Consider the following 72,089-nt stretch of genomic DNA (forward strand, 5'->3'; position numbering starts at 1 on the left):
AAAACAATACAATAATTATTTTCAAGACTACGATTTTTACCCTAATATCAAATGTCTTACTAGAAAAAAAGAAATTATGATCCAACGTGAATTTCTTGATGAAAAAAATATGATCATGAATGGTAATCTGCATGTAAAATGGCTGGAAATAGCATTTTAGCTTAGCGTAAAGCTGACAATTTACACAAGGTTTATTTCTATTTCTTCTGCTCCAAACTTCAAACGTACTCCTCTGTCTGCTTGTATGACTGTAACACATCATAAGAAAGTGTTTCACTGCTGTTCAAATACACTTTGGATCGCATCATTTATATGTTTAAATGTTTTCAATCTGAAAGGACTAAATATTAAATGAAACAAATGACAATAAAATGCAAAGTAATCTCTTCAGTAATCAAAATGAATGTATCTGTATACTAATTACCAATTATTTAAATTGTAACTGTAGTGGAATACAGTTACTTATATTTTGTATTTTAAATACGTAATCAGTTACATGTATTCCATTACTCCCCAACGCTGTATAAAAATTATTTGAAATTTTGAGCTGTTGGGTCAGATTTGCCATGAAATCTCTAGCTTATGATGTACATCCTTGCATCCGTAAACACAGGAAAAAAAGAAATGTCTGTCTCATTGTGACACTTTACACATGAAGGAGGACAGGAAACACGTCTTCCTCACAATGTAAGCTTTTTAATTCTCGTTGTTCTTTACAATAGAATTTACCACATACAACACAATAACAGCGCACTGGGTTAGTCTGTCATCTCTCCCCGACTGGAGGCTCTGTGTCTGCTTTTATGCCGCTCTCTTCGTGCTCACTGGCATTAGAGACAGGTGTTAAGGTGCATAATTTAGCTCAGGTGTAAGCGCCCTTACCGCTTTCCTCTCCCGGACGGGCGCTTGACCATGCCCCCGCTGCCACATACCCCCACCGCCCGACTCAGGCCGGGGCCCGATCCGGCCTGTCTACCACTCCCCCCCATTTCTGGAGAGAAAGTTGGCGACAGCCATCTGCACCCCCGGTCTGTGGACCACCTTGAATTTAAAGGGCTGGAGAGCCAGGTACCAACGGGTGATTCGGGCGTTAGTATCTTTCATGCGGTGGAGCCACTGGAGTGGGGCGTGATCCGAGCAGAGGGTGAAGGCCCGCCCCATCATGTAATACCGGAGGGTGAGGACCGCCCACTTGATGGCCAAACACTCCTTCTCCACGGTGCTGTACTTGGTCTCCCTCAAAGAGAGCTTCCGGCTAATGTACAGCACTGGGCGCTCCTCCCCCTCCACCACCTGCGAGAGTACGGCCCCCAGCCCTCTGTCTGAAGCGTCCGTCTGCAAAATAAAAGGGAGAGAGAAGTCAGGTGCATGAAGGAGCGGCCCCCCACAAAGTGCGGCTTTAATCTGCATAAACGCCTGTTGACACTGCTCCGACCATTGAACCGGATCTGGAGCCCCCTTTTTAGTGAGGTCAGTCAGCGGGCTGGTGACGTCCGAATAATTAGGCACAAACCTTCTATAATAGCCAGCCAGCCCCAGGAACTGCCTCACCCCCTTTTTGGTCTTAGGTCTAGGGCAAGTCGCAATCGCCGCGGTCTTATCAATTTGGGGACGCACCTGGCCATGACCCAAGTGGAACCCCAGATACCGTACCTCCACACGCCCAATCACGCACTTCTTAGGGTTTGCTGTGAGCCCCGCCTGCTGCAGCGATCTCAGGACGGCCCTCAGATGTTGCATGTGCCACTGCGTACGCGGTGTGAGGTCTGAGGATCAGATCCATGAGTCGCTGAAACGTGGCCGGAGCCCCAAACAAACCGAAAGGAAGCGTCACAAATTGGTGTAATCCAAACGGCGTCATGAAGGCTGTTTTCTCACGGGACATTGGTGTCAAGGGGATCTGCCAATAACCCTTTGTTAAATCCAAGGTCGAATAAAATCGAACAGTACCTAACTGATCGAGCAGTTCATCAACACGGGGCATTGGGTACGCGTCAAATTTAGACACCGCGTTGACTTTTCTGTAATCCACACAGAATCGAACAGACCCGTCGCTCTTCGGAACAAGAACAACCGGGCTGGACCAATCACTGTGGGATTCCTCTATTACGCCCATATCAAGCATCGCATCTAATTCCTCCCGAACTATTTTCTTTTTATGTTCGGGTAAGCGATAGGGGTGGTTACGTACCACCACGCCCGGTTCGGTCTCGATGTGGTGCTGTATGATGTTTGTACGGCCCGGTAGAGGGGAAAACACATCTGCAAATTCTATTTGTAAATCGGAAACCTCTGTGAGTTGACGCGGTGAGAGGTGGTCTCCACAAGTAACCGGGGTGTTGAGATTGCGAGCTTTGTTTACCTCCGGTCCGAGCTCCGCCCTCTCCGGAACTAGCGTGGCCAACGTCACAGAGGCCGCCTCTTCTCTCCACAATTTCAGGAGGTTGAGATGGTATATTTGATGCGCGCCCCCTCTATCGGTACGTTTAACTTCATAATCGAGATCCCCCACTCGTCGTGTGACCTCAAAGGGTCCTTGCCACTTGGCGAGTAATTTAGAGCTCGATGTTGGGAGTAATACGAGTACCTTTTATTAGAAGGTCCCTCCTCCCAAGCTTCGCGGATGACGTCGAGGACCCCACGTGGGCGTCGCCCATACAGCAGCTCAAACGGGGAGAACCCTGTGGAGGCTTGTGGGACCTCTCGTACTGCAAACAACAGGGGGTCCAGCCACTTATCCCAATTTCTAGCGTCATCGTGTACGAATTTACGAATCATGTTCTTGAGAGTCTTATTAAATCGTTCCACTAGGCCATCCGTCTGCGGATGGTACACGCTAGTGCGAATTGACTTAATGCCCAAGAGCTCGTAAAGTTCGCGGAGTGTTCGTGACATAAAAGTCGTGCCTTGATCGGTGAGGATTTCTTTCGGAATCCCCACCTGGGAGATTATCTTGAAGAGTGCCCCTGCAACACTACGTGCGGAGATGTTGCTCAGAGGCACTGCTTCCGGATATCGCGTCACGTAATCCACTAGTACTAAAACGAAGCGATGTCCGCGTGCCGTCCGTTCTAATGGCCCGACAAGGTCCATCCCAATTCTTTCGAAGGGGACCTCGATCAATGGTAGAGGGCGCAATGGCGCTTTTGGGGTGGCCGGTGTGTTTACCAGCTGACATTCACGGCACGCCGCACACCACCTGCGGACGTCACCGCCAATGACCGGCCAATAGAAACGGGCTATTAGACGGAGAAGTGTTTTTCGTTCCCCTAGGTGACCGGCCATAGGATTATAGTGAGCCGCCTGGAAAATCATTTCCCGGCGGCTCCGTGGAATCAACAATTGTGTCACTTCCTCTTTTGTTTGAGTGTCCTGCGTCACTCTATATAGCCGATCTTTAATCACGGCAAAATACGGGTATGAAATGGCGATGCCCGGCCGAAGCTGTTGACCATCAATTACTCTCACTTGGTCAAGAGCATGTTTAAGGGTTTCGTCCCGCGACTGCTCTAGAGGGAAGTCCCCCTCAGGGAATTCCCTGAGATGAGGGGTGGCCACCTCGCCCCTTTCCTCGTCATTCAGAGCAGCCAAGGACGGCCCCGGCTCCGCCTCCCCTGCCAAAGCATCGCAAACTGCACACTTCTTTATGCAGGACCCATCCGCGCAAATATCCTCTAAAATATCTTTAAAGCTCGGCCAATCAGTACCCAAGATTAGCGGATGAGTGAGGCGGGAACTAACCGCTGCCTCCACACTATGGTTTCTTCCCCTGAATTTAATCGCCAAAGTCACCATGGGATTCTTGTGAACATCCCCATGCACACACCTCACCCTCACCAGTTTAGCTAAACCCAAAGCCCCGGGTTGAACCTAGCGTTGGTGGATGGTGGTCTGATTGCAGCCGGTATCCAGCAAAGCTTGGTAAATACCCCCCCTGATCCTTACTGGAATCCGGTATGCTCCAGCCCGATAGGGGGCAGCCTGCGGGACGTCGGAGACCCGCACCACCGTCCCCACCTCCATCAGCGGACACTGATCCCGGAAGTGGTCTGGGTCTCCGCACCTCCAACAGGCCGGTCCAGCCATTGCGGCCGCACTTGTGCTGGCGGGCGCCCCCACCTGAGGAGGAGAGCGGCTGAATGACGGGGAATGGCAGGGTACATTCTCCCAAGGCCGGGAAGTTGGTCTCTGGAACCCTCCACGCCTGCGCGGGGCAGGAACGGGCCCTGGGGAGAGAACAGAGGGAGAGAACATAGGGGAGGGGGAGAGGGCAGGGGCAGACACAAGGGAAGGGGAAAGAGAGAGAGAAGAAGAGGGCTCGTCCGCCCTTGGGATCGCCGATTCTCTTCCGGGCTCCGACCGACCCGCTGCAGAATAGACCTCTTCAGGTCGGCGTAGGCCAGGAGGTTCGTCGCCGGCAGCTGCTGTGCCGCAAGTTGAGCTTCCCCGGACAGGAGGGGAATCAGGCGGGCTGCCCACTGTTCGAGGGGCCAGCCCCAGATTTCTGCTGAGCTCTCGAACAAATCGAGGAAGGCCTCAGGATCATCTGCTGCCCCCATCTTCTGTAGCATGGGGGGGCAGCGTAGCGCGGGTGTCCGGGGTCGCGGTTGTGACCGTCGCGGCCTCCTGGCTGAGGAGGCTCCGGATGGCGTGCCGGTCCTCTGCCTGAGCCCGCATGATTTCGAAAAACCGGCGATCTTGGTCCTGCCGGAGCTCAAGCAGGGATTGCTGGTGGCCTTGATGCAGCGTCGCGAGGGACTGGAGGACTTCTGCCAGCTGGGAGGACTCTATGGGGCGACCACTTTCCATGCTTGGAATGTTGTTTCCTTTAAATTCCCGGGTTTCGGCACCAGTGTGACACTTTACACATGAAGGAGGACAGGAAACACGTCTTCCTCACAAGGTAAGCTTTTTAATTCTCGTTGTTCTTTACAATATAATTTACCACATACAACACAATAACAGCGCACTTGGTTAGTCTGTCATCTCTCCCCGACTGGAGGCTCTGTGTCTGCGTTTATGCCGCTCTCCTCGTGCTCACTGGCATTAGAGACAGGTGTTAGGCATAATTTAGCTCAGGTGTAAGCGCCCTTACCGCTTTCCTCTCCCGGACGGGCGCTTGACCACGCCCCCGCTGTTCTTGCTGGAGAAACTACGTTTAGTTCAGTCAGTAACCCTCACACAGTTCAGGACAGCATCACTGCAGTTTTGATGGATGTTAATCTGTTATCGACAGTATTTTGCAAAGTTGAGTACCTGTTATAATACTTGAATATGTTGTCTGGTAGGGTTGATGAAGCTAAGATTGCTTGTCATGCTTGTATGAATCGCACATTATTTGATTGTGGGCTTGAAAGGAAAAAGTTTTGGAAACACTGCATTAAAAGACTAAATGTTTTAACTAAATTACTAATCTTGGAGAGAAAACCTGTTCACATGAAATTCGCCACAAATATAGCTTCTTTTATCTATCACTGAATTAGCATATTAAGCAAAAAATGTATTTTTTATTAAAAGAAAAATAGATTTTTCATAAGGGAGATTATTTAAAAATCGTTTATCTCAAGAATCGCAATTTGTAAAATACAATTTTTTCCCCCACCCTTGATAACTAGTTTAAGTTGTTACATACGCTTGGTTGGTGCAACCAGCCCTTGAATGGCGAGTGGATTATTTTCTTATGCTTCCGACGGCATATCATTTACACTTTGTATTGCACTGTTGTATTTATTGTGTTTTTCTTCTAGAAAAGAAATTAAAAGAGCCGTTTGCTTAACGACATCTTTTGTAAGATGGCATTTTGCAAATGTTTCCCTCAGTGTAACTGACCAGCATGAGCAGTGTTTATCTGCCTGGATCGAGCCCACTCAGAAGGGGCACTCATTGAGACTGATCACCATGAGCGCCTGTGCCGATATGTGGTCCACTTTTAGCGTGCATGGTACGATCACATTTGGCGGAGATATGGCGGATGCTTAATCACTGGAGGCCTTTCTAGTGATTATCTCTGTCAGGTGAAGCCCACCCTGAAGCAGCGCTAGCTTAGATTGATTGTCTTCATTGCAAATGCATGAAACATAAAATGCTATGCACTCTGATTGATTTCTTTGGAAAGCTGACACCAGTCCTCTCTCCTTCCAGTATCTTCGTGGACGGGATATAGAGAACAGAATGTTTGCAGATGATTTGTTGCCGGCATTAGCTTTGCATCTCAAGACCTAAGCCCACTCTGGCGTGTTGCAATAAATCACATTTGGCAGAGATGATATGAGGGCTATTTTGTTGCTGAGGCTCCCAGTAGTGAGGCGTGTACATTTTCAGGTGAGATGTTTGCCATAATTTCCCCCCACTGGCGGGAAAACAGAACAAAGCTTCTTAATGCTTAAAGAGTTGCTTAATGTTTCTCGTCTGTATGAACAGTGTTCACTGTGTTAGCGATCCTCAGAATTTCACTGCCAGTGCAGTTCTTTCACAACAACATATTATGACTTGGAGCTCTCCCTATTCAGCAAGAATTCAGGTCCGTGGCTCTACTGCATTTATGGTGCTTGTTAAATGGGACATTTTGTTGCTCCGTCCACAAAGATCTCTGCCCAGGAAATTGTCAGGCCTATGGGTGGCCTGGTGTTGGTGGAGTGACATCAGGGATTCACTCCTCTTTTTCCCTGTTGTTGATGGCATGCCAGAAGGCCGAGCTGTTGGATGCTCCTCGTGGGAAATTTCCTTGAGGAGGGATCTACTCTTGCAAGCTAGAGGCATGGTCTGGCATCCCCAGCCAGAGCTGTGGAGACTTCATGTATGGCCCCTGAACGTGGCTCGTATGACACTCGAGTGTTTTGCAGCCAGTGCTTGACACCATACAACAGACCACAGCCCCCTTGATGAGGCGCACATGTGCCTTGGATTGCTAACTTGTTGCTGCCTGGTCTTCCTCCCAAAATGAGTACCCAGCTCATTGCCCTGTGCAGACTGTGCTACACTTTTTGGAAGAGTGTTTGTATATAGGACTCACTACATCCATAGCAACAGGCAATGACCCTGGGTGATTTGTCAGCGGGCAAATGCCCTTTGGTCAGTAATTTTTTGCAAGGAGCTTGACAGCTGAGTCCCGGGTTCCCAGTTTAAGCCATTAGATGTGGTAAGTTTACGCATACTCTCCTTGAATACTGTGCTGCTAAATGCTTTGGCTTCATTCAAATTTGTTTGGGATCTTCAGGACTTGTTGGTTAAAGGATCTTGCTCAGATTTCAGACGGGCTCCTGATGCATCGTTGAAGTGCATAAGCTCAGCCCTTGGGCAGTTCAAGAAAACATTTTTGCCATAGCGATGCCCTTGTTTTAAAGTTCTCATGTGTGGGTTTTTGAATGGCCAGCAGACTCTGCTCTGCTTATATATTGCCCCTGAGCTCAAGGGCCCTGTGAAAATACAGGGGAGTCTCTGCAAGTTCAGCGCATGATCCATGCACATAAACTAACACAGAATGCCTAGAATCACATGCCTCAACCAATAATGATTTTAACCATTTGTTTTTCATTTTCACCTGTTGGATGTAACCCATCGACCCCAAATTAATTTGCATTTATTAACTCCTGTTGGTGTTTATTTTGCAATCATGATGGTCTGACTGTTCATTCTACTTATTATATGAATACTTGCCAAATAAATAACAGAGTTTAAATATTGAAAAAAATATATATTGATTTATGTTTCAATTATTTTATTACCTTGCTTATAGATATTGCAGAGTGAAAGGAGTGATCAAGGAGAAAAAACATTAGCGGTAAAGATTTCCCACAATACCATAGGCCTATTGTGCCCAGATGTGCCATCATTACAGAGCAAAACAGAGGGTTCTGGAAGTAAAAATCTCTTTTATATTTCTCCATAGGAGCATAGGCAGACCTACCTTGAGCTCTGAGGTTGTCAGTCGATTGTATATGCTCCAGTTGAAGCCATCAGTCCATGTTATTTTCACGTTATTTTTTAAAACCGTGTTGAATAGCTTAATACATAGTGAAGAACTACACAACCCATTAATCCTGAAGAGAAAGATCCACCTGCTTCAGACCAGTGACCGCCAATGACTCATTGCGAATGACGCAATTGAGTCTGTCTCCCCCATACTCTCAAAGTTGTATACTTGTATCTGAATATTTTGCAATAAACTTAAGATATATTGTTTCTATAAATATAATCAGGTACTTCAAATCAATAGTTTATGCATTTCCATTGTTTTTAGTTTGATTATGTAATTTTCAATGCTTAGTTAATTCAAAAGTAGTTAATTTGTGTTTTTATGTTTAGTTTTTTTGCTACAAATCAAAGCTTGTACTCTCATGATTCTCTTTGGAGATGGTTTGTTTGATTCATGACTTTGAACACATTTATAAAGACCTTTTCAGAATCCCCATGGAAAAAATGTATGGCAAAAATACTTCTGGATCCAAGACGGCTGAAAAACGTTCAGTGGTACATTGCACTCTGTTCAGAGATATTTGACTACTTAATGTCACGACTGACCAATCAGAATAGAATATTCCATAGAGCCATGTAATACTTATGCTGCTTTCAAGTGAACCTGTGAAGCTCATACCTCCAAGTTGGGCATTCGTTTTTATGATATATCACACATCCTAGTGGGAAACAAAAAAGAAGCCAAAGCCAAAGCCAAACAAATAGCTACATAAAACCCCCACAAGCAATCAGGTAAATTACAGAAAAAACACTTAGTTGCCTTTACTGGTAAATGTACTTTACTGGTAAATGTACCATCACATGTGCTGTTCACACATACCATCAAATTTGAAATTTCTAGATACTTATGATAGAACTTACCATTAAGGGAAATTGCCAGAGAAAAATGTACCAGTATTTTCAAAAGGGTCATGTAACAGCTGTCAGTAGGTGGCACACAGACCCAACACATCCAGTGCAGTATTAATATATTACAGTATATATTATATATCATTTGATATAAGTATTATATTAATATATACATATTATATACATTTAGTATTTGTAGTGTTTTAAAGATTCAAGTATTGCAAAATAATTGCAACATTTTGCAAAATTAGCTGCAAAAATAAAGACATCTTGTGGAGCACTTGCTTCTGTTTCAAACACGACAATATAAGACTGAATGAATTATTTAATCAGTTACAATAATGACAATTGTGCATGTGCACAATTTTATTTTTACTCCGTGCTAAAGCATTGTGGGATTTAAACGTATCCAATTGAGTGTTTTGACAAATTCACCAAAATTCGTTCAGATCCATTTAATGATTTAATGATCATTTCTGGTGATGCCAGAAGGTGGTGACAAATACTTGCGTGAAATGAGTTAGTCTCTGAATTAACGAAAATTGTAATCCTTTCAATTCTGTATGTATACAGACAAAGAGAATTAGTAGATGTTTTAAGCATTCTAAAAACAAAACAAATAGAAAAAGAGCTGCTAATCATGACTGTTATCAAAGGACAACAATAATAATGTTACATTATTAAGATTTTCAATATCTTCTGTATGTTTTCATGTATAAAAAAGCGTGTCCGCATATCTACTCACTTCATTGTTCTAAGAACACAGCAGGTCTATCTTTATTTCCTACAGTTTGTCGACTGCACACCAACATAGAGGTGAAAAGGAGCTGATATTAAAAATAGCTTTACATATTTAATACTGATCTAGTAATATGCATACATTGGCAAAAACACCCAATCAAACTATTAGCTCACAAACATAATATAAAAAGCATAACTAATGAAGTCTCAATCGCTGATATAAATTCCACTTACAAAGTGTGCTTAAAAGAAGAATTAGCTTATCATTTGTTTGTTAATTTTTTTTCTGTAGTGCATTAATGCTGCCAATCAAGAACTATATGCCGATAAATAACTCTAATTTGTGTGTTCCTCATCGCTAGATTATTCATTTAGATCAACATCAATGCCGATAAAAAACAAGGATAAATGAACATTTTTGAAAGCAACTTTGTAGAAATAAACAGAGCAGGGCTGCGTTTCCCAAAAGCACGGCATGCTTAAGTTGATCGTTGAGACCATTGGCGCCAATGGTTTCAACGATCTACTCAGGCGTTTTGGGAAACGCAGCCCAGTCTGACTGACGGGCTATTACACAAGGGATCAGCTCATGGAACTCACCTGTGATTGGATGGTCGGTCGCTCAATCAGCCCAAAGTATCAAAACCCAAATACAATTGTATACAAATCCACCATTTGGATTCGATATGGGTTGAACTTTAAAAAGTGCGGTGGACAAAATCATCTTTTTAAAGAGTGCGGGGGACGTGTCCGGCTGCTACGCCCAAGATAAAATAATTTAGCAAAATCTTTGGTTTCTATCATCTGTCATGTAGACATGTATCATCATGTATCATGTAGAATTCCGAATTTCACCCTCTTAAATGACTTTACTGGGTCATTCTTGTGCTCGACTCAGTTAATGAAGATATATCTAACTCCACTTGAAGGACACATAGTATTTCAGCCGTGTAATTATAATCACTAAACTACAGGCTATGATATACTGTTGACTGCACCAGCCCCATGGCTCCTCTTTCTTCTCACAAACCAAATGATTCAATAAATTCAACTCAAATTAAAAGCCTAGTTCAGATCCATAATTTTGTATTTATTTATCTATTTTGTATTTGGTAAGTAGCCGGGATAATGCACAGTGTGTAATATCATTATCGCAAATGAAACCGTCTACATCACCCTGCTGCAGATTATTTTGGCGAAAATGACTGCTGACTGTACATTAGACTACCCTGTACATATTTGTTGAACAAGCATATAGTTCAACAGTGAGCACATGGGCCCTCCCCAGGTACTGATTAATCTTTATTTGCATTTTTTTTAAACAAAGTTTTATCAAACCGAAACGTTTATTTAATAAAGTAGAATACCTTAACCAAAATAATGTATTATGTTAATAAATGGCTAAAAGACTATTGTTAATGAATTACAGAAATTGGTCTTAAATTAAATAGGTATTGTTTATAATCGGAACAATAGCTACACTTTTTACACCTTTCCTTGAAAATTGTATTTCTCATTCGAATTTGAGTAGAGGATAACACTATTAAGCTATTGCTTATACTCGTGTGCTACCTAATAATATGTCTTATCGCATTATTCATGTTTACTTTTTAAAATAATACATTTTTTCGTAACTGTCTTTTAACAATGTCTGAGTATTTTGCAGTGGGTTTCAGCTTTCTCTCAACCAATAGCCATTAGTTCCCTCAAAGAATGATCTGCATCAGTTTCCGAATATATGAAAGATTATATTCAAGCAAGTGGAATAAATGCACTTATACGTTTTTAGTTTTAAAGGTGTAGTAGCCTTCGTTTAATTGTTGTTTTTGTCATTTACAGCTGGGTACGCTTCCCGTACAACGACGCAACTCACTGCGTAACCACTGTAGTAGCCTACGATACATCGTTGTTAAAATGAACTATAGTTGTCACGATTGTTTCTAAAACCGTATAAATGCCATCATTAATCGTAGTAAACATCTATCGTTTGAACCACGTTGGATCAACAATACATAGGTGTCGTAAATGATGTTACTCAGGGGGTCAAGTACTCCCGCAAATATTACATTAGCCTACTATAGTTCATTTACACATAGGCCTACACCATAAAGCCGTTTAATGCGAGAAAGCTGCTGCAACCGATACATTGCGCTGCTATTAATGGGTTTCCATCTATAGCCTATTCGGTTTTCCCTGACGCACTTCAGCACATGCGCACTGTTCAAAAACATATTAACTTCACTTAAGCGTTAACATAAACACACAAAAGCCGTTTTCTCCTACAGAAATCGTGTGTGGTAAACCGTTTTCTCTTTACAGCCTCGAATCCCTTGAATGGCTGCCCTCGTGACGTTTTAGAACTCGTTGATGTTGACTAACGATGATTTTGGGAAAACGCACCCCAGATTGTTTTCTGAAATAGAGTGTCAGTTGTAGGCTATGCAAACAAATATCCAGGAATGAAATATGGAACAACCACGATAACATTATAATAATAATAGTGATAATAAATATAATGCTAATAATAAATATAATAATAATAGGTTACGATTATTAGGTATTAGAAGGATGCTTTGATTTTATTTTCTCACAAAACACCAAATAGCAACAAAACCTACCGCAGTAGGCTACTTTGCTTAACACCTGTTTGTCACTGTACACTGAAACATTTTCTGATCCATAAGAAAATTGCGTGCAATGTCTAAAGTTTGATTTTAAGGTAATTAGATCTAATATTTAATATTTTTTAAATGTTAAAAATGTATGTTGCTAACGAAAATCCCTGAATTTCACTTTTGTTCACGGTGATTAAATCAAAACAAATGAAATAACTTTCCAATAAGTGAAAGTCCCAGAGGCTAAAGGCTCCTCTAAAACACATTGTATTTTCCTAAGCTGACATATGTTGCTCTATAACTATTGTCCTTACATATACACAATATCACTTTAACCCCACCGTGGGCCTTTTACCAGGTGTGGGGTAAAAGGCTCCCTCGCAACCTTTCAATAATAACAATAATAATAATACAAATAATTCTCATTTTAATCAAAACAACTTTCCGTTATTATTTCTTTTCACACAAATTATGTTGGTCCGTCAATATTCAATAAAAAGACATTTATTTTTCAATCTTGTGACAAGAAAAAAGCACAAGCCCCTTTGTACCCTAATAATAATATTACATTGTTGTTGTTGTTGTTTTCTCCTGATATTTTAATATTATACACTATAATAAGTATATGCGCGTTCTTTTGTAGGCCTATTTCTTAATCTAAACTCCGTTCATTCAAATTCCATTTTTAAACTTGTTTACTGAATGAATGACGCAGAAATTGTAAATGCTAAAATGAAAGATGTCTTCAGATAGCTAGTGATCAAGCAAAAACAATGTCGTGTTTAGAAAAATCATGTTTTGAACAGTTATTACAAACTCATTTTTTTCATTTTCTTTGAACTTAAGTGTTACATAACTAAAATTTAAAGCCATTGGACCCCTACTAAAATATATGTCCTACACCATGTACAGTTTATACAGTGCTTGAAGAATAAAAGGGGTCAATGTGGGTATGTACAACGAAATAAACACAATCAAATAAACAAACAGTGCTTATATTTTACCTCTGTTACATTGGGCAAATATTGCCAATAAAGCAGTCAATACTGTGCCTATAACTGTACCCTAAAATAAAACATTTGAACAGAATAAATAAGTTGCGCTTTGTGGTTTAAAAGTGCCTTCATTTCCCGTTCTTATTACCGACTTAAACCGAAATGATTTTTTTTTTTTTTTTTTTGTTTTTTTTTTGTGGACAAACGTTCATACAAACTATATATAAAAAAAATAATCCTAAAGAACAATATGTTATCACTGGAGTGTTTTCATCTCTGAGTTTGGTAGTCATCCGCCAGCAGAGTTAGTATCGGGCCGTATTAGATTGGCAGAGATTATTCCATTTTGACTTCTCTGGAAGTACATAAACGGCCTTTCTGGAGTGCTCCTGTATTGAGTTTGTCATTTTCTAACACTTTGGTTCCATTGTCAAATTCTGTTTAGTAATTTACTTAATGCTTTATTCCTTTATGAGTTCTCTTTTAGACCACTCTATTTCACCACTCCACTCTTCCTTTGGGCATTCCGCCTCCATGTATGTTTTTAGGGGTCTGTCGTTCGAGCAGCATAGAGTAAAATGCTGTCACATAACACAGGGTTTGATATCCTGATAGGAGACCTGCTGGTGGTGGTAGTATGAGTTGCTCCCTGGTGAATGCATCGATGAAGAGGTCATGGCGTTAAAAGAGAAGACAAACTCTTTCCTGTCACACATGCTGGGAGACTGGGAATGATAGCGGGGAATACCTGTGGAGATACAAAAATATAGCAATACATGACAACAAAATACCGAGAGAAAAATAAGATGAAATTCTACAAGTTTATAAACATCAGTTCATCCTTAATTTCGTTATGATTTTTTTAACGTTTTGCAAGTTCGTATTGGCATGCGAAAGGTAGTGTTTTTGATAGTTTGAAACGTTTATTATTAAATATATTATTATAGTAATAATACAAAAATGTATTCGGAGATAGGTCTACAAAGGAGGCCTGTGACTGCTGAATCTCAATAAATTGTCTAATCAAACTCAAATCCACATTTTTGTTTTTTTATAATTTTTTTATTAAATTATCAAATCACTTTAAGAATAATGCTGCGCAACACTTACTTAGTAACTTTATACTATATAGCAATAGCAACTTATCATATCAGTAATTATTATATATACAAATATATTAGTTAAAGTGAAATCAAATTTCTTTGTGAATGTAGGCCTAAAATAACAATTGATCTGTGAAGCAATAAGTATATCGTTATCATAACATTTTAACAACACGTTATTTTAAGAGTCATTGTTAAGTTGCAAAAGTGTAATGTATTTTAATGATTTTAAATATGTTCTAATGATAGCAGTAATTTGTTTATGATAATGTCTTGGAGTGGTGTGAGAGAGATCAGGGTGAGATAATTTGTAATTGACGGAGGGGCTGCTTGCATGCGAATCCCTGCGGAGACACAGTGCTGCGGGGCTTATGGCGTGGCTCCTCTTGCTCTTGCCCCAGTATGATTACTGGAGGCAGACAGAAAACTGTTCTTTTAGTGCATGTGTAGATTATGCCAGTCTGAGAGCTGAAAGGTCATTGTACACACGCACATTAAGCGCTTACTCTTTACTTTCTGTATCGACCTCCCGTAAAATAGTCAGCGAAACAAAGATATGGAATACTTGCTATATTTGCTCTTTTGCTTTAAAAAGGATGTAAAGTGACATTTTGTTCACACTTTTCATAACATTGCCCATGCCATGCAAATATAGCCTAACAAATGCATTCAATGGCTTCTCAGAATGATTATGCTAAATATGTTTAGAACATGTTGAACATTATTATTAACCAACGTTTCTACTCATATAGCTAAATGCTGAGCAAAATGAAAAGCTTAACCAAATTTAATTGGTAAAACACCATAGCAAACAGAGAGAGAGAGAGAGAGAGAGAGAGAGAGAGAGAGAGAGAGAGAGAGAGAGATACAACGTGTTCATCCAAATCTTACTAGAAACTTTACCTTGAAGGTCGGTGGTGCCATGACCGTTCTGGTGCATGTAGGAGTGTTCCAGAGAGTGTGTGGATAAACTAGGCTGCACTGGGTTGGCACCGGGGTTGCAAGGAGAAAGCGGCTGCTGTTTGATGAAAGGCGCCCCGTTGTTGAGAGAGGCGGAAGGCGCTGGAGGCCAGGCCGAAGCCGTGCTGGAGTACACGGGATGGGGCTCCATAACTCCTCCACTGGTGAGAAGCGGAGATGCTGAGTTGTCGTGGTGGGGGTACTCGCTCCCCAAGGATCCTGTGCAATTCCCCATGTAGGAATGTCCACTGTTCGCTGATAGATGTGACATAGAGTGTCCTGCCAAGCCCATTCCTTCCATATTGCTGGCCAAATGTCCATTCATCATTCCAATCCCGCTCTCCAAAGATAAACTGTTAGGACAAGACAGGCCCCCGCCTGCCCCCTGAAAGTTATAGGACTCGGGTATGTGATTGAATCCTAGCCCGTTCATCATGCTGTACATTGAAGGTTTTAGCGCCTGACATTTGCGCCTGAATCCCCGCGGCCTCCTGCGGAAAGATCCTTCCTCAAACATGAACTCACTGGCCGGGTCGATGGTCCAGTAATGCCCCTTCCCGGGCCTGCCCAAACCCTTGGGCAGCTTAATAAAGCACTCGTTCAGAGACAGATTGTGACGCACCGAGTTTTTCCAGCCTTGATACGACCCTCGGAAAAATGGGAAGCGACTCTGAAGGAACTGGTATATTTCGCTCAGAGTGAGTCGTTTGGTTGGAGAGCTCTGGATAGCCATGACGATGAGAGCGATGTAAGAGTAAGGAGGTTTTTCAGGACGACGGATTCCAGCGTTCGTCTTCTTGGTTTTGGTGGTGGATGAGGAAGTGGTCTCCATCACAGGCGTCTGTCCATGCGGTTTCTCCGACATGGGGCTGCTGTGGGCAGGGGTCTGCACGGAGGCCTGCGGCACTTCAGCCGTCATTCTTTTTACACACACGACAAAATTCAGGATCAAACAAATGGCTATTTTACGCTGCTCTCGTTAATAAGTGTTCCAAAGTATCTCTCTCTCTCTCTCTCTCTCTCTCTCTCTCTCTCTCTCTCTCTCTCTCTCTCGCTCGCTCGCTCTCTCTCGATAGCACTGTCCACCAACTGAACAGTGAAGGGAAAATAGCTCTTTCGGCTTCAAATCCTGTCTTCTTGTTCGTCCTTTAAGAGTTGGGCTTTTACTTATCTGTTTCCATCAGCTCCTCTCGGGCTCTTTAGCATGTGCACGTCAGAGACGCTCAGGGGCCGCCCAGTGACCCTCCCACTCTCATTCGGCCGGGATGGGCTTCGAAATCTGAGGGATCTGCACAACTAGAGCACTTTGAAATAAAGCGCGTTATTGTCTTATTATTATTATTATAAATAATAAAGCACGATCAATGCACATCTACTTCTCAAAGAAGGATTCAACACATCATTTTTAACTAATAATACATTCAACTTTCAATTGGATGAGCATCGTGTTATACTTTTAATTTTTATTCATCTGGTCTTATGGTTAATTCCTTATGTAATGTTTGCTCTGTACTTTAATTCATTTCAAATGAATAAACGAATAAAAGGTGTTTTTAAGCTTTGAAGCTGTAAAAACACCAAATGTAGGTTTCAAGAAAAGCACTTCATCTAAGAAGATCCATGGTCGGATGAAAAACATGTTCTTTTTCAGATAGATAGGAACATGCATGGGCAGGATGTTTATACTGCTGAATGTAAACATTTTCCCTCAGCTTCTTTAAATAAAAAATAAAGCAAAAAAAGCCTCGCTGGTGTAAGACTTGTCCACATAGAGAGCCACGTCTGCATTCTGATTTTTACACACAAATCTAGAGATTTCTAGGCAGTATTAGAGTTGAAGAATGGAAGCTTTGGGTCGGAGCGCGTCCGTGGAAAGTCATTTGACGACTTCAGTGCACATTAAGCGGTGTCAAGGCAAGTTACACGATAACTCTGAATTCACATGCCACCTGCTTTGTTTTGTTGCTTTGTAAGATTTTAGAATCATATCAAACGATGTCAAGTTTATGTGTGCCTAATTGTGAGCGTTATGGACACAGCTTCTGGCATACACTCATGCATGCAGTGCAATACAGGTGTCATTACAAGTGTCGTCATAATACATGTAATAGGAGTGCGTAAATGCTAAGTGTATAGAAGTGTGGAAGAGAATATTTATAAGAGCTATTACTGAAGTAATGTTCAATTCTCTGCCTCGGCTCGCTCTCTCTCTGTGTTTCTGTTTTTTCCCTGGGCTCTTGGCTACTCTCGGCCTCGTTCCTTACATTTATTTGCACTCTAATTGTGCTCCTGGTAAGTTTATTCTTTATGCGAAAGGCCTACTCATGCTTTGACTAATCACTGCACGTATACTTTTATAAGATAGGTGAGTATTAATAATTAATAGGCTACCTTTTGAGCCATATTTCTGTTTTTTCTAGTCTACAAAATCGAATTTAATTCAGTAAATGAATAAATCGAGTAGGAGAATGTTGTGTTGCTTTTTGTGAATTTTGTAATTTTATTGGCAGAAATTGAGACACAGGAAATGCAACAAATGAGCATTAAAACGAGCATATCTCCGTTCTCAACCAATACTCTGAAGGTTTGGACTCTGGTGCGGATCAGTGCAGGAATGCATATTGATAGAGATATTGTTTTAAGCCTTGGAAAGGGGCCATACATTTATCAGCACTATGGACCACCCAGCGTGCGCGCGCCCTCTGCGTTTAATTAAGGTAGATGAGTTCATTTCTTGAGGACCTTTATTTTTCACACTTTTCTGCTGCCGACCCCTTTTCACATTCACACTAAATTTAATGACACCCCTTCTAAACCCTAATATCCACAGATTTTGAATCCTAAAATGTCTTAAGAATATGAGTTTTTCCCCTCCAACGTTTTGTTACGTAGGCATGGTAAAGGTTTTCAATGTCAGATCACATATACATGTTGTGTGTATGATTCATATATTTGACTCAGTAACCCATGCGTTCACTGTCGCAGGATGTACAAGGCAAGCTTGTTTTCTGCCGTTTAACCGGGTTGATAGTTTATGTATTAGTTTAATATATATTATATATTATTGAGTTGAAATAGATTTTAAGTGGTTTAGAATTATGACTGATTATAGGCAAACACATTCCAATTTACATGGTTTCCGATTTATACGGAAACGCTTTGTGCATTTTCATTGTGCAATGAATATACTAAATGCAATGTATAATGTTTAAAATAAGTTTAAACCCAGCTCTGCTTGGTCAACAATCTAGTTTGACCTCGGAATTGAACATTGACAGTCGTTAAAGCTTACATTTACTGAAATATTATTAAAGTCATATCTCTTATTATAATAGCCTAATAATTATTATTATTATCTATAATTGGGATTAACTTCGGATTGATGGTGACATCACTGTTTCATATTGATAATAGGCCTGATAACAATAATGCTAATAATAATTTGAATGTTTTAATAGTCGGATTTGTCGTCCAGTATCAGTCAATTTGAGCATATTTTCCATGACGTCTTCCAATAAAATATTTGACACTTTGCGTCCTCCGAGATTCACGGCCACTTAGCGCAAGGAAAGCCACATTGATCTCAAGTCATGTTTGCATGATGCTGGTCAGTTCATTAATAATAATAATAATAACAACAATAACAATCATTAAATTGTTATTACAATACCGATATCACAAGCTGTAAATTCACGATAGTTCAGAGTAGAACAAATCTTTTTTTATTTTGAAATGCTTTTTTGACAGTAAAATGTATTCTCGATGCAGCATTTGCTTTAGTTTGAATGTGAAGTTTTACTAATAGATAGAGTGTAAATAATGATGCGTAAAGATTAGCAATAAGACATCCAATAATTGCATGAATTAGAATTGTTCAGTTACTGTTTTACTTCTCATTTAAGATGTGTTTTCATGTTATCTCGCATTTAGGGTGCTACATTTCGATAATCGCAATCTTGAATCCAGGAAAAACAATGGGAGAAAAAAACTGAGATCAGACATCGTTGTGCATGACCAATGCTAACAATATAAGGCATATCTCAAAGTATGGCACACACTAAATAATTGTAGCGTTACCCACATATCTCCTGAGCTCTAGGCTGTCAGCGCTATGACGACTATTTTTAACTTTATGGTCTGGAAACAGAAATCTAATTCTGGAGCACAGTGAACTCTGGAGGTTCATTTAAAGGCTGGACTTGAATTGTTTGAAAGGAAGCATGACAAACGGATCAGTCATGAGTTTGGCTGCCTGCAGGTCCACAAGTTCACTGCTGTGTGACACCTTCATAATCAACGTTACCACTGAGTGTTGCGTTATGGAAAGTATAATATTTTGATGCTCATATGCAATACAGGGGCGATCATTTCTCTTATCATGTAGTAATAATTCAGATAATTTTGCAAATGATCTGCGTTCTTGTTTATATAGTTAAGATTGGCTATAGAGCTGGCTTATTGATAGAATGTTTTTGTACTAATTGTCCCCCTGAAGCAACACAATCATTTGTGTTTTTGAGAATATTGGGTTTGTAAAGGTGCCTGTGATCTAAAAAGGCCAAAAGGTCTGTGAATTCGAACAATATTACAATATTAACAATGTTTCATAGTTTCTGATTGTTGGTCTCAGTGTAGGAACCGAACACTTCTCATCCGTTAAAATTGAACGTTTTAATGGTTTAGATAACTTGATCAGTAAAATGCGTTGGCTGTGGAGATATACAGTACAATCGATTTTTTTTTATTGTATTTTATATTTAATTAAAAGTGAAGCCTAACAGAATAATACAATTATTATATTGGCTACCACGACTTTTTCACATTATGCCGTATGAATTTATAAGGATGTAATATTTCGTCAAAAATGATTCAGATACCGTGCTAGAGATTTTTTTGCTTAAGTGTAGGCCTACTACTTCAGTGCAACATGTGCTGAGCGTTTGTTTCAAGAGTCACATCATCCATACAGCATTGTCATGTAATTAAAAACAGTTTGGAATTGGAGTAGGCACCCAACCCTCATCACTTTCACTCTCTATGTAGGTGGGCGCGTATATTTTTGTTGAAGTGCTGTTTATGTGAATGAAGGGATGGAATTACACACACACACACACACACACACACACACACACACACACACACACACACACACACACACACACACACACACACACACACACACACACACACACACACACACACGTATGATTGCGTTCATTGATTTGAGGCGCAGATCTGCGGCTGTGCTGTAATCAACACAATCATGGCGGATGGCTTTTTAATTGGCTTGGCGAGAAATTGTCAGGGGCCTTCTAGAAGAGTTTAACTGCTGATCGGAGCATACAGGCAAAGATAGCAATATTTCATAGGCTACTGAAAGTATTTCTACAAGTTTGAGGCTTGGTGTTATAAAACTGATTTCATTGGTTACATTTGTTTTATGGCAATGGCTTTAAACGAATGTGTGTCATCGTTTCAATTGCAGACACAAATAACGCAGTTTAAAAGATTAAAACAGTTTAATAAGGAACAAATAATCCAGACCTGATCATCTAATTAAGACTCCATGATTTGGGTACAGCTTTCAGGTTAAAAATAAATAAATAAATACAAGTCTGACAGACTCTTTAGGATGATTAGAACTGTGTCAGGTGGAATTGAATCGTTTAAATACCTACGTTTAAAACATCTTGAGATTTAAGAGTATAAGCGAGATGTTACAAACACGCGCACACACAATGTTTTTTTTTTATTTATTAATTTAGTCTATAATAGGCAAAAAACGATAAAATACCTTTTAAAAAAACACGTTTTAAATTAGCTATTTTTTAAGAGCTCTGAATATTTTATATAATTATAACTAGTAGTAGCAAGTAGTAGTATAAATCATAAGAAGCATTACTTTCAAATAACATTACGCTAAATCATCGATGCGTTTGTGATAGGCCTACTTGGCAAATATTAGCCTATGAGTCAAACAGCTTTTATCAAAAAAGAGTCGTTTCTGCCGACAGGCTATCTGTTTTTTATTTGTAAAGTCCTCAGTGGTGAGTTTGTGTTTTTTGCCCAACGACTGTCCGGTTTCACTGAAGTAAATGACAGAAGTGATGATGGTGATCAGATCATACAAATCAAATCATGGTGAAATAAACAATGACCGTTAAATAAATAGTCTCAATACAAATAATCAATAAAACAAATAGCCTGCATTACCTTTAAGACCATATACTTCCACATATAGCCTAATTGACTTAATGGAAAGCTTCTCTCGTTGCCTTTGAAAATGAGCTCTTAGTAATACATTTTTTCTTATTAAATGAATTTGATTAATAACATTAAAATCGTATTAATAGATAAATAAACACACACTCCCAAAATCTCCTATACTGGCTATTCTGCTATGATACTGAGCCTTCTATAAGGATAACAAAAAAAAAATATTCATATAAATGTAAACAAAGTATTAAATAATTATTTAAATGAATGAATCGAATTGTAAAGTGAGTTTTCAGTCTATTTTACACATCCTCATATGTGGCTTTGGTTTCATGTGTATTGGTTGCGTACAGTAGCAATAATATGAATGGTTAGTTCAAATATCAAAATTCAGGTTTCATTAATTACTTAAAGTGCTAAATTACCTTTATTTCATGTTGCGACCATGCCACTTTATTATAACCCTTTTAGTAACAAGCAACAATATATCCTTTTCAAAGAAGAGCAAGTTCCCTATGTGAAGTAAAACATTTTTAAACCCTTTAGAATTGTCTCCACGACCATGTATTATAAAAACACACATAAAAAATAGTCTCTGAGAGTTTTGAAGGTCAATGTCTTCATGGTTGCCATACTTCCGGCAGGATTCACTGTGGCTGCTTTCTGTCAGAATTCTTCTTTCTACTCTAATGATAATTGAGTTGTATGGAGAGAGAAAAACTATGTATTGTTGCAATCAATCCCCTAGCTAGAATACCAAAGAAAGCACTATAAAATTGCCATTTTCTCTCGCACGCACTGCAGAGGGACGGTGGTGGGCAGAGCTTGGCTGCTGTGGACCAGGCATCGCTGAAGCTGCACACATGCAGCTAAGAGAGGTTCTCTCCAAGCCTCCTGGAAGAAAACACAACCCTGTCCTTGGCTGCACATTGCATATCGTTTAGGAAACATCATAGACATGTGTCTGACCAGACCAAGAAGACTTAATATAGCAGAGAGGGAGAAGCCCACCCAGAGTTTTGCTGCAGGTTGGACTCGTTTGTAGTTTGTACGGGAGTGATTGCAGTTTGATGAGAGCATATGGGGGAAGCAGCTTTACAAGCGTTTTGTATTTGTATAATCTGCTCGCTCTCCCTCTCCCCCCCTCTCTCTCTCTGATGATGCAAATTTTCCTGTGTGTGTGTGTGTAGCAACTCTAAAAATCCTAAAAACTTAACAACATTGAGAGTGTCATTGTGCAAGACTATTTTGAGTGCCAACGGTTCTTTTGACCAATTTAGTATACTTATTTTACAACAGAGAACCAAGTCACCTACAGACCAACCACAAACAGAACACAGAGTTATATGAGAGACTGAAGTGCATTTAGATGAGGGCTTAGAGGGGTTGTGCTATAATTTCCTATTGTGGTGTACAAACTTTTTTTTTTGCTCCAAATAAGCTCAACAACATGATAGCCAAGCAGACTCCATGCAAATAGTTTTGAACCCTAGGGCACATCCCCAATCTCTGTGGGAACTGATAGCTGAGGAGTGGTTGGAAATGAGGAGTCGTGGAATGCTTCGGAAGGGTAACACAACCCAGCCTGTAATGCCCCATGCTCTGCAGCAGAAGACCAGGGTGGGAAAAAGAGCATGGCCTTTTTCATCATTAAATCTAATTTACATGAAGGGGGAGATTTTCATCCAAATGGTAATTTAAATCAAATCCAAACCCCAAAACAGGCCTAAGAAATAATTGAATCCACACTCTTGAATTATTCAAAATATAATGTGCACCCGAGTTGGGAAAACAGCTGCAAAAGTTTCAAGATTTCAACAATGTCAAATTATATGGCTGTTATTTCAGAGATCTGTGTATGTCTGAGGATAATGTAAATGTCAGGATGAGTGCACAAGAGGAATATTTGCACAGAGCCGTTTAAGGGTCTTTTTATATCCACCTGCAGCAGCCCTTTTTCCGCTGCTCTGCTCTATAACAATAGCTCTGGAAAAGCCGGAGAGTGCTATGTGACAGCAGCGGGATTGATGCAGAATTATGTTTGGCCCTCTTCGGATCGGAACCACCCTCCCTTTCCGTCACCCTCATCAGTGCTTATAGGACTGGGGTGAGCACACAATAGTGGTAACTCTCTCTCTCTCTCTCTCTCTCTCTCTCTCTCTCTCTCTATGGGGTAAATCAGGTTCAGTAACCAGCAAGCACAACCTGGCATGTGAGTGCATTAGAGGGATTCGGGATTCATAAATTAACTCTGATCACTATTATAGGGCAGGATAAACCTAATTTTCTGTCATTTTTTTTTGGCCGCACAGACACACAATCCAAACCTTAATCACAGAATAAACATATTGAATATATTTACCTGAGGCTTGTGTACATTCCTCTTTATATAATATAATATCATATAAATATAAGCTCATTTGGTTTAGGTTAGGCTAATCCAGTGGTTTTAAACCTTTACACTGCCTGGTACTATAGCAAGCAGCAAGTGTAAATGCGGCTCATGTAAGTTTAACAGTTAAAACTGTGGCATGGCCCTGTGATTAAAATCCAATGATCTTGCATCAATGTGATTGCAGAAGTGCTGAGCTACAGCCTTTGTAAGTTCAACCAAACCGAGGCAGAAATGTACAGTTTATCTTGTATTGTCTTTCCCTCCACTTTTCTTTTGCAGGGAGGTGTTGTGAGTCATCAGCGATCAGTGTAACGGCTCATCACCTCCATCTTGCTCTGTATTTGGACTGAATTGCTTTAGATTGTAAGCTCTGTCAGTGCATTTGATTAATCACCCTGTTTATAAGTGTGTTATTAAGTAATTAGGGTGCACCACAGTAGCTCTCAAGACCTCATGAATTCTACAAAAAGGTCTGAAATTAAACTCAAATTAAAGGCTCTGGAGAACTGTTTATTTTCTAAAAGCTATTTTTGTTTTTTCAAATGCAGTAAGAGTGACCTATACATCAAATCTGTGAACAATACTTGTTGCCACTACTCTCAGCAGTAGACCTGCAGAAAACAATGATGCAAGAGAATATAATTTACAGGCACAACTAAAAAAAAAAGATTTACATTGTGTCAATTGCATGATGAAGAAGTCACAGATGTGACCGTTTTGTAGCACAAATGAAGAAAGCAATATAACAGCCAAAACAACATTCCAAATAACATAAAAAAAAAAAGAGAATTAAAGCGCTGAACGGGCCCTCGCACCCTAATGCACGTTGGAGCTGCTGTGCCAGGGGAATGTCACTCCAATGTTTTTAGCATTTTTAGCACTTAAATGTTGTTAAGAGTGCATCACAGTGTAAAGCATGACATTTCCTGTTGCCAGCAGGTGGCACTATGACTATAACTGAATATTGGAATATAGAAGTGTTCAGGCCTGGACTCTTATAAAACATGTGAAGTTTGGAGCGGATTGGACATTGTATGTTTGAGTTACAACAACTTCCTGTTTCATGGCGAAACATCGAAATATGCCTTGCCGTCACGGACACGTTGTTCAAAGAAAACTCAAAAGCTTCACAATTTAGCATCACAAAGCCCTTTAGATTAGACTGACTAAATATAATGTTGATCTAATTAAATCTCTGGGAGGAATTTGTTAATGTATAAGATCTGGAATTGGCTGTTGCCAGTAGGTGGCGCTATGACTATTACTGAATATTGGCAAGTAGATGTATTCAGGACGGGACTATTATCAAACATGTGAAGTTTGGGGCAGATTGGACAGTGAATGCATGAGTAATAACAACTTCCTGTTTCATGGCGAAACATCGAATTTTGTCAGACTGTCACAGCCATGGCGTGCAGTGAAAACGTAAAAGCTTTTTTTAGCATTGCCAAGGCCCTTTGATTAGAATAATCAAATATGAAATCTCTAGGAGGAGTTTGTTAATGTACGAGGCCTGGAAATGGCAAAAACTTAGCATAAATTGAAGAGATAAATAAAAATGGCTTACTTCCTGTTGAGTTTAGGGAATTTTTTTGTAGGTATTGGCATGTTACACGTGTATACTGATTTTCGTACGTGTAGGTGAAATGTAGCGTAAAGCTACATTTCGAGCCATTTTGCTACATTTTCCTAATTCTGAAATCCATATCAGATGTAAATTTTCACCACTTCTGAGGTGTGTGCAAAGTTTCATGAGATTTCAAGTATGTTTAGGCTTTCAAAAATGTGATTCAATTGGGAAAAGAATACGGAATAATAATAAACAGAGCAAATAAAATAGGGTCCTCGCACCTCTGTGCTTGGCCCTAAATATAGCTGCAAGCAGCGATGATGGGCCCAAGCACCATGGTCCATTTCCATCTGTTGGTTTTTGGAAAACAATGCAAGGTGGACACGTTCATTTTGACATTATTCTAAACAATTTTGAAGCAATTTGGGTAAATATAAGAGAACTATTTTAAAGTCTTTTGGAGAGCCACACTTGTTTGTTACTCAAAATAGTCAAGACGAAACTCTTGTTGCCATTTAAACACTGTGCAGATAAAATAAGAATTTGCACCAAGATGGCACAGCTCACGAACAACCATCACATAACCCAGCCATGAATCCCTTGATTTATATTGGAAGGAAACACACTGCGTGCCAGCGCTGCACATTAACAATCAGATCACCTGAGAGTGATTAAGAGAGAGAGAGAGAGAGAGAGAGAGAGTGAGATAAAGACAAAACACACGCTCTACATACACAAACAATACAGCCGAGAAGGCAATCAAAATGGGGGACATATTTCCCTTTTCTACTTCCTGGAAAAGACAGTGAACTGCAGAATAAAATGCTGACACTAAACAAGATCTATAACAGCCACAATAAAAATTTATCATAAATTCAAAATTGCACATTCTAGCGCCATATCGGCAATCAAAACATACACAGATGAGATTAAACAGAAACTCACACTCAAGAACTGGAGATGTTTAACACATGAAATTAGTAATATAGTTAACTGAAGAGCGTAGTTAAACATACTTCATATACATAACAGACGAAAGTGGGATCTCTTGTAGACGGGACACAAAAAAACCTTCTCAAAGTGTTATTTGGGAATCATTCATGGAGCTTGGCTGCCCTCTATTGGACATTTCTTGTAATTCCCAATCATTACATATACACATTATGACAGTTTTCTATTATTTTTACATTTCAGTTGATATTTATATAAAAATTAAAACATATGTTTATTAACCATAAACTTTAAAAACCAAGCATGTCAAATACCTCAAAACATGTGAATATGCACAAAAAGGAATGATGACATTTAATGCATTGCCATGGCAACAGTATTTAAGATATCAAGGACCCCTTCAGAATTTTAAATCTGCATTGTCTTGACCTTATTCAATTTTCTTTTAAGCAATTCAGATTAACATTAAAAGTGACACACTTCCTTCCACCAGTTGGTGGCACTACGACCATGACCAACAATAGGCACATCAATGTGATAAGTTTTTATTTTTCTGGATGCAGAAGATATGAGACATTTCCTTATTCCATTTTTTATGTTATTTTATCGATTTGCCATTGGAGCAACACTTGATATATACAAAATCCCTTCGCAATTTAGCATCGTCAATATCTTGGCATGATGTCGCCCACATATGGTACCTGTAACATGAAATACCTGGGAGGGGTATATCAAATATATCAAAAGCATGCATTTTTCAAACAATCCAAAATGGCCAACTTCCTTTTGGGTAGAGCTTATGACTGTCAGCACAAAAGTTGTCCGGTGAGATCTATATGAGTACAAAGTTTGGTGACTGTATCTCAACAGGGATGTGCTACATAGCAGCTGTCAATTTGAGCTGTAAAGATTGTCAATTACAGGATTAGATGAATAAGCTCCTTCTGAATTTTCATTCCATGTCATTTTCAAGAGGTCAGACATGACCCATGACAGACCAGTAAATGAGAAGATTGATTAATGCAGACAGCTATTTTTTAAATTTATTTTTGTCAACAAGTGCCATACAATGTAAATATTAGCTGGCCATTTTCCTCCAAGCCATCTAAACAAATATATCAGTAATTTATTTGTTCCTTTTTTGGTGCATCCAGAAGGTAGCTCACAGATAGCTCTCCAGCACTAATTCAGTAAATTAAACAATGACATTTATCAAAATGTTTTATTGGTCAGTATACAAATTTTGACATATTTTAAAAGTAAGAAGGTGTAGACACTGCACACATGCAAGTATGTGATTTGTAGTTTATCTCAATTGCAAAATACAAATTTATAATAAAATTAAATTTAATAATACGTAGATGCAGTTTGGCAGTATGGTTTGTTTTTCATCTGAATAGTGTATATTCTGTCCAATGACACTGCAACGTTTCATCCGGACAAGCTTGGATCAAATTCTCTGGGAAAGGAATTAAGTCTTTATTTTCATTGTGCTCTACTTTAGCAGACCGATATCCATATGGACAGCAATTAGACATAGTACTGCTAGCATCAGTGCGTAAACACACACTGATTTCTTACCATGCTACTGATATTTGCTACACCCTAACCCAACTACAAGCCCTGAGTACAGTTACTGACTCACAGTCTTTTGTTTTCAATCGGGGCTGTAATTACAGTGCTGATGTAGAGCCATATCGCACTCTTGCTCGTGTGATATTGCTTAAATATATATATATATAATTTTTTTTTTTGCTTTTGTTTAGTAAAAACTATTTGTATAGAATTGTGCAATATGTTAGTGTTCCAAAAAACACACTGATGTTTTTCTCCTAGTATTGTGTATTTATTTACATCTTTTTACACAGAATTATTTAATTTATTTTGTATTGTGGGCTAATTCCATGACTGCCGTCTGTTAATTTGAATGGTGTGTAAAAGCAACTGTAATAAATTAACTGATGTCTTCCATGATTAAATTAATCTCAAAGAGTGTCCATTCATTCGTTCTCTGTGCACTTGTCAATGTATTTTTTGCAGCATCGGATCAATATGCCGTTAAGATCAATCCATAATCACATACAATAAATTAGCTTTCAAATATTTATCTGTTTCTCAATCCTGTCATATCAATTCTGAAGTCATGGATTAATCCACTGGAGTTGTATGTATTACTTTTATGCTGCTTTTATGTGCTTTTTCAAGCATCAAAATTTTGGCACCCCTTCACTTACATTGAATGGACCTACAGAGCTCAAATATTTTTCTAAAAGTCTTAATTTGTGTTCTAAACAAAGAAAGTCATAGACAGATGGCATGAGAGTAAATGATAAAGAAATAGTTCACTCAAAAATAAAAATAATTTTAAGTAGCATATGGGGGGTCACATTGTTCTCCTTTTGAGATACAATGTTCCACATTGATTTAGTTCTTGTATCTTTTAAGCCAAGAAATAGTTGTGTTCTCATTCTAATGCATGATGCACAATTTTCTGATGTTTGTGACTGGTGGAATGTTCTGCTGAAGTATTGCTCTGCAAATGTTGATACTTTTCTATCTTTATAAAGGCTAATCATATTTATAAATAATTTTATCATCTCTACATTCCTGGTAATTTATTATACCAATTAACACACTCTACATCAGGGGTCAGTATTATTAATAAACGAACATTATTTAAAAAAAATACATCAATGTTTTGGATCTCTGTATGAATTATGGGGTTAGCTTTAAAGCGAGGCCGTAGAGAGTGATGCGTTTTCTCGGGACATCAAGTCCTGAGCTAACTTGGATCTCAAATGGCATGGACCTGGTTCCGACGATATCCCAAGAAGACCACGAGGGAAGAGTCAGAGCGAAGTCTGAGCAGTTAGGAGAGGCCGGACGAGAGATGACGACAGAAGAGCATAGAAGGAAGAGAGCGTGTTCTTCCTGTTCTGAAATATTTGAACTGAAATTGGCCGCATCCCTAAAGGTGTCCTGCGCCAATCAGAAGTGACTTTTCAGAGTCACATGGTCGACTGGGCTGTCTTTTCCAACAGTCGATTTATGGTCCTTTGTTAGAGATTCTCACTATTTTCATGCTCAAAAGAATAGGTAACAAAACATGAAAATCCCTGGTTACTAAATCATATTGGTTTTACACATCATTGCATTTTATCAAGTTAAGCCTTATAGTTAACATTCTTAGTAGAATGAGATAAATCATACAGAATTAAAGATTAAATTTATCAATTATAGGTGATTGCACACCGCTACACACATTTTAAAGAGGTCCAACAGTCTATGATCATTCATTTGTCAGGTACAAATGTTACCAGAGTTCAAAGCGATTTTCAGCTTTATCTAGCAAGGCTAAATAAAATAGAGTAAATAAAAGAGAGTCTTTAGAGCGGGAATTTATTGTGTGGCTGAGCTGCATTAAGCCTAGACTGGTTTGCAGCTCTCTGGGCTGGCTGATATTTGAGAGGGCTGGCTGAAGAAGTTGGGCTAGGTCGGTGTAGTTACCTGATAGGATTTGTTGGCCTAAGGATGAAGAAACGGGGGAGGGTCGATGAATTGATGAAGCTGGGCGAGGAGGTGGTGCTGCTGTAGCCAGGGTATATGGGCTACTGTTTATTGGCAGGATGTGAGGGTATTGGCTAGGGGTGGAGTTAGGATAGGTGAGGGAGGGGAAAAGGGGTGGATTAGTTGAAAAGAAAGAAGAAATAGGATGAGGTTGAAAAGGTCCTTTGAGAGGTAGATTTCCTGGGTATACTGCAAAGAAAACTTGATTTGGGTTGGTTGATGGAGAGGAACTAGGAATGACGGGAGCTGTGCTGCTATTAACGGCTGAAGGAAGGGTAGAGGAATGGATGGTGGGATGAAAGGATGTAAGTGTGTGAGGATTTGAAGCTGTTTGTGAGCATAGGGATGAAAAGAAGGATGTAATGATCTGGGACAGATCTGAGGTAGAAGATAATGCTGGAATTTGTGCTTGGACTCCACTAGGTGTCGCGGATGCTGCTGGCTGAGGCCGCTGTGGAGGAAGCGTGACGTCATGAGTGACGGTGGGAGGATCGCATGAGAATGCCGGATGTGTTGAGGGCTCTGGGTTTATAGTTGCTGATGTATTGTTGGATGCTGTGTAAAGTTGAAATAATCTTGATTTATTGTCGGAGCGGCTGAAGCGGATGCCTTTATCATTAAGAGCTTGCTGAAGGCGGGCCATGGTCCAATCCTTAATGCTGTTCTTTGGTCTTGGAGACGTGCCGTCAACACGAACGCGAGCTCGCCTTGGAGGACTGCGGGTGGATGAATGAGAGAGATGCTGTTCACGAGGAGATCGATCGCGACCGTGCCTGTGGCAATCTCTGATAGTAGCTCTCGTGAGTGGGGAAGAGCGGTCCTGTGATCGAGTCTGGTTGGAGAAATCTCCGACAGTGAGCTTGGATGGGAATGCCCGCCGGTTTGAGGAATAAGAAAGGCGGAGCGCAGCCGGTGTGGAATTTGGCTGTGTGAAGGATCATTTGTTCGAAATAAATCTTCGTCTGATTCGGAAGGGTTGATCTGAAGCTCGGGATCCATGGTAAGTGAGACCGTTGAGAAACTGAGACAAACGGAGCTGAGGAAGTTGGTTCAGTATAAGTGCGTTGATGGGCAGTAGCTGACTGGTTGAGGCGTGGTCCGCTCCCGACCTTTAGTTAACTTGTTAACTTCATAAATAAGGAAACAGGTAGTGTTGCATATCTTCTGTGTGCATTGTGTGAGTTAGATACAAATATAGTTGTATGTTTTATCTTGGGGCTAATCACATGGATGTGGCTATTGTGGGTCACGGTCATAGCACCACCAACTGGCAGCAGGAAGTTGCACTTACTGTACAACAGACTTTGAAATTGTCCTCTTACATTTACCCAGATCACTTCAAAATGTTTTAGACACTGCTGTTGGAAGATTTTTAAGGGATGCTTAAAGGGCACCTATTATGGAATTTTGAAAATTACCTTTCATGTAGTGTGTAACATAGATTTAAGTGAACAAAAACCTCCTGCAAGTTTTATATATGAAAGTTCACCGTAAAAAAAGTTATTGTCTCTCAAAAGGAGTCGACTCTGAGTCAATGTAATGAATCGATTTTCCAACGAGTCATTTTCCTTTTCGTTGTGATGTCAAGACGAAAAATTATAAAATTGTCCGCGCCCACTCATTGCGCGCGCAGACACCAGGGAAAACTTGAAAACATCAAAAGCGACCTTTTTTTCACTGCCCAGGGACAAGCATGTGAAGAATCAGTGGCTAGAGTTTATATTTACAACTATACCACACAAGTATAGCCCGAACCTTGTGCTGTGTTCGCCTCATTTTAATGACGATTGCTTAACAAACATGAATGCTTTCAAGTGTGGATTCGCGAGCCGGTTGATACTGAAGGAAGGTTCAGTACCAAGTTTATTTGGATCAGCTTCCTCCTCCGAATCACAACCTGTAAGTATTATTAATAATTGTTGCTTTTATGTGTTTTTTAGCATGCTTAATAAGTATTTGTGTGTGTTGTGTAAGTTACGCTCAGCGCAGCTTCTAGGTCTCCAATGTCAATTTTTTTGAAATATGTGAAATGTTTGTCGATGTTATTGGAGTTGTCATAAAGAATAGAGCAATAACTTGTAGTAATGCAGTGCTTTACCAATATGTTTATGCGTTGGGCTAACGCAAACAATAACTGATTGGGTGTTTACCACCGAACTTTGGGCTATGATCGCTAACATAAATCAACTCAAATTCCTTCTCTGATTTTGATTTTTTTAACTACAAAGCGGTGATGGGCGTTCCGTTTCCGACAATCTCTGCACAGAGTATGATCGCTAACATAAATCAACTCAAATTCCTTCTCTGATTTTGATTTTTTTTAAACTACAAATCGGTGATGGGCGTTCCGTTTCCGACAATCTCTGCACAGAGTATACCAATCACAACTGACTGGGTCATCTGACCAATCACCACAGATTAGCGTCACGCAAAGGAGGGGTTTGGAAAAATGAGCTGTTGAACGAATCATTTGGGAGTCGGTGAGCAAATCAGGTAAACATAAATGCATATTATAAGACAACAAAAGTTGTTTTTTGTCATTGCATGCATGTAAAACTGTTGTTGGGGACTCCCAAAACAATATTAGGAACATTTTAAATGCCATAATAGGTGCCCTTTAATAGCTTTAATAATGTTTTCATGGCAACAAATTAAATTACATGAAATTGTAGTCAAACTCGAATAGTGGCATATATCTACATGCTGTATGATTAGGGCCCAAGTTTACATTAATGTTGAGTTGTTGCTTTGTCCATCATGCATTGTTTTCCAAAAGCCGCTGAGTAGAAATGAACCCATGGGCATGTAAGGGGGGCTCTGCAGAACCCCCATTTTCACCTACAGTCACCAAAATTGGTACATATATAGGTTTCATCAAGCCAAACAACTTTCATACTCACAGTCATTAGCTCCGCCCAACAGGAAGTTAGCTATTTTGTTTTTTCTGAAAATCGGGTCTGAACCTTGGGTTCCTCAGGGTCTGAACTTTTAAATTCTCCTCCTAGGGGATTTATGTGACTGGCACCAAATTTGTGCAACATCATTCCAAGAAATTGTAGATGCTAAATTGTGAACTGGTTTTTAATATTTTGAATGGTGTTTCCATGGCGAAGCAAATGGGAAACAGGAAGTGCCTTATATCTTCTTGTGTGCATTGTGCGATTTTGATGAAAATTCAGCTTTATGTTTGGTGATGGGGGCTGATCACATGGAAGTGGCTATTACGGGTCATGGTAATAGCACCACCAACTGGCAGCAAGAAGTATGATACTTTAAACAGACTTTAATATAGTCCTCTTATATTTACTCTAATTGCTTCAAATGCTTCTTATTTAGAATAATGTCAAATGCCAAATGCATGTGTCCACCTTGCATTGTTTTCTGAAAGCCACCAGGTGGAAATGGCCCATGGTGTTTGGGCCTGTCACCGCTGCTTGCAGCTATATTTCCTTTTGTTTCTTTCACTGGACTTTTTAGCATGTTCTCTGGTGATCTCTTGGGCCTCTTGTATTCCATTTTTCCACTTTTTCATGTATTCACTTTGACTAACAGAACTATTACCTGAGTTGAGGCTGAAGAGTGCATCGATGGGGAGTTTTGGAGAGCAACCAAACAAGAGGTAGGAAGGTCAGAAACCGCCACTTCACACTTGATACCATTGTATGCATAGATTAACTTGTACAGTAACTTGTTCCAGTTTAATTTCTGTTTCTCTGTCAGGATTTTCAGCATTTGCAACAATGTTTGGTTAAATCTTTCCACCTGCACATTTCCTTGGGGGTGGTAGGGAGGGGTTCTTGAAGCAGTGAAGCCACCATACTTTCGGAGTTGCATGAAGAGCTGTTTTTCAAATTCACCACCTTGGTCATGGTGTATTCTTGATGAGTACCCGAACTTCAGAGCGAAATCATTGAAGAAATGGTCAGCCACTGTTTTTCCAGAATTTAAGGTTGTTGCATAGGCCTGGGTGCATCTTGTGAAGTGGTCGATGACAAGTATATATTCATATCATCCCTTGCATTTGCCCAAGTAAAGGAACTTGACTGACATAAGTTCAAATGGGTGGGTAGTTGTAATGCTCTTTAAGGGTGCTCTTGTCTCTCAACATGGTTTATTTTGTTTAATGCAGGAGCAGGCTCACAGTACATGGTGTTCTATGTCTCTCTGCATGTAAGGTCAGAAGAAGCGATCTCTGTTCAGGCTTGTGGTGTGGTCAACACCCTGATGTCCCATCTCATTGTGCAGTTCCTTTAAAACAGTTTTCTTAAAAATGTCTGGCAATGCAAGCTGTGTCCTCTGAGATGTTTTTCTGTGTAAAATGTTATGGTCGTCCAGCATCAGTTTATCCCATTCTCGCAGAAGGCCTTTGGATATTGGGCTCACTGACCGCCACAGCTGAGAAGAAGGTTTTGATCCTGACTGTAAGTAGTTAATTATGAAATCTCTGTCTTTATCTTCCCTTTGAGCTTGTCTGATCTCTTCTTTTGACAGGGGTTTGAAGGATGTAGTGCTAGTCTCTACACATACTGATACACTCTGGTAAGCTGCAGCAGACCATGGTAAGTCTGAGTCATTCTGCACTTCCACTGCTTTTAACGTGGCTCCTACTAAATCTGATGAGAGCTCCTCGGTACATTTCCTCATGGTTGTTTCCAGGCCAGCTGGCATCCTGGACAATGAGTCAGCATCAATGTTTTCTTTGCCTGGTTGATATTGAATGGTAAAGTGAAAGTCTGCAAGCTCAGAAACCCATCGGCACCCAGTGGCATTTACATTTGCAGAGGGCAGCCCGTAAGTGAGGGGATTGTTGTCGCTGAACACAGTGAAGGCTGGTGCATAATAGAGGTAATCTCGAAACTTTTCTGCGATAGCCCATTTGAGGGCTAGAAACTCCAACTTCCCGCTGTGCAGATGGAAATTTTTCTCTGCTGTCATCAAGTTTCTTGAACCATAGGCTATTACTCTTAGCTTCTCATTCTAGTTCTGCTACAAGACAGCTCCCAGACCTTGGTTGGATTCATCTGTATGGAGCAAAAATGGTTGTAAAAAGTCTGGGAATCCCAACACTGGAGGCTGAACCAGGCAATCAATCAGGTTTGACAATCTTTCTTGATGATGCTCTGTCCACTCAATTGGCTTACTTTTTGATACCGCATGTCTATTTCTGATGGTTCCTCCTCTGCGTTTACCATTCTTTGTCATCTCTTCACTGTCAGCGTTGCCCTTCAGAAGGTTGGTTGGCAATCCATGAAAAGTCTGGCTACGTGCCCATTGGAAAGGTGGCGACAGATTGGCGTGATGGCCACGCAATGTGTCCCATGATGCCATGCCCATCTTGAGTCCTGGACTCGAGTCCGGGGCCAGTGCTGTGAGGAGGGGAGAGGAGGTGTTTCTTCCCCACAGTCCATCGAAACTGTCCGGGGTTGAGCCACAGCTTAGTGCGCTGGGAAAGGGAAACCGCCGCCGGGGCACTGGACCTGCCAAAGAGAAATGGTGGTCGGGGTGATGGCCGTACACACCGGTTATGTGACCCAGGGAAAGAGGAAACTGCTCTTTTGTTGAGTGTTTGGGTACCGCAGATACTTGAGTGTGCGGCAAAACCAAATGAAAAGGGAACAAACGATTCTCCTCTCGGCCCTCCACCAGGGGATGGAGTGGTCTGTGTACCAGCTCCAGGACAGCAGGTCTTCTCGTCTCTGGGTCACGTCTCTGGGTCTCAGGGGAGCTTAGAAGTCTTTTTCTTAGCAGACGGCCTTGAGACTGGTGGCGTCTGCTTCCTGCGGGGGGCTCGACACCGGGGCAGGGCCGCAGGGGTGGGCCGAGGTGGAGCCGGTGCAGACGGGGTGCAGGATCAGGTGTTGAATGGCCTCCGTCTGCTGCTTACCCGCTGAGAACTGCTGGGCAAAGTCTCCAATGGTGTTGCCAACTAGGCCGGCCTGGGTGATGGGTCTTGTTGGCATCTTGCATCGAAAGTGAGCTGTGACCGCAATGTTGCCATGGTCATGTCCTTGCAATTAGGACATGGCGCATCCACGAAAGATGTCTCGGAATATACTCTAGTAGATCTGCCCAAGCGCCCGGGATGATCTCTGCAGTGCACCGTGCAGAGAGGGGAGAACCCCGCTGTAATGCACCGTAAGGATCCAGCAGAGGTGAAATGGCAGCTGTGGGAAATTCAGCTCGCTGAATCTTCAACCGCCCGGCTCCGAAGAGAAAATCGGAATGAGAGATATACACGCCAGCCCTTTTATACCCGTATGTCCAGGGGAGTTGCATGCAAATACCACTCGGCAATTTCCATTGGCCTTTTATCAAAGATCAGAGGTGTATCGGGCTCCCAAGAGTGACCCCTAGTGTCACTACATCGACACAACATCGAGTGAGTGACAGATAGGAAAATGCATAAACTCAGTAACATTAATTACTGGATATCTATTTTAATCTGCAAATAAAGTTATTGTGACAATTCAAAGTGATTTAAAGTGAATGGCATCTGCTGTGAATTCTTTACATTTTCAGTTTAAAATGATTTTGTAATGTTGGTAATTTACCTATATAACTATGGTACGTTACCGGAGAGATCAGGCTTCTGTGTTTACCATTCACGTGCATCGCTCGTAGGTGCAGGATAAAGTTTGTGACAAAGTACGTTTAAATCATGACTGTATGTGGTTAATAACTCGGATTGCTTGAATGTATCATGTTTAATTCTTGCTTCGTGTTTGCCGTGTTGTTGATGATTAGCGATCAGTATGAGTATTATTTTATTATGTTTAATGAGAGGATTATAACCGCTAGCGCAGCTGCTCATAATTTGCTGTTTACAACATTTATTCCATTTAAGTGTAATATTTCTCGGTAAAATAATACATTCCACAGTTCATTATTATTACAGATTTGTATTAATGATACAGTTTAATGTTCATGTCTTATTTATATTTCTTTGTTCTTTTATACCACATTGTACTGTATGAAAGTTGGTGAGAAGAGTTGTTATTGAGGCTTTTTAGTTACGTCTATAGAAGTATGCAGATTATCTGTATTCATCATCCTTATGTGTTTCCCTGTTTGTTTACTTGGCCATGTGCTTGTCCGCAGGTTCCCTATTTTCTCCTCTCCCATATTAAGTTATCTTGTTTGCTGTATTGTGCCATATTGTGTTGTACATTCTCCATGCAGTCAGCCTCTGTCAATTGGTCTAGATTTTCATGCTGTTTTGTTTGATCAGTGTCTCTCCCAGATAATTCCTCCTCATTATTCCCAGTGCTCACTGGACAATGATCTCTCATCAGACCTTCTCATCTGGTGCTGTCACATACCTGCACCGGATCGCTGCTCACAGCATTCATCGTCCCCCTTCATAGGCGTTCATCACCTGTTGTTGGATTCCCCTCATCCCCAGCCTGCAGCCTCTGCCACTCTGCTCCATTCTCTGGACTGTTTTTGTTTTGAACTTTCTGCTCTGTTGCCATTGGAGTTCAATAAACTGTTGAATTGTTCATCCTGTTTTGGTCCCCCTTATACCGGTTCTGACACAAGCTGGCTCACAGAATCAAAAAATTAATGGTGTGTAACATTCGTTTCCATTAGTGTTTCTTCTGGATTCCATTCTTAGACTAACGACCAGACCGAGCGAGCCAATCAGGATGCTTGTCATAATCCTGTCTCCTGGTGATGCCATCTCTCTTGGATTGAGTATGCTCACAATACTCTGCCGGTGTCATCTACGGGTATGTCTACCTACCAGTCTAGTCTTGGTTACAAACCTCCTTAGTTTTCTTCCCAGGAGCTGGAAGCCATGGTTCCCTTTGCCTTGGCCTTTGTCAGATGCTACTGTCAAAACTGTGTACGAGCTCACTGTGCTCTACTCCAGGCCAGGGACCACACCAAGGGCCGTGCGGATTTTCGGTCCCAAACATCGTTGGCCAGAAGGTCTGGCTGTCCACCAAAAACCTCGGCCCACAAACAATCTCCCAGGTTTGTGGGCCCCTTTATTATATCTAAGGTTCTGAGTCCAGTGCAGCCCAAACTCCCTCCTTCCCTAGGTAGAGTCCATCCAATCTTCCATATATCCTGTGTCAAACCCTATGTCCGTTTCCCCCTCAATCCCTCCAAGCCCCCCGCTCCTCCACCCCTTGTGGTTGATGGAGCTCCATCCTATATGGTGAACGGCTGCTAGATGCCAGGCGGCGGGGTCGGGGTTTCCAGTACCTGGTTTACTGGGAGGGATATGTTCCTGAGGAGAGATGTTGGGTCCCGGCTTGGGACATCCTGGATCCATCCCTCATCCCTCGTAGGAGCCTAAGGAGCGGGGTGGGAATGTCAGGATCTCTGGGTGATTTGACAGTGAGTTCTGTTTATGGCATGTTATGTTTTCCTTATGTGTTTCCCTGTTTGTTTACATGGCCATGTGCTCATCAGCGATTTGGGGTTTCTCCACAGGGTTGGCGGGGGCTTATCACCATTAGTTTCACCTGTTCCCTATTTTCTCCTCTCCCATTTTAAGCCCTTGTGTTTGCTGTCTTGTGCCAGATTGTATTGTGTATTCTCCATGCAGTCAGTTGATCTAGTTTTTCATGCTGTTTTGATTGTTTGTTCAGTGTCTCTCCCAGATAATTCCTCCTCATTATTACCAGTGCTCATTGGTTACTAATCACCGATCACCTATCTTCTCATCTGCTGCTGTGATTTACCTGCTCTGGATCGCTGCTCACAGCATTCATCATCCACCTTCATCGATATTCATCACCTGCTGTTGGATTCCCCTCAGCCCCAGTCTGCAGCCTCTGCCACTCTGCTCCATTCTCTGGACTGTTTTTGTTTTGAACTTTCTTCTCTTTTGCCATTGGAGTTCAATAAATTGTTGAATCGTTCATACTGTTTTGGTCCTACTTATACCGGTTCTGACACAAGCTGGCTCACAGAATAAAAAAATGTGTGGTGTGTAACACGTTATGGACAAATAGATTGCGAGTAAAGGTGCAGTACAAGTATAGCCTACCTTTCAAAGTGTTTTCCTGAAACATTCCACAATATGCATAATATTATCAGAATTGGGGAAGAAAATAACAAAAAAAAATTTTTTGCTTTTACAACACAATTATTAATAATTAAGCAGAAGTCTGAACTGAACTTTCTTATTTTAAAGTGCACGTTTGTTTCGAGTACGAAGCATTTTGACTGTAAACAGATCACAATGCTCTCACCTGCCCTGCCCTAACGCAAGAGCAGCATGCTTTTCCCCCAAACACACAAAAGAAAACTGGTGTGTGTCCGTTTCAGCCATAGAGCATAAACACGGGAACACGCACTGCTTGCTTTGCTTCACACTCATTATTGGAAAGGAGACAAGGTTTTCTGCGCACTGCCTAACAAATAACAAATGCCTAACTAAAGAAAGTTCTGACAACATGCTGTATGTATGTTTCAAGAGTGCATGTGTAATCTGAGATGGCCTCTGTAACACATTATATATAATTATTGAAGTAATTATAATTTATCATTAAATTCCCTAATCAATGCATCAAAGTTTCATCAAACTATTGATGCTTTTGTATACCCCAACATACTATTATTAGTGTAAAAAAATGTTTTCATTTGGATGTGCAAGCTTTGATTTTGGGTGGCATTTACACATACTGCAACACCTCAGAGGTGCCGCTCAGCATAAGGGCAGATACTTTAAGACATGAAAGATATTACAGCTTAATTTTCTGTTTCAGCATAATATTATGTTTAGCTGCTTTGAAACTGTGTTGTAAAAGCACTATACAACTAAAAATAACTGAAATGCAATCTTTACTGCACACTCCACATCCAATCTTAAGAAGCACTTGGAATTTATTTGTGTACTTTCTTTATATTTGTATGAAATTTAAAATTACAATATCTATCATATATAATCTAAAATATTGTAATAAATGTTCTGTATATCATTTAGACATGTGTGCATGTACCTAAATTTGCTTTCTGTTTTAAATGAATTTTCTAAATACACAAATAAATGCAGAGCTGTTTGAATGTACACCCTGCTTTGAAATGTATTGTGAATGCACATTTGCAATTGTAACAGTTTTGATAGTTTTGGTGTTAAAATCTGAGCATCAGTGTTTCAAACATGAACGTCCATAATTCTAGACACTGTTCTGTAAAAATACTTTGCAAATAAATGTTTCAGAGGTGTCTCAGCAGCCCCCAGAGCGATTCAAGCCTCGAAGGTCTAAAAAATCGGACGCAACCCTCTATCCTTCTTGGGGACCTGGAAGTATCACTGTAGTAACCTGACTCTCTCTCTGGAAGGGGAACATGTTCTATGGCCCCTTTGACCAAGAGATTTGCAGTTCTTCCCACAGTAGACATGCTTGTTCCGGTTTCACGGTAGTGGGAACCACGCCGTCGAAACGCGGAGGACGGTGAACAAATTTAATTCTGTAGCCTTTTTCTACTGTTCTTAGGGCCCTCATAGAAACATCTGGCAGTAGTTTCCACGCTGCCAGGTTCTCTTAGATGGGTTTTTTGCCCTTTTTAAAAAAGAAAATTCTGACACTTACTGTTGAGGGGATGTCGAGTGTCCCGTGTCCAGCAAGGTAGAAATTCCCCGAAGGCTTCCTTGTGGCTTTTCGCCTCCTGGAACCTGGTGATAACCGTCTTCATGTCATCACCAAAGAGGCCAGAAGGCGAAACTGGGGCATCGAGGAGGAACACTTTGTCCCTGTCTTTGATGCCCGAAAGGTTTAGCCATAAATGTCTTTCTGTGCTGACCAATGCAGCCATAGACCGGCCATTGGCATGAGCCGTCTGTTTGGTCACACGGATAGACAGTTTGGTGGCATGATGAAGCTTGGCGAAAGCCTCTTCGTCGTCCTTACTGCCCACACTCAAGTCCTTCAGCAGGTCAGCCTGGAACGCCTGCAACACTGCCATAGTGTGCAGGGCAGCACCAGCCTGACCTACTGCCTGATAAGCTTTTCCCACAAGCATGGATGGGGTCCTGCACAACTTTGTGGGGAGATAACCTGCAAGTGTCTCTTCTACCGGCGGCATCGTGGAATACCCCCGTGTCTCATCACCCACGACAGTCGAATATGTCACCGTCGAGGGCACGAAGACACGGGAAGTATAAGGATTCCTCCATGAACGAGAAAGCTCGTTATGGAGGTCATTTAAGAAAGGAAGTGTCTGATATAGCGTTCCCTTTCCTTTTTCTTTTTTCTTTGGTCACCAGACAGAAATCTGTCTCGGGTCTCTTGTTCATATGGTCAGTCTAACTGAAGCCTGGCCACAGCCCGAGTAACCACCTCGAGTAATTCCTCAGCTGCTTTGTTATTGTGCATGGAATGTTCAGAGGTGGGTAGATCTTCAGGCTCACGAAAAGGACCAGCTGGATCTGGGGAGAGAGCGAGCGATAAGGATGGACCCGTCTCTCGCTCCTCAGCCAGTTCCATGTGAGAGCCCCACGATGAAAGAGTGGGTGCTGGCTCTTGGAAGTAAGTGAGACGAGTACGAAGCATTTTGACTGTAAACAGATCACAATGCTCTCACCTGACCTGCCCTAATGGAAGAGCAGCATGCTTTTCCCCCAAACACACAAAACAAAACTGGTGTGTGTCCGTTTCAGCCATAGAGCATAAACCCGGGAACACACACTGCTTGCTTTGCTTCACACTCATTCTTGGAAAGCCTAACTAAAGAAAGTTCTGACAGCTTGAGAAGCACAACACACACAGAGTGGTCTGAAGACAAAAGACCTGACAATGCACCTGTGATGCATCTATTTATAGCCCTGCTACAGGTGCATCCTGATGATGTCACCGGCAGAGGCTATAAATTCCGGTCAATTTTCATTTATGTGTTGCACACATATTCACAGCTGGTCACTCCTAAAGACGTTCCCAAAGTGCTAAATCAGCGCATCATCATAAGTGTATTTTTTTGAAAGGGAACAACATTACATAAGATATTTAGGTTTTTCAGAGAATGTATTTATAACGTGTATTTTGTCTTACTGTACTGGCAGATTTTTTATAGTCAAAACAAATGAATAAATCTACCAGTGCTGAAGAAGTAATCCAAAGTATTTAGAATAATTTACTGACCTTGAGTAATCTAACGGAATATGTTACAAATTACATTTTGACAGCATGTATTCTGTAATCTGTAGTGGAATACATTTCAAAAGTAACTCAGGGGCCAATGCCACTGTGAACCCCACCCTTCACTCTGCCTATGAATACTCTTGATATCCTAATGGTCCAGAAAGAAAATATTGCTAAATATGATTGATGATATGTTCAGATAACAGATTGAAACCATTGAAGATTTTGTGATTTCATCGTTTGGTGGAATTTTATTCTTATATCAATTCCTTAAAAGGTCATGTTTTTTGAAGTGCAGATTTTGTCAAATATATTTTCATTACAGCAAATAAAACCTTCTGGAAGGTTCCTTTTATTCTGTCCTTTCAGTTGTATTTCTGGATTTTCACCCTCAGCGGCTCAAATTTAAGGTTGTTTATGTTCTTCTGTCAGAATCATTTGTGTTGTGAACTCTATGAGAAGTTCAGCTACATGTGTGTGATAAGTATTTTGACTTCCCAAAATGATTTGAGAGGTTTTATTGTTTTTCAGAGCTGAATTTCAGGCAGTGATGTGGGAGTGACAACGCCACAGCTTACGCAGGAACAGACAATACAAAGCATTCGTGTTTTATTAACAGTGTAGCAGCATAGAGAAACCTATGGAAGGATTAGCTGACAGCATCATTTTAGTACCTTATTCACTAAAGGAATAATAAAAAAAATCAGGTAATGTTCCTATTGCCTAAAAAATTTGTAGTGTATGCAATTTGCACAGCAAAATTCCCCATCTTGCAGGTCTGTTCTGAGTGCTACATTGTGGAGGTAGAGGACCACAATCTGGCATACTTTACTGGAACTGTACAGAATTGCTTCACCACTGCAATCCAGTGACCTGAATCATCTCTTTACAATGTTGAAAGTGCACTTGACTACACCGCACATCTAGATATATGGCTGTCAGTTATGACGCAAATTACTGCTCTGTAATAAGCCTAATTTAAATACATCATCAAAAACAAATCTGTAAAAAAGAAAAAAACGTTATGCCAAAAGTTTACCATAAACTGAAATAACAGCTTTATTCTGCGAAGTGAATTAAGTTAATTTACTGTATTAGTTTGACATAAATTTTCTGTTAAATTATGGAAATGTTTTACAGAGAAGCATATACCGATAGAAATACCTCACCCAGTTTCAGTAATGCAAAACAGAAAAAAACATATTTTGTCCCAACACAAATAGATTAATTAAACTTACATTTAAAAATGTTGTGTTTTTCACTAATTGTGTTGCTTTCATTTTAATCAAGTAAACTGAACGAGCAGCAAAAATCAATTATACTTTGAAGTAAACTCCAGATTAATTTTAACACTCAAAATTATTATTATAAGTACAGCATAAACTCAATATCTTGTGTCGCAAATGTAGTGTCAAATTGAGTTAATTTTAAAAGAACTTCATGAGTAAAATATTTTCACAGCAATATTTTCTGAAAACTGTAAATTTGGTGTGAATGAATTTTTTGAGAAATGTTACACTTTTATTAACACTTTATTTTACACTAGAAAATATTTTTTTACGGACATATTTTTGCAGACGTATCAGGTTAAAATAAATGAAAAATCATGACAGTTACCTTCATTTAAAGGAGAATGCCTGTTGTTGTTGTTTTCAATAATTGTATTGAAAAATTTGGAATTATGTAAATTATACTATATTTTTTCTGTAAATTTTTTTTTTCAGTGTATATGTGAACAAAACTGATTTTTTGTGTTGAAATACCACACATAAAATGGCACAGCTGTTTAATGAGTTCTTCCCAAAATGTACGTTACCACATCTGACAGGGTTAAAACTCTACATGCATCATATTAGCCTTGTGTTTCACACTTGAAGCTTTTCTTGATTTTGCATCCATTTCTGTTTTGTTTGATTATATAATGTGGGAGAGAGTGTTGAATCCAACACACAACGTGATCATCTATCATTTGTTGATTAAATAGGTTTTGTGTATTTGGCCAGTTGTAAAAAGTTCACGTCAACAGCTCTTCTTCAGGGCATGAGTTGGACTAATGTTTGGGGGACCTCTTTGTTGTCAGGGTTTTCAGGGCTGCGATCGCTTGTTGATGGTAAAGATGTCACAGGGGAGCTGTGACATGTACAGTTTTCACTCAGCAGCCAGCGGCTGACACACATGTGGAAGATATCACATCACAACTCACAAAGAGAAAGAGGGGCAAAGTGTCAAACATTATATGCATGCTTTTGTTAGTGTTGTTGGTCTGTTTCTGTTTTAGTGATCTAATTCCCTCCTCAGAGGCTCTTTTTTATTTAAGAATATGGATAGAGGGGGCCTGGGTAGCTCAGCAAGTAAAGACGCTAACTACCACACCAGGAGTCGCAAGTTTGAATCCAGGGCAGAGTGACTCCAGGTAGGCTTCCTAAGAATCCAATTGGCCCAGTTGATAGGGTGGGTAGGGTCATGTTTGGCTAACCTCCTCATGGTTGCTATAATGTGGTTCTCACTCTCAGAGGGGCGCGTGGTGAGTGGTGCGTCGATGCCGCGGAGAATAGCGTTAAGCCTCCACACACGCTAAGTCTCTGCGGTAACACGCTCAACAAGCCACATGATAAAATGCATTGATTGACAGTCTCAGACAAGGGAGATTCATCATCCACCACCAGGATTGAGGTGAGCCACTACACCACCACAAAAACTTAGAGAGCATTGGGAATTCCAAAATTGGGGTGAAATGGGGGAGAAAGCTGTTAGTGATGTACGTGCACCATTCAAAGCTTTGTACATAGTTAACAGAATTTTTTAATTAATACGAAATATAACAGGTAGCCAATGTAATGATGATAAAATGGCTAATATGATCATATTTCTTGGTTCGCGTTAGCACTCAGTTTATTTATTGATCTTGCTGGACATCCTCCCAGTAATGCATTACAATAATCTAGTCTTGTGGTTATGAACGCATGAATTCGATTTTTGGCATCAGCAACAGAGAGCATGTGTTGTAATTTTGCAATATTTCTTAGTTGGAATGCTTTTCAACAAACATTGGTAATTTGATTTTCAAATGACAGATTGATATCAAATATAACACCTCAGTACTTCGCTGTTGAAGATGATGTAACAGTACATCCATCAAGAGTCAAATTATATTTTAGAGGCTTATTTTTAGAGGTTTTTGGTCCAATAATTAATACCTCTGTTTTGTCAGAATTGAATAGAAGGACATTTCTGGCCATCCAATCTTTTATTTCAATGATACACTCTGCTAATTTGGAGAATTGTGAAATCTCATCAGGTTTTGAAGAAATATAAAGTTGTGTATCATCGGCATAACAATGGAAACTTATTCCACGATTCCTGATAATATCTCCCAGGGGAAGCATATACAAGGAGAAAAACAGAGGCCCTAAAACTGATGCCTGTGGCACTCCAAACTTTACTTTTGTTTGGTTGAATAATTCCTAATTTACAGCTGTCTACTAAATAGGACCTAAACACTTGACTATAATTCCAAAGGTTACAGTTTCGATCCCTGCCCCTTCAAGTCATGCAGTATAATTCTCTGTAGTTCTAATGATTTTATATTGTGCTCACTAGGTATTTTCCAGAATCAAATTCTTATTTTGATCTCTGTTAAAAAGTTAAATGAATACGAAGTTGATCATGGTGACTGTTCTGCTTGGCAGTGATTTGGTTACCATTAATGTTGTGGTGCAGTGGATAGGTCATTGACATATGGAATGGAAAGGCATAGGTTCAAATTCTTCCTACGGTGACTTGAAATATTGTGTGTGTTTGCACTGTGTCATATGTGCTCTTTGGGTTGTGCAGTGGTTTCTATATTGGTGGTTATCAGAGCAAATTTAGATTTTTATCTTTATTGAAATGTTACGTGAAAATGAAGTTGATCATGATGAGTGCTATGCTTGGCTGTGTTGTTCTAAGCTTGGTATGACCCTTTGGTGACTGACAAAGTTGTACCGCTATACTGCAGTGAAATGTTCCAGTGGCTTGTTCTCAGAACTGAGGACCAGATAGTCCTAGGTTTGAATCCATCCTGGGGCCTTTTGTGTTTGCTTGTTCTGTATATCATATCCAGATATACTCTTTGGGTTGTGCAATGTTTGCCATTTTGGTGCTTGGCCCCATAATTGCTGCTTGTAGCTATATTTATTCTTCTTCTTCCTCCTCCCAATGGGATTCTATGGCAGCCCATAGAACTATTCAAAGGAAAATTATAAAATTTGGCACACTGAAATGGGTTGTCATGAATAGCCCATGAATGGGTTCTCTAGGACACACTCTACAGCACCACCACCAATCCAAAATGTCACTTTTCTTTTTTGGATGTCTTTTGAAGCATTTGTCCTAGAATGAAAATATTTTTTTTGTCCAGACGATACCTGAGAAGTTTTGAGACAGCGACACCTATAGTTCAAAAGATAATTCACACTTGTGTGCTGACTAAAACCTTGCCATGTCTCTTTGCCATTAACATGTCAACTGAGTGGCACTGTGTGAGAGCGTCTGGTCAAAGTTTTAAGATCATGGGTTTTAATCCTCACCTCGAGAAATCATGCATTTATGTTTTCTGTTGTTACCGAGATCTTTGCATTATGCTTACTGAATGGTTTCTGGACTTTTCCCCAATCAAATGTTGATTTGTAACTTTGTTGAAAAGTTACATGAATATAAAGTTGATCATGGTAACAGCTGTGTTTGGCTGTGATTCCTCAAAGCTTGGTATGTCCCTCTGTTGACTGGTAATCTTGTGACAGTGGATAGCACACTGGACTGTGGAGCGGAATGTTGTGGGTTCAAATATGTCCTGGTGTTAAGTGGTCTGGTCTTGCTCTGCGAGATCTTTGGGTTGTGCTTAGTGGTTGCCATGTTGGTGTTTGGCCCTGTAATTGCTACTTGAGCTTATTTTTTTTATTAATTATTATTTACTCATTAGTAAATTAATTATTAGTAATTAATTAACCTCTTTTTAAACCCTTAACAATGGCAAAATTAATATTAAACAACTTTTTAAAAGAAAGACAGATTTCAATATAAGGGAAATCAAGACCCAGTGCCTCTTTTTCTCACTGAAATGTTAATTCTCCTTGAGCACATATTATTATTTGCACTATTATTATCAATGTTGTTGTTAATAATAATAAGTACATTTTATTTGATACGATACTTGAGAGCTGCAGCAGAAGGGGATATTTTCAGTGAATAATGTGTTCAAATGCAGTCATATGGATTATATTTATAAGGCTTTTATGGTCATTTTTAGCCTTTTTTGGAGCTTCCCAGTCATAGTTACTATGATCTGTAGTTGTTTGGAATTAAGAGCAACATGCATTCCTTTAGTATTCCACAGGAGAAATAAAAGTCCACGGGTTAGAAATGATATGGCAAGTAAATAATTACAGAATTTAAACATTTTCCTTTAAGAAAACTATTCATTTAAATTTTGACTATTATTTAACTATTGAGACATTTTCACATAGCCTACATTCTCACATTCATTAGCTGGCAAGTTATCTGTGACTCTAACTGACATGTAAATTTCAGCAGTGAAGTTTATATGGCAGCAAACAGCTGCCAGATCTGGAAAGCAGTGGGGTCCACGGTCATAAACAGACCGACCTCATAAAGAGATCCCTGGCGCTAGCAGTGATGTCTCACAGAGGGTCTGCTGTAAAAAAAAACTCCCGGTTACAGACAAATCAATGTTTGCATGACCTCTGAACCCCGTCATCTTTCCTGCCTGGTGGACAGCTCCATTCAAGTCAATAATCATGTAAATGGTGAAGCCCCTTCTCCATTGATAAATATTTTCCCCTTGTTTAAAATACATTCTTCAGTTTAAAAGCTTTTAGGCTAAATGCATTCAGCAAGCTAACATTTATTTGAGTGACAGTTACTTAGCATAGTTGCAAGGTTCCAATGTGTGTGTGGACCTTAATAACACAGTGAAAGGTTATGTGGATCTGGTTGTGTTTAAACCACTACACCAGCAGTATTGTGAAAATGAGCTGTAGCCCAAAAAGCATGCACAATACCTTATCATTACAGTATAAATCTTTGCTCTGCTTCGCATGGCATTGTAATGCCCCTGAATTCTCGCAGTCTGAGTCACTGGAGGTTTGTTTTGACCCTCACATTATTGGCTACACATGTTAAAAGTGGGGTATGTGATTTTCTTTTTTGACCATTTTTTCAAAATAACTTGAAATCCTATTCCTAACCCACTTACTGGCTGTAAATTAGAAGCACTGAAATGAAAATTAAGCAATTTAATCATCTGTAGAACGGGCAGGACTCGAAAAACTCCAGCCGATCATTTTCAAGACCATCTAGAATCATTGGACAGAAAATGTGTCAATCAAACGGTCGTACCATGCCCCCCTCCCCCGACCACCCTGGCGCGCGTGTCCCGTTCTAGTAGTGGGAAGTTCGGATCATTTTACTGACTCGGATCTTTGAGTCTCGTTCAGCAAAATTAACAAATCTTTTTTCGAGTCATTTCGTTCATTTCGTTCATTTCAGCAGAATATAATTAAATGTCATGTTAAATAGCCCAAAACATCAAGTAGTCTACTTACGAAAATGTTGATTCAATTTGAAATAAATAAATAAAAATAAACTATAGGGTAATGCAGCCAAAGCCAATTTATAAGAAACCGAAATGTTAATTTATTAATTGGGTCTTAAGTTTAAGCTATTGCAGTTAGTTCACCTCACCTCCTTTTTCTCCGCCTCTTGTGTCATCGGGTTCGAACTTCAAAACGTTAAAAATACTTAGTTGTCGATGTCGACTCGTCAGTGTCTGTGTGTGGGCGTGTGGTGTGACACAGCAGCCAATGCACTCACTGACTGCATGCACATGCAGCATACCGGTCCGGATCCAGAAAGATAAATGATTAGTTCAAGTCTCGACTCTCGAGTCTTCGGGTTTGGGTTCGGCCGGGTCCGAGTCTTTCGTTCTTCCTGTCAGTCCCATAGAGACTATGCTGTCAGTACCGGAAAGAAAAATGATTAGTTCGTCTCTTCGGTTCGAGTCGTTCGTTCTTCAAGTCAGACTCACAAACCCATAGCACAGCACTATGCAGAGACAGAAATGATTAGTTCATCTTTCGAGTCTGAGTCCTTCGTTCTTTTGTCACGTGACAGCCCTATTAAATACTTAACCTAGTTCATAATTCACATCATTCTTACAAACATGTTGTAGTTAGTTTTTTATTTGATTTTTACTTTTACAGTTACATGTTACGTTTCTGGTCTCAAATTGTATCTTTTTTCATATGTATTTGTGAATTTCTGTCATGAAGATTCTTTTCTATAACATTGAATGTAGTAATGTAGAATGTAGTATTCATGCATTTTTCCATTCACTATGTTTTTTAGTCTATAAAAAATCACCTAAAAAGTCTACGAGTTGTTTTGTGAAAAGTCACAGTATATAACTTAAATATGCAGTTATTTAATAAACCTATGAAACCTACACCTTTGTAACATAGCTTATTACAACACTGTACACACTATATTGACTGGATGTTTATTGTTTGTTTATTTTTTGCCAACAATGCTTTAAAAAAAATTGGATAACTATCCAAAAGGAATTAAATAAAAATAAATAAAAAATAAATAAGAATGAAAAGGACACTATAAAGCCACAGAGCATAACCATATAACTTAAATCACAATATAAAGCCTAACACAATATTGCACAACAAGCCAGGCTTTTCAAATAAATAAAAAAGAAATAATTTTAAAACACACTGTGGCTATATATTTAGGGCCTGCTTTAAGGCATGTTTGCATTCAAAAAACAAGCTCCCGGACCTTGGCTGGGCTGAGCCTGTTTCTTCTGTCTGAGATAATCTGCCCAGTCTTAGAAAATACTCTTTCAGATGGTACAGATGTGGCCACAATGCAAAGTCTAGCCTTCATGACCTCAGAAAGGCTTTTATAAACAGGTGAACATCTCCTCCACCATGCCAGAGGGTCTGATGTGCAGGGGTAAGAGTGGTTCACAAGGTAGGCCCAGCATCTCAACCATAGCATCTGATGTAGTTGAAGAGGTAGCAGAAGGCCTCAAGCTTGCTACCCTCTCATCAAAGTCTTCCCAAAACATGGCCCCTGCACTGGAAGTCACACCAGAATCTGGAGGATTCTCCTCTTCACTCTGAGTTGGGTTAATAGCTGCTGCAGCTGTTGTAACCCTCTTCACAGTCTCTTCTGCTGCCTGGTGGTTGACAAAGGCTTGCTTTTTGAACCTTGGATCCAAGCAAGTTGCATCAGCAAGCTTCTCAATGAGCTCCACTCTGCCAAACCTTTTAGTCATTTCTCACATTAGGGTGTCCACTAGTTTTTTAACAGCTTCAAATCTGGATGGATTCCTTTGATTCCGGGCAACAATCCTCCGAAGACCTCTGGTCATCAAAATTATTTTGGAGGCAGTCACAAACCTACAAAAAATTTACAATTGTTTACATACTGTACATATAACAAAGCCAAAATCAATATTACACATAGAAATACATGCATGATTAAGAAATATAGAGTTTAAAATGTGTTTTTTTATATGAATGATAATCAAAAATTTAAATTTAAAAAATACTTACTTTTCTGCACTCACTTCTGTAGTGACCTCCTCAAATGGATGAATAATATCCACGATTTCTCTGCAGATTTCCCATTCATCAGGCTGACAAGGTTGGCAGAGATGCATTAGTGAGAGCCAGGGTGGAGATGATTGGCTCTTTGATTTCAATAAATCTTTTTAACATATAAAATGTTGAATTCCACCTTGTGGCCACATCCTGTTTTAAGCGCAGCTGCTCTTGACCCATCTGTTTTTGCGTGGCCTTCAGCTTATCTGAAGCAACTGTGCTTCTATGGAAGAACTCAACAGTTGTCTTGACCTTTTGCAATATTGCTTGGACCTCTTTCAGTGCAGCTCTCACAATGAGGTTCAATAAATGTGCAAAACAAGGTACGTGATCCCAGTGGAGGTGGTCTTTCAGGGCTGAAACAATGTTGCTGGCATTGTCTGTGACACAGGCTACAATTTTGTCAACCACACCCCATTCATTTGTAACCCTGGTCAACTCACTTGCCAGGTGAGCAGCAGTGTGTCTGTCTGTCAAGACAAAGCAGTCCAGGAGAAAAGAGGTCATCTGAAAGTCCTCTATGAAATGGCAAGTCACAGCCATGTAACTTGTGGTGGTCACAGAGGTCCAGCAGTCTGTTGTAAGACATACAGCAGATGCTCTCTTGATTGTGTCCATGATGTCAGCTCTTAACTTCTCAAACAGCCTAGGCATTACAGTTTTTGTTAGAGTTTTTCTGCTAGGTAGGCTGTATGATGGGTCCAGAAGATGTGAGTATTCCTTAAAGCCCTTATCCTCCACTATAGAAAAGGGCTGAAAGTCACAAGCAATCATTTTGACCAGAGCCTCATCTAGTTTGCTCTGTTTTAACGGATCCATTGGCATTATGAAACTACTCATAGATGTTTGCTGCTGTGGCCTCCTTGACCTAACTGCTCCTTGGATGGTGGTAGGTGCTGCTGGTATACTGGATTCTGCAGATGAGGTGCCAGCCAAAGAAGTTGAATATCCAGCAGAAGAGGTGCTGGTGGTGGACACAGCTCCAGCTGCTGCAGGGCCACCATCTTCAATCTCTGTTCTAACTTGTGCTAACAGCACAGTTGGATGTGAGCTTTTCAAGTGTCTTCTCAAATTTGAAGTGCTTCCTCCTTTAGTAGAAAAAATTTTCTTGCAGATGTTGCATTTTGCCTCAGTGGCCGAAGTTGCAACAAAATGAGTCCAAACATCACTCCTTTTCTAGAGCTCAACATTGTCCTGATCTGTCTCTTCTCTGCTCCTCACCTTGCGCAAAACAATGGGGATGGGTGTGAAAGGGTCACTATCCCCTTGGTGACAGCCTTGAGTGACAGTTGCAATTCATCTCAACCATTGGCTAAACTCTTGTTTGAACCAAACACACATTGTGTATGTGTGTGTGTGTGTGTGTGTGTGTGTGTGTGTGTGTGTGTGTATGTATGTATGTATATATATATATATATATATATATATATATATATATATATATATATATATATATATATATATATACACACACACGCTTTTATATATATATATATATATATATATATATATATATATATATATATATATATATATATATATATATATATATATATATATATATAAACGTGTGTGTGTGTGTGTGTGTGTATGTGTATATATATATATATATATCCTAATAACAATAATAATAATAAAAACTAAAAACATATTAACAATAAAAAAGAGATGGACAGGGACAATAATAAGATGGACCTTTTTATTTTTCAGATGATGTTTATTGTACATATATTTTGATAATTGTATGTTAATTCCCAACATATAAAACAATGTACATTCAGACGCAGTCAATAATACGAATCTAATGTTTTATTTGATGCGAGATACCAGCTGTCACGTGACAAAAGAACGAAGGACTCAGACTCGAAAGATGAACTAATCATTTCTGTCTCTGCATAGTGCTATGGGTTTGTGAGTCTGACTTGAAGAACGAACGACTCGAAACCGAAGAGACGAACTAATCATTTCTCTTTCCGGTACTGACAGCAGCATAGTCTCTATGGGACTGACAGGAAGAACGAAAGACTCGGACCCGGCCGAACCCGAAGACTCGCGAAAGATGAACTAATCATTTATGACTTCATGTACCTTATGCGATGTTGCGCGCATGCGCGGTCAACACAAAATGAACGAATCACTCTCTGAGACAACTCGGTAGTCCCGAGTCATATTAAAGATTCGTTCAAAATGAACGAATCGTTCATGAACGACACATCACTAGAAGGTAGGACCTTATGAGTTGTGTATTTTCAAAATCTGCCGGCCGTTTTGCAAATCACATACCCCACCTTTAATTTCTTGTGTATGTTTCTCAATTAAAGCATTAATCCAAATCAGTTCAAATTATAATTTTGTTTCTAGCACAAATGTTTTTGTTTTCTTCTACAGCACGTTTGTTGCTTGAGGAGTACAGTAATTAAATACAGTAATTAACCTTTTCCCCTCATTGATTTGTTGTTTGGAATACACATCCATAATTTACACATTTGGTTGCCTGTGTGTTTACTACATGTATGACAAAACTTTATAGCAAACTGCTATGCCCTGCACACAGAAAAAGCAAAAGCCACAAGTGTTTCTCATTTATAATATCAGTGCGTAGTTGGCGCTTTGTGTGCTTATTCAAATGATGGTTTGTGTGTACTCTATTGATGCATAACAAATTTCAAAGAGTTTTGTTGGTTTGTTGTAAGGTTTTGTGGTTAGTGTGTAGAGTTTTGCAAAAATAGCCTATTGTTTCAAAGATAGTGCCTAAGCAATCAGAATTTTTTTTTTTAATTGAGTGTAAAGCAGTGAGTTGTGTTTACAGTTTTGCAAAAAGTGTGTTATTAAATTACAAACTGAGGGTAAAGCAGCGAACGTGCATTCAGTTTGGCACACTTGGTAAATGCATTGGCTACAATTGTTAATGGTTTCAGAGATAGTGCTTCAAGAATCAGTGTTAGTGTTTAAGCATTCACAAAAAACTGTAATCTTAAGTTCTTTTATATCTTTAATATAATATATATATATATTGTGGCATCTTTGCCTTTATATAGCTTTTTTTAATAAACAGTTTTAAGGATTATAAGTGTTTTTCTTCACCAAATTTATGTTCCTACTCCCATAAAGATATTAATGAAATAATGGCCCTGAGATATCTCACTGGTCTCTGTGACAGCTGTAGACTCTGTAAAAAGCACACAAAAATGTGTCCGCGGTCCACTGATAATAATCCTTTCTGACTATCAATCATTTTTCACGTCCTCATAGTATTGTAGTTGCAGTGAATTATTGAGGCATAATGCGTTTTTATTCCATGTTGTTCAAAAAGGTTGTCAGTTGATGGTACTATTTTACTACTGTTGTTTTTAACAACCGTTTCTGCTCTCAATAAAGCTCATTTTGGTGCCTTTGGATTTCAGGGTTTTGGAAAGAGGGGGCATGGTTAATCCAACGGCTCAGTCTCATGGAAGTAGAAGGGCTGAAATCGCTTACAGTTGTGACTTGCAGTGCACTCTGTGTGCCTTTGAATACCAAAAACAAAATCGTTATTGCTGTGCTAGTTTCTGTGCTTTTTAACAGTCATTAACAGCATTGTCTGTCGTTCACAGTATTAAAGCATCTAAAAATGGGTCAGACTGAAGAAGGGTTTTGTTGGGTGAGATCTGTGTTTTAATACTTACACTTGTGTTTAAATTTAATCTCGTTTAATTAGTAGCATGCAGGTTTTTGAGCTTTAGGGTTAGGCAAGTTGATGTACATGGCAATAAGATAAAACATTTGTGGATCTGTGTCATTCTGAGTTTGCATTATGCATTTTATTTTAAACAAATGCACTTAACACAAGTATATACAGTATGCATAACCTTGGCATATACTGTAATTCAAATAGTTACAAATGATAAACGTTTTAACCGCTAAACAAATTTTTAGACTCGATTCTTTCTAATTACCCCTCCGACTGTATATACATTATAATACTGTCAGTCAACTTGAACTGAAATAGTTTGTGAAGTATCTAAAAAGTTTTCTTTCTCATTGAGCAAATCAACATGCTCATCAACGCTACTGCAACTTGTACAGAGATGTGTTTAATTTTTTAGATTAGCTTGCTAGAGAATTCGTTTGTTTGTCTTGTTTGTTTTCCATACTTGTCAAGTGGTTATTTCTTCTCACCCGGTGATGGGCGGACCAGCTCAGTGTTGAGCCACCTACAGTACCGGGGTAAAATTGCTTGTAAATTAGCACCACCTATGGTAAATTCGTAAATGTGCTAAAAGTGAACATTCGCTTTGCTTTCTATGGGAAAGGATCATTCTTCTGTGATTCGCCTCTCATATTCACGTCACCTTTGGTGTACAAAGGCCAGTTATGTCCGTATCTCAGAGGCCTTTATGTCCGTATTTCAGCACGGCTGTGATTTGGCTGTAATCTGGTAATCACAGCCATGTTGATATAAAGAATAAACAGCACCCTTACTCATGCAACAGTTCAACAGGCAAGTGAATAAATAAGAAAGGATAAAACAAGGATCACCCCCCCCCCCCCAAATAAATAAATAAAAAACTTGTGTCGTACTTTCTTACTTCACCGATTCAGGATCTTGCTAGAAACAGCCAAAACTGCTGTTGCTTGTTCAAAAGATGCACCTTAGCCTCCATTACTAATTCAAGAGTCACTTTTAGAACTAGTAATGATGGCTTGTGCTGTTTCTAACAAGTTATTTGAGTAACAAGGACGTGTGTGTTTGTGTGTGCACGTGTACGTGTTTAATACTGTACACAGGCAAAGCAGTTTTTCTGAATCCTTGCAAACACAAAACACTAGAGGACTGCATTGGCCTTAAAATGAAACCCGAATGAAACCGTGTGGCCCAACCAAGGTTCTAATAGTTTTAAATTGTATTTTTATTTCTATTTCGTTAGGTGGAATACAACACACGGTCTTAACAGTAGGTCGTACCCAAGGGGGGAGGAGTTACTACAAACACGGCGACCAAGGACAGAGGGCCCTCTGCCCAAGGAAGAATCGGTTTACCGGCAGGGAAATAATCTTGCGGAATATACATCACACAGGGTTGCCTAGGGGAAAATCAGCGCAGGTAGAGCACTTACCTCTGTACGGGGGCCTGGGTGACGCCCATACTGGGGCAGCAGCGAGCCTCTCCGAAGACTCGCCGGCCGCTAGGCTAGGGAGGAAGAATGTCCAGGGCTCACACTTGCGAACGCAAAAGGGGAAAGAGCGCACGTCTTTGCCTCAAGGGAGGCGAAAGGCGCTATGCACAAGATAAAAAAATCTGTTTGTGTCCCCTGATAACACACGGGATGAAACTGGCTCAACCCTGAGGTTATAGAACCTGGCAAAGGTGTTAGGTGTTGTCCAGCCTACAGCTCTACATATGTCTGCTAGAGGGGAGCCGCAACACCCCTGGTAGAATGGGCTCGTAGGCCAGCAGGGGGCAGCACATGCAGGGCGTGGTATGCCATAGTGATGGCATCAACAACCCAATAGGCGATCCTCTGTTTGGAGACAGCGCTTTCCTTCCGCTGTCCACCGAAGCAGACAAAGAGCTGCTCGGATCTTCTAAAGCTTTGCGTGCAATCCAAGTAGATGCGAAGAGCGTGCACCGGACACAGCAACGCCAAGGCTGGGTCTGCCTCCTCCTGGGGCAGCGCTTGCAGGTTCACCACCTGATCCCTGAAAGGGGTTGTGGGAACCTTGGGCACGTAGCCTGGTCGGGGTCTCAGGATGATGTGAGAGTAAGACGGACCGAACTCTAGGCACAGTTCGCTGACAGAGAACATATGCAAGTCCCCTACCCTCTTGATGGAGGTGAGCACTGTCAGGAGGGCGGTCTTCAGAGAGAGTGCCTTTAGCTCTGCTGACTCAAGGGGCTCGGAGGGAGCTCCCTGAAGGCCCTGAAGGACCACGGAGAGGTCCCACGAGTGAACGAGGCATGACCTGGGGGGAGTTTAACCTCCTCGCACCTCTCAGGAACCTGATGATGAAATCGTGCTTTGATCATTCCCCTGAGGAAGAAGGTCCTTCCTCCCCTGAGGAAGAAGGTCCTTCCTCAGGGGAATTCGGCAGGGGGGGCTGTCGTGAGGAGCATGAGGTCTGAGAACCAAATCCGGGAGGGCCAATAAGGGGCCACTAAGAGGACCTGCTCTCCGTCATCCCAGACTTTGCACAACGTCTGCGCAAGTAGGCTCACTGGGGGAAACGCATACTTGTGCAGCCCCAGGGGCCAGCTGTGTGCCAAGGCATCTGTGCCGAGGGGAGCCTCAGTCAGAGAGTTCCATAGTGGGCAATGGGAGGATTCTGGGGAAGCGAACATGTCTACCTGTGCTTGGCCGTATCAACTCCAGATCAGCTGGACCGCCTGATGATGGAGCCTCCATTCTCCCCTGGGTGTAACCTGCTGCAACAGCGCGTCCGCTGTGCTGTTGAGGTGGCCCGGGATATGAGTGGCTCGCAGCGACTTGAGCTGGTGCTGACTCCAAAGGAGGAGACGGCGGGCGAGTTGTGACATACGGCAAGAGCGTAGGCTGCCTTGGCAGTTGATATACGCTACCATAGCTGTGTTGTCCGTCCGGAGCAACACATGCCAAATCAACGGAAATAACTCGAGGCAGTTGATGTGCCAATGCAGTCGCAGGCCAGTCCAAGGGCCAGCAACTGAGTGCCCATTGCATACGGCGCCCCAGCCCCATTGGGAGGCATCTGTCGTAACCACGACGTGCCTGGGGACCTGGCCTAGGGGAACTCCTGCCAGTAGGAACACTAGGTCTGTCCAGGGGCTGAGAAAACGGCAACAAGCCTGCGTGACAAGGACGCAGTGTGTGCCGTGGCTCCATGCTCGTCTCTCGACTCGGGTCTGTAGCCAGTGCTGATGTGGTCTCATATGCATCAACCCAAGTGGCGTGACCGTCACTGAGGATGCCATATGCCCCAGGAGCCTCTGAAAGGATTTCAATGGGACCAATGTGTTCTGTCTGAATGCATGCAGACAGCTCAGCAATGACTGCGCGCGCTCGTTGGTGAAGCGCGCCATCATTGAGACCGAGTTCAACTCCATACCGAGAAAAGAGATGCTCTGAACCGGGACTGCTCTTTTCCCAGTTGACCCGAAGCCCCAAGTGGCTGAGGTGCCTGAGCACCAGGTCCATGTGAGCACACAACAGTGAGCTAAGATTAGCCAGTCGTCGAAGTTGAGGATGCGGATGCCCACTTCCCTTAGTGGGGCAAGGGCTGCCTCTGCGACAGGCCGAAGGGGAGGACTTTGTACCTGATGCCTGACCCTCGAAGGCAAACCGGAGAAAGGGTCTGTGTCGAGGAAGGATCGAGACATGGAAGTACACGTCCTTCAGGTCTACCGCCGCAAACCAATCCAGATGTCGGACGCTCGCTAGAATGCGTTTCTGCGTGAGCATCTTGAATGGGAGTCTGTGCAGAGCCCGGTTCAGAACTCGCAGGTTGAGGATTGGCTGCAACCCGCCGCATTTTTTGGGTATGATGAAGTAGGGGCTGTAAAACCCCTTCTTCACCTCGGCTGGAGGGACAGGCTCTATTGCGCCCTTCTGTAGAAGGGAGGCGATTTCCGCATGCAAGTGAGCGCGTTCTCGCCTCTCACTACGGTGGAGCGGACGCCGTTGAATCTGGGCGGGCGCCTAGCAAACTGAATCGCATAGCCGAGTCGGACGGTCCTGATCAACCAACATGATGGGTTGGGGAGCGCGAGCCATGCCCATGGGACTACAGTGTCCTTGCGATGGGGCGGAGCCCGGGGTGCTGAGTTTAGAGACATCGAAGCACTTACCTGGCTCCTTGTGACCGCTCCCGGAACAGCCTGGGACGGGGGAGGAAGACAGAATGACTGAAAAGACTGTTTGCGTGAGGTGGGTGGGTGTGGGATAGAGAGAGAGAAACAAACAAACAAAGCATTCAGAATATATTACTGGACATTATATTGTTTCTGTTCTCTTTGTTTTAACATCATGCATTGGCAATACAATGAACAGTAATTCCAATAAAGGTGCAAATGTGTCATAATTGAAGTCTCAGACAAGGCTGAAGCATTTTTCTACCAGAAAAGTCTTTGAAAGTCTCAAACTGGGAGACACATAATATATATATATATATATATATATATATATATATATATATATATATATATATATATATATATATATGATGTCATGGCATTAATAACGTGAATAATTGCTATTACAATTGTAATTTTATTTTTTCAGAAATTCTTAAACTACTTCAAAGATTTCTCAACAAAAAATCCTCATGTGCAGCAATGAAAGCTTTGCAGATCCTTGGCATTCTAGCTGTCAGTTTGTCCAGATACTCAGGTGACATTTCACCCCACACTTCCTGTAGTACTTGCGATAGATGTGGATGTCTTGTCGAGCACTTCTCATGCACCTTACAGTCTAGCTGATCCGACAAAAGCTCAATGGGGTTAAGATCCATAACACTCTTTTCCAATTATCTGTTGTCCAATGTCTGCGTTTCTTTGCCCACTCTAACATTTTCTTTTTGTTTTTCCCTTTCAAAAGTGGCTTTTTCTTTGCAATTATTTCCATAAGGCCTGCACTCTTGAGTTTTCTCTTTACTATTGTACATGAAACTGGTGTTGAGCGGATAGAATTCAATGAAGCTGTCAGCTTAGGACATGTTAGTCTTCTATTTCTCAAACTAGAGATTCTGATGTACTTATCCTCTTGTTAGTTGCACATCCTTCCACATTGTCCTTTTGTGTAGAACTTTGTATGAAATCTTCATTTGTTTTGCAATTTCAAGCATCATATAGCCTTAATTTCTCAAAACAATGATTGACTGATGAGTTTCTAGAGAAAGCTGTTTCTTTTTTGCCATTTTTGACCTAATATTGATCTTAAGACATGTCAGTCTATTGCATACTGTAGCAACTCAAAAGCAAACACAAAGACAATGTTAAGATTAATTTAACAAACCAAATAGCTTTCAGCTGTGTTTGATATAATGGCAACTAATTTTCTAGTACCAAATTAGCAATTTAACATGATTACTCAAGGACAAGGTGTTTGAGTGATGGCTGCTGGAAATGGGGCCTGTCTAGATTTGATAAAAATGACTTTTTTCAAATAGTGATGTTCTGTTTTTTTACATCAGTAATGTCCTGACTATACTTTGTGATCACTTGAATGCCACTTAAAATACCATTTTCCTTCCGAAATCGCAAAATCTGTACATTATTCCAAACTTTTGGCCGCCAGTGTATAACTTTTCAACAAATGGTAAAATAACAATTTGCTTGGGGAAAAGACCAGCAACCATTCAATTAATAGAATTCAAAAATCTGAGATATGGCAAGCATTACACCATAGCAAGCACAGCACAATGCATGAATTTGACATACAAAGTAACCTCACACTACTTCACAAGTCTCCAAAAAACTGAGAGAAACAGAAATGTTTCACAGGTACTAAAGAGACATGACAGTCTGAGAGTCAGCAGGTTTTGAATACAAAATATTTAAAATGGTCATGAGCTGATATTGTTAGTATTAAACACAACAGAAATAAATAACACACCAATCATCATGTATTGTGCCATTACTATTGCAAGTTGTTCCAAACTGGCAACCTTTCAATCTCCACAGCACACAGGTATGGTGCAACTTACTGCTGGACAGCAACAGGTTTTACAGGTGCTAAAGAGATAACAAAATGAGAGTCAGCATGTTTTATATTTAAAAAGTATTCAAAAAGGAGGAGTGCTTATAGATAGGGCTGATATCAACCACAGCAGAAAGAAAGAAATGACAGGTCATGATAGATTTAACTAATTAGCATAATAGCTGATTAGCATGTTAAACTAATGTTGCCTGCACATAGCATTGTGATAAAATAGCCTTACAAATATGTTGGTTAGCATGCTAACTGATTAGCATGTTAAACTAATGTTGACCTACAGATAGCATTGTGATCAAATAGCCTAATAAGACAGAAAACCCAACATGCTAAGCAATCATAGCATAGCAAACTTCTCAATCTTTTAAAAAGATATAACTCCCAAATATATCAGAAGAACAACACTAAGACAAAAAAGAACAAGAAGTATACCTGCAAACAGAAATGATCTGTGATAAGCCCTGCAACTATTTAGTAAACAATACAAAGATCTCCTGTACAATATAACATACATTTTAACACTGGTCCACCTGGGACTTGAACTGCCAACATTCCAAACTATAACTCAGTGTTTTAATAAACAGAGCTATTCATTTGTCATTTCTTTTGAGTGGCAAAGAGACTTCCTGAGGTTAGAGTCAGCACTCAAGTGTAGATTATCTTTGGAACTATATGCGGTGCTGTCTCCAAACTGCGCAAGTATCATCAGGCAATGCTGTTGATGATGCATACTAATTTAATTTGAAATCTGACAATGTTTTTAAAAGATATATCATTGACTAATACATTTCAATTTGGTGTAGAGACAGTACAGTTGATAAGGGAAGAATTGGTATTGCTAAAATCATCATAATCCACATAATCCATAAACATCAACCTCGTGATTTTTGAATTTATGGTTCAAAATTGATGGGCAAAAATAGCATTATTCACATCTTTTGACCCATAAGTGGTGCTGTCACAAATCTCTGCATGTGCCCTCAAACTATGGTCCTCATGAAGCATTTCAAGTTAGCTAGCACAAAGCATTACCGAGATAAAGCCTCAAATCCATTTACACATCAACCATTTTAAATTTGTGATGCCGTAAATTTAAAACAAATGTAATAATTTTCCTATGAACGGTTCAATGGGCTGCCATAGACTCCCATTAGGAGGATGAATAAGCAAAATAATAATAATAAGTATAGCTGCAAGCAGTAATTACAGGGCCAAGCACCAGCATGGCAGCCACCGCACAACACATATGATATACAAATCAAACAAACACCACAGGATATGTCAGGCCAGGGCAGATTCAAACCTAGGACTTTCTGGTACCCATTTCAAAGAACAAGCCACCTGAAACAATCCACTTCACCACCAATGTGAGAAAAGTACAGCATACATTCTAAAACACAACATGAGGACACAGAGGTGAACAGTAGTAATAACTTTAAAACCAATTTTTGCTGGACTCAAACTCAACCTTTGGAGCATCATTCCAAAACTTCAACCACTGGGCTAAATAGCTGACTCCACTTACCAATGCCAAAGAGACTGTCCAAGCAAAGGTTACAAAATGTTTGCTAAGAAAATGTTGTTACAGTAAAGTAGATTTGAATTCAAGCTGGAATTATGCAATGTAGTACAGTCTGCATAGTACTAAGCAAAACAGGAAGACATAGAAGTCAACATAAGTACAATTGTTAAAACCATACTATACTGGACTCTGAACTATAGTATGGTTTTGACTCAAACTCTGAACCTTCTCAGCCATAACACAGTGATTTAACCACTGAGCCACCTAATTGACACGTATCAACAAACCAAAGATATGTTCCATGCTGAGAGAACTAAACGATAGCTGACAATATCTTGATTTTAATGTTAAGCGGTTTTGAATTTAAGCAGGATTTATTCAATGTAGTACAGTCAAAGTAGTATCAAGCTCAATATGAAGACTCAGAGGCCAACAGAATTACAGTTTTCAAAATTCATCCTAAGCTGGACTTGAACTAACAACCTTCAGAGCCATAGTCTGATGATCTAACCACTGGGTCACTCAGCTGACACAGCTCAAGCATGGCAAAGAGACATCCAGAATTTAGTGTCAGCACACAAGCTGTCTCCAAACTTCTCCGTTATCCTCACGACATTATGTCGGTGATGCATACCAATTTTCATATAGATTTTGCACTTTTCTTTATTCAATATGGTGGAGGAACAGTATGGCTGATATGGGATGCGGAGGAATAATAATAAATATAGCTGCAAGCAGCAATTAATGGGTTCAAGCCTTTAAGGTCCCTTAAGTATATATGTAAAATATATTAAGTATTAACTAGACAGTCTGTTAGCAACTAAAACAATGTTAAAGTGCCTTAATTTTGAGAAACATAATATTTGTTACATTCCTGACCCCATACATAATTGTCTCAAAGTTTTTTTAAATATCTCATTCTGTTCAGGAGATATAACTGTTTAAGTAAAAGTAGCCATGCCTGCTGCGTATGTTTTGCTGTAGCTTTGCGATGATGAATCAAAAGTTAAAACTTTTTTATGATTATTATTAATGGGACTCCAGAGAATCTTTCTGCACTGGTTTGATTCCGATCGGGTGAATGGCTTAAGACTAGATCAAATAGCTGCTAAAAGTTGATTTGGTTAATGACGACCATGTTTTTCAAGGTATGTAAATGTTCTCATACACTTTGATGGCAACCTGGACACAGAAATTGCATGAATAATTTAAAGTCAATTGGCCGAACAGTTCTATTGTTAGAGCCTTTTTTTATGTTTTTTACTATTATAGTGCCACCAAGAAGTAGAAATGCTTAATTATTTTTATTTGTCCTTAGAATGACCCCATACATATGTGTCCCAAATTTGATGAGAACATCTGATTCCGTTCAAGTGTTATAACCGTTTTAGTAAGTGGCCACGCCCATTACTTACGTTTTGGCGTACCATTTGATGATGAAACAATACCTTTGATACATTTTCAATTTGGAACTCCAGAAAATCTTTCTGCACTGTTTGGTTCTGATCGGGCGAACGGCCTAGGACTAGTTTGAAAAAGTAGTTTTTTAAATTAATCAAGTATAGAATGTTTTGTTTCAGACCAATGGTACTTGAGGCAAAGTTGTTCAGAATAAGGAGATCTACAATATGGTTTGAAGAACGTGTTTCTTTGTGAAACACAGCTGTATTTACAATTATTTACACGCACATAAAACGCGATAGCACCTCCCGGTGGACAATGTTTTTCACATTTTGCACAGACCTCTTATTAGGGGCCAAAAATAGGTTTAGCAGGTTTCTTGGCCCCTAACTAACGGATACAATAGGGGCTACAGCACAGAAGGTGCTTGGCCCCTCATAATACTAACGGATACAATAGGTGCCTATGCACCTTCGGCGTTGGCCCCTAATAATAATACTAATGGATACAATAGGGCTACAGCACCTTTGGTGCTTGGCCCTGAACGAATGGAAACAATAGGTGCCATAGCACCTTTGGTGATTGGCCACTAATAATAATATTGTAGATGTCATTCACTTTAAATTAGGATTATACAATATGAGAGGTGTTTCAGATTCTGGCAGACCTAACTTATGCAGCATAACTATAAACTGATGGATAAATTAGGTGTATGCCTGGCTGAACAGATGAGTCTTTAGTCTAGACTTAAACTGAGAGAGTGTGTCTGAGTTTGTCTGAGAGTATTGAGAAGCCCCCTAGAACTCTTTGATCTGAATCACTGAAACTGATTGAATAAATCTTACATCTCACCACCTCACTGAATCGGCTTAGATGACTCACTAACTACCGCAGCCTATCATGTCCTACTTGAAATGAGTCTAGAACCGTACAACATGATCACACAGGAACTCGACATGTTGCTACTAACTGTTCTTCCAAACTGTGTTTCCATCCTAGTTGTGATTTTAAGAATCATGGTTTATGCAAATTTCTTCTCAAATAAAAATTTGATCCACCTCAAGTGAGCATATACGAGCATGTGCAATGTGGAGACTTGATTCGCATCTTGATGTTTCCATTCAGCAGTTTTTATGCAATATTTCATAATGCACATAAAAATACCTGGATAAAAACCCAGCTAATTTTCTCCATTCTGCCAAGTTACAGAGAAGTGCCATCACCCAACAGACATCTTTTCATCAATTCAAATGTGTTTAACTTTTTCTGTGGTGCTTCTGATAGGATGTTGTATGAGCAGTTTCAAAGACACAAGTTCTGGTTCTATGGAAACCAGGAAGTAACCATGCACAAAATCAATGAAGGGCGTGATTTTAGGTTGCATTTTCCCTCTAATATTACATTTTTTTTCTACTGATGGATTTCTCTATTTGGGGTTGGAGTTTGGGTGTATGGTTATTAAAATATGCATTGCTGTTGACTGTGTTATATAATTTACAACTAAAAACAACATGCTTTAGGTGCCACTCTGGAGCTCATACATGCCCCTACATTCAACAACACTTCCCGTTTCGGGTACTGGGGGCAGTGATTCAAATTTTGGTAAGGACACACTGATTTCAAATAAAGAAACTTCGACCTACTGTTTCTGAATTCACAGTGAGATCAGCATGAACTACTACTGTTATATAATTATACTTTAATCTGTCTAATTACTGACTGGATCATATGTCAAGAGATTGGCCTAAATATCCAAAACAGATTCAGATATATATATATATATATATATATATATATATATATATATATATATATATATATATATATATATATATATATATATATATATATATATAAAAATGGTATTTAAATGGTTTTAAAGCACAGTTATTTTTCCTTGATTAAAAAGCTTTAAACATAAAGAAATAAACAGTACTTTTGAAAAAAATAAAAACTCGTGATGCTGCACAACATAATGTGCAATATAAAAAAAAATACTGTTTTGTCATCCAGGCAAATATCCAAAGTCTGATAATTTATGAAAATTTATAACACACTACAACATAACACCATTACAAGCTGCATGATTTGATATATCTGTCATGTCTAAGTTTAATATTTAGGTTTATGGGTTTGTTCAAATTACTAACCCTAAGTATGCACAATAAGAATAGTGATGCTTGCCTTGTACTTGAATTAGTTTGATCATCAGATGTTATGATGCCTTGGAAGCCATTGCCTGACTGGCCAGCAAAAAAGCTGCGTGTGTGTATGTCTGTTGTGGGGGGTCTAAAGGAAACAATTCGACAATTTTAGACTGACAAAAGCATGCAGTTATTCTGTACACAAGTTCCTGTGGCCAAGGGCGTAAATTTGGCTTGAACAGTGTGAAGAATTTACATGTTTCCATTGATCTTGGTATAAATATTGGGTGGGTTGTACTTGCTTGTTTTGATTATATGGGGGGTATTTGTGTCAGTAATATTTGCACATTTTCTAGAACATGTGAAGAAATAACAGTAATCACAGTGTCCCATATATAAAATATATATAAAAAAAACAACATAACTTTCATTGAAAGTGTTACGGAAAGTATGACCTGTTGGAGAACAAGACTGTTAAATTACAAAGTTGATGTTGAGGATTGTTGAGCAAACACATTCAGTATTGAAGTGAATTAGTCAATTCCCTTGATTAAGTGAAAGTCGAGACTTAAAAAAAGATTCAGATACGGTCATAAAATCGGTACAAGAAGGTTATATTTGATAAAAATTGCAAATGAAAAAAGATCAGAGTTCCTTCTCATTTGCTCTTTTGTAAGACATCAACCAACCCAACAGATTTATCAGCGCACTTTCATCATGCTGTTTATATCCAGTTATGTGTCAAGAATGGGTTTGCCATTTCCACTCTGTTGTTTCATATGTTCCAAATGAGTTTTTGTTTTTCTGAAAATATTATAAACTGATTACATAGACATATGCTCACAAACATTCAGCCAGTGTGAATGTAAAATGAAAATCAATGAAATTATGATGTAATGGAATTGTTGTTATCTTTTCAAATCATTTTGACATTTCAAATTAAAACATTTGATTACAAGTCTTTGTATTATAATAACTTAAAATGTAAAATATTATTTACTATATTTTTCTGTCTATAATGAAAACTGTATTATAAATAAGTGTTTTTATTATTGTTTTTAAGAAATAGCCATTTCAATTTGAACATGTGGTTTATTTATCAACATTTGATGAGAAAAGTATAAATAATACTATAATAAACTAAGTACAAATCAAAAAAACTTGTTTCACCATGATAAATACAAAGCTGTGTTTTTAAGGTCATGAGCATGGACATGAGTTTCTGCTCTGGCTTGGGTCAGGCGCAGAGCTTGCCAGCACCGTCCATGGACATTTTTATTTGTCAGGCTTGCAGAAGTCCCTACAAAGAAGCCAGCTGTCAGGCCTCATGGAACCTGGCCTCTAATTAAAACAGTGGAAAATTTGATAACTCCACAAATTTATCATTCCCGCTGCTTGCCATCAGGTCGGCGCTCAGGGGCTGCCACCCACCTTTTGTTTACATCAGGGAGATTTGGCCGCTTTGTGCCGTGTGTTTTCATAAGTTTTTCACTATAATTTTTCTAATGGGCTGCAAGGCTTTTCTCTTGTACGTCTCGCTCAAGTCTCTGATTTAGAACACCCCCTCCCCCATGCTATCCACAAACCATTTCGCCCACGTCAGCCTCATTAGACCCTCATTTATTAGACACTAATGGAAGTTCTGAGTGCTGTGATGTCATGTGCTGGCAAAAACAGAGAACATGTCCATTCACCCCCTCGTTTTCCTTCTCTGTGAGTGCTGTAGGGTACATCTGCACTGTAGGTATGTAGTTGACATAAAATATTTTGGGGAAGTTGACACATCCTTCAGTGTCATACTAAATGTGATGTACTCTATTTTAAACTATTATAAACAGCATTTGGGTTTTCTAAACTTCTAATTTGTTTCATTAGAGATCGTATAAATAGAATGGAATATTGGATATTTGGGAACATGGGGTGAAAGAACATTTAAAATAATGGTGAAAAACTTCAGAAATACAGTGATAAGTTATAGGACCAAAGATATAGTCACATGACCTTTTCCTCAAAGTGGCCATATTTTTCACTATAAGTGGGGGAAACAATGACGATGGAAAAACACCCAGGTATCAAAAAAACTGCTTTTGATCCATGCTAAGTCAGGAAAATTGATACAGATCTTAAGTCAGCACAATTATTGATAAATTTGACTTTCGCTGTGATTTACATTTATATTTTATCCACAGTGCACCTCTGTATGCCCGCAAATCTGATGTGTGACCAGCAAGTACGCACATATAGCAGTACATCATTGTGAACATCTCTCATTCAGATGTTACAAATGTTTTGTTGTTTTCTGGTCTGATTCGGTCAAATTATTAAAAAACATACGTGATGATCCAGTCAGTATGAATGTAAAATGTGCTTTTAGAGCAGCTGAAATGATGGTCAGCTCGTGCAGAATATACGAGGTTAGCACATTTATGCAAGTATACCCCTATTTTAACTACTATTGTGTTTTACTTAAGTTGTCATGCATTTAAAAACTCTTAAAGAATATATTTTATTTAAAAGTTAATTTAGTTATGAGTTTATTTGAAAATATTGAGTATTTTTCATATCAACATTCAGTGTAAATATGACTTGTTTATCCTGTATGTTAACATTTTAGTCTGGTTTTGTATAGTATAAACACATTAAATATATGCTGTATATTAACATTATTTTTTATTCATTAAAATGTGTTACAATTAACAGATACCTCAGTTTTACAATTATACAGTCTGGGTGTTAGGAATCGTCCTTTTTACATTTCCACTTTAATTGTATCTGACTCAATTATGTTATAAATGTATTTGACACATGTAATGACAACTGACATAAAGCTTTTTAAATAGAACAAAAGTGTGGCAGACTTTAGCTGCATCCCACAGCACGTAACATTTAAGGCATGTGGGGATTTGGTCACATTAAACTGGTTAATGGAGTTGGGCTGCACGATTATGACAAAAATATAACATAAATGCATACATTTTTACACTTGATACTGTAATTGCGATTGATTAAATTACTGTGACGTCACAATGTAGGCGAGGCAAGTTTGTTAATATAGCACATTTCCTACACAAAAGCAATTCATAGTGCTTTACATAAAAACGAGAAAGAAAATACAAGATCAAATACTATTTAAAAACAATTAAGAACAAGAAATAAGAAAACAAAGTAATAAAATACATTTCACATTTGAAAAAGTAAAAATGATTCAAATAAGTGCAGCACAGTGTTCAGTGATTAAATGCACAGCTAAACAGATGTGTTTTCAGTCTGGACTTGTATATGGCTGCATTTAGAGCACACCTGACCTCTTCTGGAAGCTGGTTCAGCAGTGGGTGGCATAATAACTAAATGCTGTCTCACTTTGTTTTGAGTGAACCCTTTCTAACTGACATGATCCTAATGATCTGAGAGCATCAACAAGCATATCTCCAATTTATTTAGATCCTAGGCCACTGAGTGATTTATAAATGAGTAATAGTACTTGGGCTTCCACTTACATTTAGAATTGAATTTAGTGTAAATGTCTGGAGTAATATGCTCAGAATGTTTGGTGCAGGTGTGAATCCTGGCAGCAGCATTCTGAATGAACTACAGGTATCTAATTGTCTTTTGGGGAAGGCCAGTGATGAGTCCATTGCAGTAGTCCACACTACTGGTGATGAATGCATGAACAAGTTTCTCTAAGTTTTGACTGGATACAAAACATCTAATTCTCACATTAGTTTTGGTATGATAGTAGGCTGATTTAGTTATGTCTTTGATGTGACTACTGAAATAAACGTCTGACTCCAATATGACACCAAGTTTCGTTTGTGCATGACAGTTTCGGCACATCCAACTGTTAATTAAAGGGTTACTAAACCCTAAACCAACTTTTCTTAGTTAATGATCTGTAAACATGGGGCTTTATTAGTACTGGTCATTGATTCAAGTAATTTTTTTGACATTGTGTATAAAGTGTTTTAATTCTACAATATATGGTGTAAAAACGTCTGAGTGCTGCCCTCTTCAGGTTGAACGGTGGCTACTGCAGTTGAATTTTCCTATTGGCTGTAGCGGTACTTCGTGAAGTAAGCGGTGACAGCTGACGTAAGCAGGTTCCAGCTCACCACGGCAGATTCATGTACATGTCGTCTTGCGACCGTGTGAGGAATAGAGTCTGACAGCAGCTGTCAATTAATCCGTCACTACGAGTCTCAGGTGCTACCCCCGGCTCAGCCCCGCACTCGGTTCGTTCCCTCTATCCCCGCCGGGGTCTGCCCACTTTTCCTGCATTTTCAAATATTTCTAGTGGGTGGAGTCAGACTCTGAGCAGGTGTTTAGTTACCCTTTAATAAAACAGTTCTATAATCAGACATAGTGAGTAATTTCCGAAGTATTTGTGGTGGGTGCTGTGTGACATCAGCGCAACATGAGGACGAGCTTGTCGCTATTCTAATATCATTGGCCTTTTTCACAGGGAACCTTTTTGGGAGGTTAGTTAGTCTCTCTACAGTAGCAAAACGGGTGTAGGTGTTGTTAATATTGCTGTTTATAATGTTTGAGAAGAAAGTCTGCCTACCTAGTTCCAAATTGAATGCATGAAGACTTTCATCTTTATAGATGCTATAATGGACTTTAAGTTTTGTAAGACTTTAGGAAGTTGCTGATATCAGTTCTGTACTATAAATAATGATAAATAGAATGCATGAAGCACCTTTTAGTACAATACTTAGATATTCAAAAATCAAGTAATCACCACGTGACACTTGCTTACATTGAAATACATCTATAAATATTGCAGCTAATCCTCCACCTCTACAAACACTCATAAAAGTAAAGTTTAAAGGGGCTGTTTCATTGAGGACTGTTGCACTGCAGCTGTTATCTAACCAAGTTTCATTTAGAAACATAAAATCCATGTTGTTTGTGGTCATGTCAAAAATTAATTGTTCTTAAGTGAGCAGATGTTTAAATGTGCTAACTTGATAGTATCTGTTTTTGGCCCCACAGCAGTCTCAGATTTACATTTTATACATATCACTGAGAGCTGTTATCAGTTGTTTGTTGTTCACCAAGAGCAGAAGAAGTACAATGTGTGCCCAGGTGTTGAGGCACTGGCCAGAGAGCTCTCTCTTTGGTTTTTGGTGGTAGATAGGCCCACCATTTTGTGGTTGGTATCTGGGGGCTTGCAGCAGTGGAGTGAGAGAGCTTTCTTCCAGCATACACTAGTTCCTCAATTTTCTCAGACAAGCTCAGAAATGGGGATGTTGGTGAGAAGGAGAAATCGTGAGGAAAGTTTGTTGTGTTGTCAATCAAATGTTCATCCAGGTGCTGAAGTGCAATCCTGTGGTCATCCTGACACTGCGGTGGTTTGTGTGCCATACAGGTTGAGTGGATTTGTACACACTGCAGATGGATGAAGGAGGGAGAAGCAGATATTGTCCATTTGCACTTTTGCACCAAGTTTGTTTTGGTGGAAGCCATCTGTTTCTGGAGGATGAAGTATGTTATCTTGGCTTTCTTGGCTATTTTCCAGGAATTTGTCCTTGGATCCTGTATCTTTGAGAAGTCATCACAGTCCAACTGTACTATGCTCTGTGTGAGGTGCAGCCTGGATTGTGTACCTGAGCCGTGAATGTTGTGGCTGCATGTGCTATTGTGGGATTTGTCGATTTAATATCCATCCAGGTGCTGAAGTGCGATCCTATGATCATCCTGGTGGTGTTTGTGTGCCATCCAGGTTGAGTGGATTTTTGCAGATGGATTAAGGAGGGAGTAGTAGATATTGTCCTTTAGCACTTTTTCACCAAGTTTGTTTGGGTGGAGGCCATCTGATTTAAACACATGAAGGCAACCACGTGGTTCTTCAGAGTAGCAGATTTAAATGGTGGATATGAGCTATGCATCAGTTTTTTTTAAGCATCGTTTAATATTGTTATAATGTTTTTTAATGTTAAAACACCACAAACAAACACACAGCATCAAAGTGATAGAGAATTATCACTTAGTGATAATAGTTTTGTACAAAAAAAACTCAGACGCAGCAAACTAAAGACTCATTCACACAGCTTGGTGGAGTGAAGCAGCCAGTGTTTCCTCGGCAAGTGTTTTTTTCAATGTTTTTTTTCCTATGTAAGAGCTCCCACACAGTGTGTTGGAGCGGGAATGTAACTTTATTATTGTAAAAAAATGTCAGCATTTTTACACATGCACATTATTATACATCTTGACAAATAATATGTATATATACATAGAGTCATATTTCAGCATTTTTCAAATCTGTAATTACCTATAATAAATCATGCAATTAGATATTTTAAACAACATTGCCAGTGATGGGTTTTCTTTACATTACAGCATTGCAGTATAGAGGTCATGTACTATAATGTGCACTGCATGTACTGTGTCACCTGTTCATGACGCTTGCTCTGATATCCATCCATCCATCCATCCATCTTCAACCGCTTATCCGAAGTCGGGTCGCGGGGGCAGCTGCTCCAGCAGGGGGCCCCAAACTTCCCTATCCCGAGCCACATTAACCAGCTCTGACTGGGCTGACCCGAGGCGTTCCCAGGCCAGTGTGGAGATGTAATCTCTCCACCTAGTCCTGGGTCTTCCCGAGGCCTCCTCCCAGCTGGACGTGCCTGAAACACCTCCCTAGGGAGGCGGCCA

The 72,089-nt window shown here is 39.9% G+C and overlaps 1 protein-coding gene across 1 annotated transcript; it reads right to left on the reverse strand.

The window, feature by feature from the left end:
• Positions 1–8,861: 8,861 nt before the first annotated feature.
• LOC127661333 (forkhead box protein F1-like) lies at positions 8,862–16,427 on the reverse strand. Its single transcript, XM_052151965.1, has 2 exons — positions 15,181–16,427; positions 8,862–13,922 (listed from the first exon to the last, which is right to left on the reverse strand). Exons 1-2 carry the CDS (start codon positions 16,154–16,156, stop codon positions 13,759–13,761), a joined length of 1,140 nt encoding a protein of 379 aa, XP_052007925.1. The 5' UTR covers positions 16,157–16,427; the 3' UTR covers positions 8,862–13,758.
• Positions 16,428–72,089: the final 55,662 nt, after the last annotated feature.

The sequence above is a fragment of the Xyrauchen texanus genome, chromosome 21, assembly GCF_025860055.1.
Source record: "Xyrauchen texanus isolate HMW12.3.18 chromosome 21, RBS_HiC_50CHRs, whole genome shotgun sequence".
Taxonomy (NCBI): Eukaryota; Metazoa; Chordata; class Actinopteri; order Cypriniformes; family Catostomidae; genus Xyrauchen; species Xyrauchen texanus.

Coding starts and splice junctions, on each gene's coding strand:
- LOC127661333 (XM_052151965.1), bottom strand. CDS start 16,156: ATGACGGCTGAAGTGCCGCAGGCCTCCGTGCAGACCCCTGCCCACAGC. Junction 13,923..15,180: donor TGGCACCACCGACCTTCAAG/GTAAAGTTTCTA, acceptor GTATCTCCACAG/GTATTCCCCGCTATCATTCC.